This window comes from Rattus norvegicus, chromosome 4, assembly GCF_036323735.1.
Source record: "Rattus norvegicus strain BN/NHsdMcwi chromosome 4, GRCr8, whole genome shotgun sequence".
Classification (NCBI taxonomy): domain Eukaryota; kingdom Metazoa; phylum Chordata; class Mammalia; order Rodentia; family Muridae; genus Rattus; species Rattus norvegicus.
Window position 1 is genome coordinate 72,957,083 of NC_086022.1, and position 72,089 is coordinate 73,029,171.

The following is a 72,089-nucleotide window of genomic DNA, read 5'->3' on the forward strand; positions in this document are numbered from 1 at the left end:
CTCTGGGCCCTAGTAATTCTCATTCATGAACAGTTCATTCATGAACTGTGATGCCCGAATCTTAAGAATGTGTCAGAATGAGACAGAACCTACAACAAAGCTGGGAAACCATTCTGAATTACCATACTCCCACCACAGAACACACATGGACACAATGGAATCTACTTATAATCTCTTTATACTGAGACACAGTGACTGGCTTTTTTTCACAACCAATGCAGGAAAACAAAAACAAAACAAAACAAAACAAAACAAAATGCCCTTCCAGACTGTAGTTGTTTCTGCATTTAAAAGCAACCTGATGTAGGCCCAGTCATATTTACTAGAAAGTCAAGGCTGATATTTCTCTGGTTCTACTATACTGTCTAATGAGACTGAGAGTACTCTAGTTATATTGTAATACAGTATAATACTGGTACCATTGGCAATATTTATCCACACTGTATCTCTAAGCTGTGTAACAATATAGAAAGGACTAAATTCACTGTGAGTTCTAGCAGAATTTTCCAAGAAAGTAACATGCACAGGAAATGCCTGGTCTATAGAAGAACTTGGTTTAACTATCAGCTAATCTTTATGCTAAATCTTTTGTCCTGGGGTAAAAAAAGTAAAGACAAGGGAGTATGTGATTAAGTAATAAGATTGTTGCAAAACTATGAAAATGTATCATGATTTTAGAGGATGGATTAATGGTTTCCTCATATCTGTCACTGACCTACACTAATTTTTTAACTTTGGAGCATAGCACACTGATGCTACCACTGTATGTGTTCCATTAGTATGCCCCTAAATATAAATGCTTATTATATTTCTTAAAAGATGGCCTGGGTTAAGGGGTACAATTGCAATAGTGTCATCATAGAGTAAAACATAGAATTTATATGGCTGTCTTCCAATACTGCAGATGCCAATTAGTGCATGCTGACAGGAGCCTAATATAGCTGTCTCCTGAGAGGCTCTGCCAGAGCATGACAAATACAGAGGCGGATGCTCATAACCAACCATTGAACTGAGAACTGGGTCCCCAATGGAGGAGTTAGAGAAAGGACTAAAGTAGTTGAAGGGATTTGCAACCCTATAAGACAAACAACAATATCAATCAACAAGACCCCCGGAATACCCCAGGACTAAACTACCATCCCAAGAGTACACAGTGATGAACCTATGGCTCCATCTGCGTATGTAGCAGAGGATGGCCTTGTCTGGCATCAATGGGAGGAGAGGCCCTTGGTCCTGTGAGGGCTTGGTCCTTGTCTGACATCAATGGGAGGAGAGGCCCTTGGTCTGTGAGGGCTTGATACCCCATGTAGGGGAATGTCTGGGCAGGGATGTCAGAGGGAGTGGGTGGGAGGGTGAGGGAACACCTTCATAGAAGCAGGGGGAGTGGGAATAAGATAGCGGGTTTCTGGAGGGAAAACCAGGAAAGGGGATAACATTTAAAATGTAAATGAAAAAATAACCAATAAAAGAAAAAATAATAAAAAATGGTTGTTTTCTGAATTTAAATTTGAAGTCATCACTGTTAGATTGTTACTGCTTTCATACCACCAACACATTAATACCTGTACCATCAATAGCGTAGACAGCACAGTGGTGTCTAAAGCGCTAATCTGGATACCAGTGATAAACAGATGAGCCTTGTTACTGCTGAATGGTGTCTTTATCAGGTGGCAGAGGAAGAAGTCAGAGAGACCTGCAGTATGTGAAAATCTCAGCAAACCATTTTGAACATGGAGAAGCTTGAGACTTAAGGGTAACCTGAAGACTCATATTTTGAACAGTGGATCTCCAGTTTATATCACTATTATTATCTGTGGAACATTTAGGAGGTGGGTCTGTCTGACAGAGTTAGGTCACTGGGGGTGTGTGGGGCCTTTGGAAGTGACCAGCACTCTAGGGTCTAGCCTACCTCTTTCTGCTTTCTCTGTCACACACTCAGGAATGCTTTCATAGACATCATAGACTGTATCGTCTTCAATCATGGGACAATGTAAATCTTTCATCTCTTAAGTTGCCTCTATTGGTTATTTGATCACAGCAACATAAAAGTAATTAACACAAGTGGAATAATGTGTCAGCAGAAAGTAGCTACAAAGAGCTCAGAGCAATCTCTGATAGACTTCCATCCTATGATAACAAGGCTTATAGTTTTTCCAACAACCATTAAATTTGGAGCTGAACTTCAAACCTCCAGTGAATAGGTAGACATAAGATCATGAGTTGGTTATCAAGGCTTGGGACCAATAAAACTGTGAGATAATAGATGTGGTTTTGTTGATTTCTTATAGCAGCAACAGAAAATGGATCCAGAAATGTTCTGTTCTGTTCTGTTCTGTCCTGTCCTGTCCTGTCCTGTCCTGTCCTGTCCTGTCCTGTCTTGTCTTGTCTTGTCTTGTCCTGTCTTGTTGAGATGAGATTTTGTGCACTCCAGTTTGGCTTTAAGTTCTCCATGTAACTCAGAGATGACTTTGACCTCTGATCCTCTGTGATTACAAACATGTGCCATCATTTCAGGTTTTATGTGGTGCTGAGAATTCAACCCAGAACTTTATGCAGGATAAACAACCATTCCACCAACCTGGTCATAACCTCAGCCTTGGTGCTAATAATATCTGAAGATAATATGTTTATAACTCTAATCCTTGCTAAAATGGTGGTTTATCACTGCAATTATTTTCCAATGCTTCTGTCTCAGAATATCTTTATACTCTTAAAAGCTACTGAAGACCTAATGATATTTTAAGTAGGTATAGGAACTAATATTTATAATAGAAATTAAAAAGAGCTTATTGAAAATTTTGCTCTTAATTTATCATTATTTACACAAGGATTTATTGAATATCTGTTTGGATCTAATATTCTGTGATGAAGTGTTGCAGGCTGAATAAAGGATGCTTAAAGGTTCTTTTAGTTTTAAAAGAATTCCATAGTAGGTTAAATGCTGTCTTTTATGAAATTTTTATTGGATTAGGTGCAGTAAAAATTGCAATAGTTCCCAATTTTATAAATTTTAAAATTTGACTTTAATAGATGCCTCCACTTTATATTTTCTGCCTCTCATGTATTGTAATAGCACATATAGATAACAAAATTTTCAACATGTATGCATGAGAGAATATCACAGAAAAAGGACAAAAATTGTCAAAATATCACTATGGAAATAGTTTTGATCCTGTTAGTCTTCCGGAAGTTTCCCCATCATTCTCAGAGTTCTTGAACCACACTAAGAAAATAATTGTCAGTGTCGGTCATCATGAATATAAACTGAGAGAAATGAGATTAAGGAACAGAGACCACAGAAGGGTCCCAGTGCATTGTCTAAAGTATAATAGGGACTCAATACAGTTGTTATGGCTGCTGCCTGCAATCCTTCATGTCCACTGTAAAAAGAGATACACTTTGTCACTGGGAGAGTTCTATAGTCTCAGGACGAACAGATTCTAGTGGTTCATAAAGCCATAAAACTGTAACAACTGCACAAGATTGGATATTGTGTTTTGTTTTACCTCAGTTTCATTATCCTCCAGGGACTTGAAGGATTGTGAAAACTAACTGGCTGACCTAGAAGTTGTACTTCAAGCTCATTAGGTACAATCATTTTTTTGTCTTCTAAACAGAAGATACTGGCCTGCCCACCCCTCAGGGAGACGATATATTGGTATGATGTCATATGGTTTCTCTGGGAATTTGAACTCTCGCTAGAGACACAGAAGTGTTTTGTCCTTTGACTGTGAATTAAACTATGCTCCTGGGGTTCTTTGGAGAAATTTCAATGAGTCCTTTATCCTCCTATATTTGATTTCATCTCATGAAGGCTGTCAGGAGGAATAGAATTCTACACATGTTTTAGAGGTATGGTTCTCTTCTCTATGGGGCTCATTCTAACTCAAAGTATCTTCCTTGAGAAAATCCAGTACTGACATCTCTTTGTACTAAAGAGGTTCATTTGAACTAAAAAGTGGCTTCTAGTATGGGTAGTTGAAACATAACAGTACAACAGTAGAAATCAGCACAGCAGTGTCAAAAGGCTGTCATTCCTGGGTGAGGCCCTGACTCAGAGTGTATTGCAAAAAGTTAGAAAAACACAGCTCATTTTACTGTCATGCTGTGATGGTTTGCATATGCTTGGCCCAGGGAGTGGCACCATTAGAAGGTGAGGGCTTGTTGGAGGAAGTGTGTCACTGTGGGAGTGGGCTTGGAGACTCTCCTCCTAGCTGCCTGGGGATGCTTAATCTGTTCCTGGCTTCCTTCGGGTGAAGATGTAGAACTCAGCTTCTCCTGCACCATGCCTGCCTGGATGCTGCTATGCTGCCATGTTCCTGCCTTGATAATAATGGACTGAACCTATAAACCTGTAAGCCAGCCCTAATTAAATATTGTCCTATATAAAATTCACGTTGGTCATGGTGTCTGTTCACAGCAATAAGACCCTAACTAAGACACATGCCTTGCAGTACACAGGGGTTCCCAACTCACTGGCATTCCTCTCCCTCTGTCATCCACTGTGATGTGACGGTAGCAGCCAGAATAACATTTGAAATGTAAATAAAGAAATATATCTAATAAAAAAAGAAAAAAACTAGTCAACTCAAACAATAAAAAAGAAAAAAATAAGAGGCTTAGTAATGAAGCACCTCCAGAACCTGAAATAGTCAAAGTAATGCAACTTTATCTTTAATGGGTTAAATGAAGATATTAATGTCCAAGAAACCTATTTCAAAGAATTGAGTACTATTGTACTCATTTGCTTTCTGAATCAGTTTGCTAAATTAATTTGTCATGTGGTTACTTAATTTTTAAGTATTTCAATTTATCACACTATTATGATAACTACTAGACTTGAAGTAGTTTTAAAAACCATTTTCTGGCAGAGAAAGACAGAGAGAAAGGCAGAGAGACAGATAGGCAGACAGGCAGGCAGACAGACAGAGACAGAGAATGAGGCATCAGCCAACTTTAGAGAAAGAGAAATCAAACTCCAAGCTGGATAATCACTCTTGGTGGCAAGACATAGGGCAGTGGTTCTCATTACATTATTTTTGTTACTACTTTATAACTATAATCTTGCTACGGTTGTGAATCATAATGTAAATATCTGTGTTCTCTGATGGTCTTTGGATAGAGGTCTCAACTTGCCAGCTAAAAACTGCTGGCTTTGAGGAAACACTATTCAAATTAACCATAAAAACCTTTTGTTTTGTTACTGATGTTTTATTTAGTTTATTGCAAATATAAAAATTGAGGCATCCATACTCTAGTGTTTTCTTCTCTAGTCCCATAAAGACAGTTTCCTTCAATATTTTAATTTAACATTGGTTTTATACTGTCTTCATTTTTATGTTTTAAGAGTAATCTGGAAATGATAATTAAGATTTGAAGATTTATCAATCCAGGCACAAAACTGTAAAGACTTAAAAAAATCAAAATACATCTTCCTATGAGATAGCAATATTTTCAATATTTTTGAATATGTTCAATATTATTGTTTTCTTTTATTCTGAGAAGTTAAAAGTAAGTCAGTAATTATAAGTAAAAAGATCTTTAATGGAGATGTTACTCGTCCTTACTTAGCATAATAGAGGAATACTCTTAAACTCTACCCAAAATAGCTTTGCAAACATTATCTATTGTCCTCCTCTATATACCCAATACATTTATAGAAAGGAAAGAATCTGTTATTTCACCTCTGCATCACTGAGATTGTTTCTCTAAGAAATTTATACAACTGAACTTTTTCCTGAGCTCAGTGATTGGAAAAGTTTGTGCAATTATAATACATGTATCTTCAAGTCTACCTGTCATGTGACTAAGTTCTTCCTCCAAAAGGTCCAGAACTCTTCCTATGAAACTTTCTCAGAGCATAAACTCAAAGCATATCTGTGGTTTGATCTCTCTAAAGCTCATATTTTTAATGTATAAAAGAAATCACATCTGCAAAGATAGTCTACTAAAGTAGTATGTGAATTTAGCCTTTGGAATTCATCACTCAATCCATAACAGATATCAGTATACATAAATATGGCCCTCAATTGACATATGCAATATAATACATTTTGTTGACATGTGTAGAACACATCATAAGATATTTTAAAGATATTTAATTCATAACTGGAAATGCATTGTCTGCTTTACAAAAACATTGATGAAATCTGTGAAATGAAGTTATGTACATTCAGTATTTTAAATGTTTAAATATTGTTTATTTGTAGTTTCCATATTCATACAGACTCCCCTTTCTGTTTAATGTAAGTGCTGAGCCAATTTCTTCCAAATCTTATCCATCCTTGAAGCAGAATTTTCTCTAAAACCAGAAACTGGAATTGAAAAGAAAACCCTAGACTAGATATGGATATATATCTAAATTACTGTCTCATTTTATGTTATAGATTAATAACAGTATATAGTATAATCATTACAAGATAATGACCATAGATTACACTCTCTTCTGGCTGGTTTCTTATTTTAGTAATCCATAATATGCCTAGATATTTTTCTGTCCTAATGTTTAGGTAACTTGATATAGATACTTTCATATATAGAGAAATAGACTGCATTGAATGAGAGCTTAAAATTCTATGATTACCATAGGATTTCATGAAATAAGACAACTCCTCTGTGTGTGTGTGTGTGTGTGTGTGTGTGTGTGTGTCTGTGTGTGTGTGTCTGTGTGTGTGTATTTTTTAATTACTGAAACGCTAAATTGCACACACTCTGGTGATGAGATGATATATGGAATGATGATTTTTAAAAAATAACAGGTTCAGTTTGATGTAGAAAATGGTTCATCATATATCTATCAATGATAGAAGTAATATTGTGTTATTATTTTAAAGTCCATTATATAAATATACAGTAGAAATCAAGAATAATTGATCAGTGATCATTTTTGCTTGTCAAAGTTAATATCTAAATCTAAGTTATTCAAGTGTATATAATTTTGGAGTATTGATTAAAGGGCAGGTGGAAAAGAGAACCCAATGATTAACATGATTCTACAATTACAAACATGTGTTTTCATTAAAAATAACATAGTAAATTACATCACAAATATCTGTTCAATGCTATTATCAATTTATTTTTTAAAGATTTATTTATTCATTTAATGTATAAATACCGGAAGAGGGTGTTTCTGAATACACCTAAAAGCCATGACAAAGTAGGGGCCATAATATTTTCCATCTTTATTACCAATAATTGAGCTATCAAGATAACCAATAATAGCTAAAACAAAATTAAAAGATATATGTCTTATGTATTTTTTAAATTTTATATATATATATATATATAATTTATAGATATCCAAGAAATTCTTTTGAAAAATATCCAATGGAAATATCTGGAAAAGATTGTGTTTATCAAATGATCCAACTTAGCTTTTTCCCAACAAGGGAACAAATTAGCATCCTCCATCCACACTTAATACACTGAGGACACTTTTTGTATAAAATTAATAATCTGAATCAAAACATTGGAAATATAGTATATTTTCAATTCTAGGGACATTCTACTAAAAATCTTCTATTTACTGTTCAAAATGTCAATGTCTGGAAAAACACATAAAAGCCAAGGACATATTTGTATTACAAAGATACTAAGAAGAGATTATACTAAATATGTGAAATTTTAGATTAGGTCCTGTGTGGGTGGAGATATTAGAGAAAACACAGATGTAGGCACTGAATTTTCTTGATTGCTATAGCTATAATTATAGAATTATAAAATTTCTAATTATAAATTCAAATGGCTCAAAATATTAAATGTGTAGAGACAGTATAAGATAAACAAGAAAGACATCAATGTATGTTGAATCTGAGAGAAGCTACATGAGAGCTCTTTGCATAGTTCTGAATATACTTTCTACTATTTGAATTTACTTCTTATAATAAAGTTACAGAATCACAAATCGCCGTCAGGGAGTGTGAAACAAACGGAATGATTGAACTGTCTCTGCACTTGTCTTACACTGAGTAAATCCAACTTTCATTTATTGTTCAGCTCTGGGCTTCCAGACTCAGATCACCACTGTATCCAGCTCTCATATAGGAATGGGAGCCAACCAGACATGGGTCACAGAATTCATCCTCGTGGGACTCCAGCTCAGCGCAGGCATGGAAATGTTCCTCTTCTGGATTTTCTCCCTGCTGTACATCCTCAGCCTCCTGGCAAATGGCATAATCTTAGCACTCATCTGCCTGGACCCCAGGCTGCACACCCCGATGTACTTCTTTCTTTCTCATCTGGCCATTCTTGACATGTCCTATGCTTCCAACAATGTCCCCAAGATGTTGTCCAACCTTGTAAACCAGAAAAAGACCATCTCATTTGTCCCATGCGTCACACAGACATTCTTGTATTTGGCTTTTGCTGCTTCAGAGTGCTTGATTTTGGCAGCCATGTCCTATGACCGGTTTGTGGCCATCTGCCACCCCCTTCACTATACTGTCATCATGAGTTGGAAAGTATGTGTGGCCCTGGCTGTCACATCCTGGTCATGTGGATTTATCCTCTCTGTGGCTCACACAATTCTCCTGCTAAAGCTGCCCTTCTGTGGGCCCCAGGAGGTAAACCACCTCTTCTGTGAAATCCTGGCTGTTCTCAAGCTGGCCTGTGCTGACACTTTGATCAACCAAATCGTCATCCTTGCTGCATGTGTTTTTGTTTTAGTTGGGCCCCTTTGTTCAATGCTTGTATCTTACACACATATCCTCTGGACAATTCTGAAAATGCAGTCAAAGGAGGGACGCAAGAAGGCCTTTTCCACCTGCTCCTCTCATCTCTGTGTGGTGGGGCTCTTCTTTGGAATAGCCATGTTGGTGTATATGGTCCCTGATTCTGATCAGCGAGAGGAGCAGGAGAAAATTTTGTCCCTGTTCCACAGTCTCTTTAACCCAATGCTGAACCCCCTCATCTATAGTCTGAGGAACGCCCAGGTGAAGGAAGCCTTCCACAGAGCACTGCAGAAGAGATCTGTGTGAGGGGCACAGAGAATGTGAGTTGGGTAGGGCCATGCTCCTGAAACATGTGGTTAGCTGAAGCAAAAGTCAGGGAAATTTCCCAACTAGAAGTATGATTTTATTTATTTATTTATTTATTTATTTATTTATTATTTGTTTGTTTGTTTACTTTTTTGAGATAGAGCATAACTATGTGGCTCTGGGTATCCTGGAACTTACCATGTCGATTAGAGTGAACTTGTATTTACAGAAGTGCACCTGTCTCTTTCTCTCAAGTGCCAGAGTTAAAGGCCTGTGCCACTGTGCCTGGCTAGAATTCTTGTTTTAAAATATTGTAATTGCTTAAATTCTAGCTCTGGAAATGTGTCAAGATAAGAGGGAAAATTATATATTGATAATGGACACTATGAATCCAATTTCTAGATTGAATTCCACTGTTGAGAGCCACTTCATTTACAGGGTGAGAGAGAATAGAACACTATTCCTCATTCTTTTTTTTTTTTTATTAACTTGAGTATTTCTTATATACATTTCGAGTGTTATTCCCTTTCCCAGTTTCCGGGCAAACATCCCCCTCCCCCCTCCCCTTCCTTATGGGTGTTCCCCTCCCAACCCTCCCCCCATTGCCGCCCTCCCCCCATAGACTAGTTCACTGGGGGTTCAGTCTTAGCAGGACCCAGGGCTTCCCCTTCCACTGGTGCTCTTACTAGGATATTCATTGCTACCTATGGGGTCAGAGTCCAGGGTCAGTCCATGTATAGTCTTTAGGTAGTGGCTTAATCCCTGGAAGCTCTGGTTGCTTGGCATTGTTGTACTTTTGGGGTCTCGAGTCCCTTCAAGCTCTTCCAGTTCTTTCTCTGATTCCTTCAATAGGGGACCTATTCTCAGTTCAGGGGTTTGCTGCTGGCATTCGCCTCTATATTTGCTGTATTCTGGCTGTGTCTCTCAGGAGCGATCTACATCCGGCTCCTGTCGGTCTGCACTTCTTTGCTTCATCCATCTTGTCTAATTGGGTGGCTGTATATGTATGGGCCACATGTGGGGCAGGCTCTGAATGGGTGTTCCTTCAGTCTCTGTTTTAATCTTTGCCTCTCCCTTCCCTGCCAAGGGTATTCTTTTTCCTCATTTAAAGAAGGAGTGAAGCATTCACATTTTGATCATCCGTCTTGAGTTTCGTTTGTTCTAGGGATCTAGGGTAATTCAAGCATTTGGACTAATAGCCACTTATCAATGAGTGCATACCATGTATGTCTTTCTGTGATTGGGTTAGCTCACTCAGGATGATATTTTCCAGTTCCAACCATTTGCCTACGAATTTCATAAACTCGTTGTTTTTGATAGCTGAGTAATATTCCATTGTGTAGATGTACTACATTTTCTGTATCCATTCCTCTGTTGAAGGGCATCTGGGTTCTTTCCATTTTCTGGCTATTATAAATAAGGCTGCGATGAACATAGTGGAGCACGTGTCTCTTTTATATGTTGAGGCATCTTTTGGGTATATGCCCAAGAGAGGTATAGCTGGATCCTCAGGCAGTTCAATGTCCAATTTTCTGAGGAACCTCCAGACTGATTTCCAGAATGGTTTTACCAGTCTGCAATCCCACCAACAATGGAGGAGTGTTCCTCTTTCTCCACATCCTCGCCAGCATCTGTTGTCCCCTGAGTTTTTGATCTTAGCCATTCTCACTGGTGTGAGGTGAAATCTCAGGGTTGTTTTGATTTGCATTTCCCTTATGACTAAAGATGTTGAACATTTCTTTAGGTGTTTCTCAGCCATTCGGCATTCCTCAGCTGTGAATTCTTTGTTTAGCTCTGAACCCCATTTTTTAATAGGGTTATTTGTTTCCCTGCGGTCTAAATTCTTGAGTTCTTTGTATATTTTGGATATAAGGCCACTATCTGTTGTAGGATTGGTAAAGATCTTTTCCCAATCTGTTGGTTGCCGTTTTGTCCTAACCACAGTGTCCTTTGCCTTACAGAAGCTTTGCAGTTTTATGAGATCCCATTTGTCGATTCTTGATCTTAGAGCATAAGCCATTGGTGTTTTGTTCAGAAAATTTTTTCCAGTGCCCATGTGTTCCAGATGCTTCCCTAGTTTTTCTTCTATTAGTTTGAGTGTGTCTGGTTTGATGTGGAGGTCCTTGATCCACTTGGACTTAAGCTTTGTACAGGGTGATAAGCATGGATCGATCTGCATTCTTCTACATGTTGCCCTCCAGTTGAACCAGCACCATTTGCTGAAAATGCTATCTTTTTTCCATTGGATGGTTTTGGCTCCTTTGTCAAAAATCAAGGGACCATAGGTGTGTGGGTTCATTTCTGGGTCTTCAATTCTATTCCATTGGTCTATCTGTCTGTCTCTGTACCAATACCATGCAGTTTTTATCACTATTGCTCTGTAATACTGCTTGAGTTCAGGGATAGTGATTCCCCCTGAAGTCCTTTTATTGTTGAGGATAGCTTTAGCTATCCTGGGTTTTTTGTTATTCCAGATGAATTTGCAAATTGTTCTGTCTAACTCTTTGAAGAATTGGATTGGTATTTTGATGGGGATTGCATTGAATCTGTAGATTGCTTTTGGTAAAATGGCCATTTTTACTATATTAATCCTGCCAATCCATGAGCATGGGAGATCTTTCCATCTTCTGAGGTCTTCAATTTCTTTCCTCAGTGTCTTGAAGTTCTTATTGTACAGATCTTTTACTTGCTTGGTTAAAGTCACACCGAGGTACTTTATATTATTTGGGTCTATTATGAAGGGTGTCGTTTCCCTAATTTCTTTCTCGGCTTGTTTCTCTTTTGTATAGAGGAAGGCAACTGATTTATTTGAGTTAATTTTATACCCAGCCACTTTGCTGAAGTTGTTTATCAGCTTTAGTAGTTCTCTGGTGGAACTTTTGGGATCACTTAAATATACTATCATGTCATCTGCAAATAGTGATATTTTGACCTCTTCTTTTCCGCTCTGTATCCTTTGATCTCCTTTTGTTGTCTGACTGCTCTGGCTAGAACTTCAAGAACTATATTGAATAAGTAGGGAGAGAGTGGGCAGCCTTGTCTAGTCCCTGATTTTAGTGGGATTGCTTCAAGTTTCTCTCCATTTAGTTTAATGTTAGCAACTGGTTTGCTGTATATGGCTTTTACTATGTTTAGGTATGGGCCTTGAATTCCTATTCTTTCCAGGACTTTTATCATGAACGGGTGTTGAATTTTGTCAAATGCTTTCTCAGCATCTAATGAAATGATCATGTGGTTCTGTTCTTTCAGTTTGTTTATATAATGGATCACGTTGATGGTTTTCCGTATATTAAACCATCCCTGCATGCCTGGGATGAAGCCTACTTGATCATGGTGGATGATTGTTTTGATGTGCTCTTGAATTCGGTTTGCCAGAATTTTATTGAGTATTTTTGCGTCGATATTCATAAGGGAAATTGGTCTGAAGTTCTCTTTCTTTGTTGTGTCTTTGTGTGGTTTAGGTATAAGAGTAATTGTGGCTTCGTAGAAGGAATTCGGTAGGGCTCCATCTGTTTCAATTTTGTGGAATAGTTTGGATAATATTGGTATGAGGTCTTCTATGAAGGTTTGATAGAATTCTGCACTAAACCCGTCTGGACCTGGGCTCTTTTTGGTTGGGAGACCTTTAATGACTGCTTCTATTTCCTTAGGAGTTATGGGGTTGTTTAACTGGTTTATCTGTTCCTGATTTAACTTCGATACCTGGTATCTGTCTAGGAAATTGTCCATTTCCTGAAGATTTTCAAATTTTGTTGAATATAGGTTTTTATAGTAAGATCTGATGATTTTTTTAATTTCCTCCGAATCTGTAGTTATGTCTCCCTTTTCATTTCTGATTTTGTTAATTTGGACACACTCTCTGGGTCCTCTCGTTAGTCTGGCTAAGGGTTTATCTATCTTGTTGATTTTCTCAAAGAACCAACTTTTGGTTCTGTTGATTCTTTCTATGGTCCTTTTTGTTTCTACTTGGTTGATTTCAGCTCTGAGTTTGATTATTTCCTGCCTTCTACTCCTCCTGGGTGTATTTGCTTCTTTTTGTTCTAGAGCTTTTAGGTGTGCTGTCAAGCTGCTGACATATGCTCTTTCCTTTTTCTTTCTGCAGGCACTCAGTGCTATGAGTTTTCCTCTTAGCACAGCTTTCATTGTGTCCCATAAGTTTGAGTATGTTGTATCTTCATTTTCATTAAATTCTAAAAAGTTTTTAATTTCTTTCTTTATTTCTTCCTTGACCAGGTTATCATTGAGTAGAGCATTGTTCAATTTCCACGTATATGTGGGCATTCTTCCCTTATTGTTATTGAAGACCAGTTTTAGGCCGTGGTGGTCCGATAGCACGCATGGGATTATTTCTATCTTTCTGTACCTGTTGAGGCCCGTTTTTTGACCAATTATATGGTCAATTTTGGAGAAAGTACCATGAGGAGCTGAGAAGAAGGTATATCCTTTTGCTTTAGGATAGAATGTTCTATAAATATCCATTAAGTCCATTTGGCTCGTGACTTCTCTTAGTCTGTCTACATCACTGTTTAATTTCTGTTTCCATGATCTGTCCATTGATGAGAGTGGGGTGTTGAAATCTCCCACTATTATTGTGTGAGGTGCAATGTGTGTTTTGAGCTTTAGTAAGGTTTCTTTTACGTATGTAGGTGCCCTTGTATTTGGGGCATAGATATTTAGGATTGAGAGTTCATCTTGGTTGATTTTTCCTTTGATGAATATGAAGTGTCCTTCCTTATCTTTTTTGATGACTTTTAATTGAAAATTGATTTTATTTGATATTAGAATGGCTACTCCAGCTTGCTTCTTCTGACCATTTGCTTGGAAAGTTGTTTTCCAGCCTTTCACTCTGAGGTAGTGTCTGTCTTTGTCTCTGAGGTGTGTTTCCTGTAGGCAGCAGAATGCAGGGTCCTCGTTGCGTATCCAGTTTGTTAATCTATGTCTTTTTATTGGGGAGTTGAGGCCATTGATATTGAGAGATATTAAGGAATAGTGATTATTGCTTCCCGTTATATTCATATTTGGATGTGAGGTTATGTTTGTGTGCTTTCATTCTCTTTGTTTTGTTGCCAAGACGATTAGTTTCTTGCTTCTTCTAGGGTATAGCTTGCCTCCTTATGTTGGGCTTTACCATTTATTATCCTTTGTAGTGCTGGATTTGTAGAAAGATATTGTGTAAATTTGGTTTTGTCATGGAATATCTTGGTTTCTCCATCAATGTTAATTGAGAGTTTTGCTGGATACAGTAACCTGGGCTGGCATTTGTGTTCTCTTAGGGTCTGTATGACATCAGTCCAGGATCTTCTGGCCTTCATAGTTTCTGGCGAGAAGTCTGGTGTGATTCTGATAGGTCTCCCTTTATATGTTACTTGACCTTTTTCCCGTACTGCTTTTAATATTCTTTCTTTATTTTGTGCGTTTGGTGTTTTGACAATTATGTGACGGGAGGTGTTTCTTTTCTGGTCCAATCTATTTGGAGTTCTGTAGGCTTCTTGTATGTCTATGGGTATCTCTTTTTTTAGGTTAGGGAAGTTTTCTTCTATGATTTTGTTGAAGATATTTACTGGTCCTTTGAGCTGGGAGTCTTCACTCTCTTCTATACCTATTATCCTTAGGTTTGATCTTCTCATTGAGTCCTGGATTTCTTGTATGTATGGACCAGTAGCTTTTTCCGCTTTACATTATCTTTGACAGTTGAATCAATGATTTCTATGGAATCTTCTGCTCCTGAGATTCTCTCTTCCATCTCTTGTATTCTGTTGGTGAAGCTTGTATCTACAGCTCCTTGTCTCTTCTTTTGGTTTTCTATATCCAGGGTTGTTTCCATGTGTTCTTTCTTGATTGCTTCTATTTTCATTTTTAATTCCTTCAACTGTTTGATTGTGTTTTCCTGGAATTCTTTCAGGGATTTTTGCGATTCCTCTCTGTAGGCTTTTACTTGTTTATTAATGTTTTCCTGTGCTTCCCTAAGTGTGTTCATGTCTTTCTTGAAGTCCTCCAGCATCATGATCAAATATGATTTTGAAACTAGATCTTGCTTTTCTGGTGTGTTTGGATATTCCATGTTTGTTTTGGTGGGAGAATTGGGCTCCGATGATGGCATGTAGTCTTGGTTTCTGTTGCTTGGGTTCCTGCGCTTGCCTCTCGCCATCAGATTATCTCTAGTGTTACTTTGTTCTGCTGTTTCTGACAGTGGCTAGACTGTCCTATAAGCCTGTGTGTCAGGAGTGCTGTAGACCTGTTTTCCTCTCTTTCAGTCAGTTATGGGGACAGAGTGTTCTGCTTTCGGGCGTGTAGTTTTTCCTCTCTACAGGTCTTCAGCTGTTCCTGTGGGCCTGTGTCTTGAGTTCACCAGGCAGCTTTCTTGCAGCAGAAAATTTGGTCTTACCTGTAGTCCCGAGGCTCAGGTTTGCTCGTGGGGTGCTGCCCAGGGGCTCTCTGCAGCGGCAGCAACCAGGAAGACCTGTGCCGCTCCTTCCGGGAGCTTCAGTGCACCAGGGTTCCAGATGGTCTTTGGCTTTTTCCTCTGGCGTCCGAGATGTGTGTGCAGGGAGCAGTCTCTTCTGGTTTCCCAGGCTTGTCCGCCTCTCTGAAGGTTTAGCTCTCCCTCCCACGGGATTTGGGTGCAGAGAACTGTTTATCTGGTCTGTTTCCTTCAGGGTCCGGCAGGGTCCTGCCGCTCCTGGGCCCTCCCCCACGGGAGCCCAGAGGCCTTATACAGTTTCCTCTTGGGCCAGGGATGTGGGCAGGGGTGAGCAGTGTTGGTGGTCTCTTCCGCTCTGCAGCCTCAGGAGTGCCCACCTGACCAGGCGGTTGGGTCTCTCTCTCCACTATTCCTCATTCTTATTTACATCAATCATTCACATTTTCTCTCCAATGATTTATTTTTAAGCAAAGCTAATTAAACACCAGAAAAAATGGAAGAAGTAAAATAATATAGACTATGACATATATAAATGAAATCAAAAATTGAAAAATGATAGAATTAATGGTAGCTAGTGTTGTTTTTCTTTTTAAAGAAAATCAATAAGATTACCAAACATTAGCTTAGTTGACCAGCAGCAGGTCTACAAAAGAGATAGAGATGAAGTGCTGGGGAGATAGCTCAGTCATGAAGAACATTTGCCTCACAAGCATGAGGACCAAGGTTTGAATCTCACCACAGATATAAGAAGCTGGGTGTGGCTGCACACACTCTTGTACCCCAGAGATCCAGGGGTCAGAAACAGAAGGTTTGCTGAAGTATGATGACCGATGGTGAAGCTTCTGTTTCAATAAAGGATCCTGTCTCAAGGAAATAGAGCAGAGTGATAAAATAGGACACCTGATACTCACCTCTCCAGCCACTATACACACTCACACACAAGTGTATACACACATAAACACAAGGGAAAATATTCAAATAACACTAAAATTACCTCTGTAAAGGGATATCATCTCCAATTTAGCAAATACATAAAGAACTGTGAGAGAATTCTGTGAACAACTGTAGAGAAATTTTTCTGTAAATACTGAATCTACCAACTTATTAAAATGATCTAACTAAATTTATAGCATATAAAAATAAATTAGTAATTTTAAATCTTACCAGATAAAGCTATAAGCCACATTGCTATTTTTGGCAAACTACACCAGAGTTTTAAAAGAAGAATTAATATTATTTCTTTATAGAGATTTTAAATAGAAGCAAAGAGAACATTTACCAAGTCCTTCTATGAAGTCAGTGTCATTAATAAAAAGATATCACAGGAAATGCAAATTATAGGCCATTTTATTCTTCTGTATATAAGCACACAGCCTTAACCAGAACCAGAACCAGAACATGAAAACAGGCAGCATCAAATACTATAACCAAGTGAGATTTATTGCAGGGGTGCAGTAGTTTGAACATACAAAACTCAATCAATGTACTGTGGAATGTTAAATAAATAAAGGAAAAATATAATCTCTCCTTACCTATATTAAAAGGAAGTGACAAGTGAATCACTTTTTCATAAGAAACACACATTCAAAAAGTTGAAACACAAGGTAAATTCTTTAATCTGGAAAGGACTACATGGAAACACCATAGTTAAAATAATAACTCTTAAAGGCCAGATGTTTTCTTTTCAATTTAAAGGGAATGAATTCCAGAGTATGAGTCTTTGCTTCTTTTATTCATCACATAAAAAGAAAAAAATTACATGATAACCACATTAAGATTCCATCTACTCCTCTTTCAGTGTCAACCATTGAAAGTATCATTGGCAACAAATGAGGGCAAAGATATGGATCCAGGAAGCCCCTATGCTATGCTGTTAGAAATATATGTTGAAGTCAAAGAGGAAACTTCTCAAAAATCTAACAACATAGACACCTCATCTACAGCTCAGCACTCATCTCTTCCAACGTTTCTTAGCCTCAAGGCTCAGGGAAAACTCCAGAAGAGGGGTACAAACAGTGTAAAAGATGAAGAATGTAGAGATGTGTTGTGAAATGCTGAAATATGGTCACTATACACAGGAGCACACAAAAGCTATGGCTACCTGTACAGGATTAAAAATCCCACTTAAAAATCCCAGCATTATTTTATAAAGCTAGGATGGAGTCAGAAAATCATAAAAGAGCTGTGAGCAGAAGAGCATCAATATCTCCTATAATTTAATGGGATTGCCACATATCCTAAGCTGAGTTAGACTACAGAGACTCTTGCAAACATACAGATGATGGAAGCAGGTGCAAAGACAAGAGTAGCAATAATGCAGAATAGGTGTAGTCAGATTCTGGATCATTTGAAATGCAGAGCCAACACAATATGCTGATGAATTAGGTAGACGTAAACTAATACAGCTATTATGAATATGAAGAAGAGAAGGAGGAGGCGGCGGAGGAGGCGGAGGCGGAGGCAGAGGGGGAGGGGGAGGAGCAGGAGCAGGAGGAGGAGAGGAGGAAGAGGAGAGGAAGAGAGGAGGAGGAGGAGAGGAGGAGGAGGAGAGGAGGAGAGGAGGAGGAGGGGGGTATTTGTGTGAAAGATTCCACCATATCACAGAGACAGTTACGCATCAATGTTTATTACAGCATTGTTCATGATAAGGAATAGAACCAATGGAAGTCTCCAATACAATAGACATGAGTAAGAAGAGTGTATATGTAAGAAAGAGAAATCTTTTTCAAACAGGAAGAAGAATAAAGTTGCCATTTGTAACTGGAGATAGTCATCATAAGTGAGTTTGGCCAGTCTCAGGAAGACAAATGTCATGTGTTTTCTCTCATTTGTGGTTCTTGAATTTTCTTTGGTCATATAAAATTATTACTGTGTCTATAAAATTAATTAGAAGGGAATAAAGAGGATAAATGAGTGGGAACAAAGGAGGCAAGAAGATGAGGGGAAGAAGAGTAAAAAGTGGACAGGAAGAGAAGGAACAGGGCTGCTTTGGGGATATGTTTACTACACAAAGTATACCTGTAAAATTATATTAAGTGGATAAATACATAAAATAAAGAAAAATGTCAGCATGAACAGGTAAAAGCATCCCAAGCCCCATCCTTTACCTAAAGAGACTTTAACATTTGATAGCTGCTAAGGAGCTGAGACTCATTTTCTGCCCATGTGCCAGGGCATGAGCTCACGCCATGCACATATCAACAACAGTGACTGAACTAAGTGTGCAAATAATCAATTGATAAAGTAAATAACAGAGACATGAAAGTGGGAAAGAGACGATGAAGGGACCTGAAGGGAGCAGAATAGGAGAGTAGAAGGTATGCTTATGAGATGTATTTTATACATGTTTAAAATTGTAAAAGATAAGAAATATTTTTAAAAGAAGAATATAAGAAATAGAATATTGACTTGAAGACTTTCTGGATGTATTTTATTGTTTTCTAAGTAAGAGTGGAGAAGGCATATACACTAATAAAATCATGTTTTACTAATTTTTAATCCATAAATACAGATACAATATGACCCTGCTATACTACTCTTGAATATTTATGCAATGACTCCAAGTCAACATATCACAGACATAATCACACATTAATGTTTATTGCAGTACTGGTCACAGTAATAGCTAAATTAGAGACCAATGTGGTGTCAAACAACAGATAGATTAACAAGTCCCAGGGCCTCTACATACCTAAGATAACTCTTACACATCTTCAGGCCTGTGTTTAGGGATGAAAGGTTGGGTTTCTAGATAATATCCAATAATTTAGACCATGTCATTCAAATTCATTTTTCTCTTGCCTTTCAAGTAGCTGGGAAATAAGAATAAAGGACTTATGGCTGAATGGATTAAGTCAAGATTTTATCCACAGTCAATAACCAGGAGTAATCTCTTCATTTGCCAGTATGTATCTTGGAAGCAAGAAGACTGAAACAAAATGAAAATTCACCAAGCTGCAACAATCTGTATATTGATGTTGCTATGGTCTCAGGCATTACTTTGCATAAGCATTTCCTATTACCTATAAAAGTACTAATATTGTTCCATAACATCTGAAGATCTTATGTGTACGGCTTCCTCAGGCACAGAAATAGAAAGAGTAAACCTCTGTGGGTTAGAATCACAGTGGGTTGATTTTTCCTGTCTCCAAAGGAACCGTAATTTTTTCACACACTAAATAAGGCTCTCATGACAATTGAAAAGGTGACCTGTGGAGGAAATAAATTCATAGAGCCTTCTCTTCTCAAAGGCAACTTGAAGAGCTATAGACCTTCTTTATCAGTTTGAGAAGAACAGCAAGGCTTCCACCATCATTGCAGAACCACAAAAAATGTTTACATTTTCTGAATGAAGGTTTACTAGGGTCCTTCTACAACAGCCTTCTCTAGACACCCAGGCTTCCCCAATTGTTTGGTAAGTTCTGATTAACTATGATGTAATTTCCATTGTCTGTTTGCTTTTATTGTCTCTTTTATTGTCAAAGTTACACTTCTACTCAATGTTCAAACTCTGCCCATTGGCAGTTACAATAATAAGATAAATGTAGTAAGACATACAGATGTCTATTGATATATTACACAATAATGTATTAGTATAGAACTTCAATCAACATATTAGTGTTTAGTTTTGGCTCATACCTTGTTTTATTTTTAATGAAAAATAGGCACGTGTATCTAAATGAATTCCTGGAAACAAATTAAGTTTACACATTTTTATATGGGCTTAAAATGACATTCACAGTGGATTGTCACATAAGTATACAAATGTGTGTTTATTATGTATAAACTTACTATGATGCCATTCAGAGTCTAAGTAATGAGGAGGTAATAGTTTAATTAATTATACCTCTACACTAAGAACAAAGTTGTACAAATAGTGGAAAATCAATGAGCACCTGCTTATGATTTTATTTTCACCCGCTTGAGCTACTTATTGCTCTGATAGTATTAAGGAGATCACACATGAATTGGATATTTTGATGAATGAGATCTTTCAGTCTTAGAATATCATGGCTATTCAATTGGAGGATTATGACTCTCCTATACATTCAGATAAGTGAAATTCACATAAGGTAGTAGAATAAAATGCATGCACAAAGTAGGGGGCATTTTTGTATTCACATTTTTACTGCGGAGTTAAAAAGTTAAAGAGGTGATGTGGTCCCACTGGGCAATGGCAACTTTTTCTTCAGTATATCTTACAGAAAGTGAGACACTGCAAGCCCCACAGAGATGGCACCTAAAACTGTGCTTAGAGTATCTGTCAACATTGAGAGCCAAAAGACAGGGTTACTAATCCTGTTGTCTTGCCTGAAAAACAGCACAGTGCATGCTGTCAGTCACAAAAATACTCGTCAGAATGTTAATTGTGAGAACTAAATGACAAAAAGGGTTTTCGCTGAATGTAAGCCTTTACACTTAAATAGAAAAGTACTTGGTAAGATTTTTATTGTAGAGTGGGAAACTGTAGGAATGAATGATAGAGAATGATCCTATTCTGCATATTTAACCTTGGAATGCACCACTCGACTGAACCCTTTCCACTCAATACTGAATGCAATACAGTTTTGAAATTCAGGCTCATCATTTTTTCTAAATAGAAATAATTAGGTAATAAATAATAAAATAACGTAAGCCAAGACATGTAGATTTATTTAAAAACTATGCTGTAAGTTGTAGAATCAAACGAAACTTTGACTAACGTTAAAATGAGTATGTTTAGTACCAAATTTTAGACCCATACAAATGTTACAGTTGTCAAGTAGCAAGATGGCTCAGGGTCCTGAGTTAGTGTCACAGAAGGCTATGAGGAGAGCACCAACTCCAAACAGTTCTTCATCTGTGTGTAATGCACCCACACAAAAACACCATGTACACATACACAATAATAATTTTAAAAATATATGTGCATGTATCAAAATAAAGCTTTAAACCAAAATTTCTAATCATTATCTTCACTTTGCTAACCTACAAAGGATATAAAGTAAGTTAATATGAATTCATACTTATGTCTACTCTTTTCTCAAATTTTTTATTAGATATATTTCTTTACTTACATTTCAAATGTTATTCCCCTTTTCGGTTTCCTGTCCACAAGCCTCCATCTCCTCTCCTTCCCCTTCCCCTTCCCCTTCCCCTTCCCCTTCCCCTTCCCCTCCCCCATATGGGTATTCCCCCTATACATCCCCCATATTGCCCCCCCATATTCCCCTGCACTGGGGGTCCAACCTTGGCAGGATCAAGGGCTTCCCCTTCCACTGGTGCCCCAACAAGGCTATTCTCTGCTACATATGCAGTTGGAGCCCAGGGTCAGTCCATGTAAAGTCTTTGGGTAGTGGTGTAGTCCTTGGGAGCTCTGGTTGGTTGGTCTTGTTGTTTTTATCAGGTTGCAAGCCCCTTCAACTCTTTCAATCTGTCCTCTAATTCCCGTAAACGGGAATTCTGTTCTCAGTTCAATGATTTGCTGCTAGTATTGACCTCTGTATTGGACATGCTCTGGATGTGCTTATGTCTACTCTTAAGCCAGTCATTAATTCAGTTTCCTCTGTCGTAGGGATATGGGAAACAATATGACATCAATCACAGAGTTCATCCTCCTGGGGTTTCCACTCAGCCCAAGGATGCGGATGCTCCTTTTTGTCCTCTTCTCACTGTTTTACACCTTCACCCTGCTGGGGAATGGGACCATCGTGGGGCTTATCTGCGTGGACTCCAGACTCCACACCCCCATGTACTTCTTTCTGTCCCACCTGGCCATTGTTGACATTGCCTATGCCTGCAACACAGTGCCCCAGATGCTGGTAAACCTCTTAGATCCAGTGAAGCCAATTTCCTATGCTGGTTGTATGACACAGACTTTTCTCTTTTTGACATTTGCTATCACAGAATGCCTTCTCCTGGTGGTAATGTCCTATGACCGGTATGTTGCAATCTGCCACCCACTCCGATACTCTGTCATCATGAGCTGGAGAGTGTGCAGCACCATGGCAGTGACTTCCTGGATTATTGGTTTTCTCCTGGCCTTGATTCATCTGGTGTTACTTTTACCTTTACCTTTCTGTGTGTCTCAGAAAGTGAACCATTTTTTCTGTGAAATTACAGCTATCCTCAAACTTGCCTGTGCAGACACACACCTCAATGAAACTATGGTCCTGGCTGGGGCAGTGTCTGTCCTTCTGGGACCATTCTCCTCAATTGTGGTCTCTTATGCATGTATCCTTGGTGCTATACTGAGGATCCAGTCAGGGGAGGGGCAAAGGAAAGCCTTTTCCACCTGCTCCTCCCACCTCTGTGTGGTCGGATTGTTTTATGGTACCGCCATTGTCATGTACGTTGGACCCAGACATGGGAGCCCTAAGGAACAGAAGAAATATCTCTTGCTGTTTCACAGCCTTTTTAACCCCATGCTCAACCCTTTAATCTATAGTCTCAGGAATTCTGATGTGAAGAATACTTTGAAAAGAGTGCTGGGGACACAGAGAGCTTTGTGACAAGTTTATGCCATCATGTTTTAACTGTGACAGAGAAAGCTATCAAGAGGGTTCTAACCATCTAACACATATATGCATTACCCTTACTTAGCATTGACTATATCTATTAGATAACTGACTCAGTAGTTGTGGAAGGAATTCTAGAAATCTATAATTTCAAACACTAACAATAATAAATGGTGGTGTATTAGTTCAAAAAATTTTCAAGGCCACAATTTCAGAAGAGTTCCTTTCAAAGACTCTATAAGTCATGATGCCATGTTCTATCACCCCAAAATACTGTTCCAACAATAGGCCTTCCAGAAGACTTTAAAATGCCTTTTGCCATGGAAGATGGTGAATGACTTCATATTATGTTTCTTTTTAAGGCTTGCATCTCTATTAGTTTAGTGAAAGCTAAAAATTCTTTGTGGTTGAAAGGAAGAATTCTATTGTACTTTTTCAGGCCCTGGCTTTAGCCAAAATTGATTGTTGTGCCATGTTTTTCAGACTCTTAAGATTTCAGAAACAGGGGAGTTTGAATGACTGCTTGTGGCTCTTTCTGAAAATCCATTCTAGGACAAATAAATCTCTTCTCTCTGTGACTCTCTGTGTCTCTCTGTGTCTCTTTGTGTGTCTCTCTCTTGGGTCTCTGTCTCTGTCTCTCTCTCTCTCTCTCTCTCTCTCTTTCCCTCCCTCCCTTCTTCCCTCCCTTCTTCTCTTCATCCTTCCCACTCTACAAGGAAGCCTCTACAGAGGATGTAAGTCTGAGCCCAGTGACTCCCTTCAGTACATACGGAAAGTGGGGTCACTGACTGTTTCTATTGTTTAATATGAACCTTTGGTGAAAATGATTCCAAGCATCTCTTGTTTCTTGGTCCAGCATGCCTTAATAAACCTGGTAGAATGAGCCAATTCAGTTTTATAATCTCCCAAATATTTGTGTGTGTGTGTGTGTGTGTGACAAAACAAATTGTGTGTGTGTTCAATGAAATGGTGACTTCTTAGCATGTAGGAAACTCTAGTTTGAAGCTTTTCAAAAGGAAAGTGTGTGTGTGTGTGTGTGTGTGTGTGTGTGTGTGTGTGTGTGTTGTGTAAAAAAGAAAGAGACAGAAAAATGTATCAGAGGTTTAAAATAAAATTGATTTACCTGAAAAATCTCAAACCCGACAGTTTTGGTGTTAGTGAAGTGACAGTTGACTGAAGGCTAAATGCTACAACTTACCTGGGAGGAATTAAAGCTAAAGGAAGTTTAGGTAGGACCTGCCCGTTATGGCTATAACACGCAGCACCACTTGTTATGTTGTAAGAGGCTTACTTCGTTTTTTTGTTTTTATCTTTATTAACTTGAGTATTTCTTATTTACATTTTGATTGTTATTCCCCTTCCCAGTTTCTGGGCCAACATCCCCCTAGCCTCTCCCCCTCCCCTTCTCTATGGGTGTTCCCCTCCCTATCCTCCCCCCAACAATCATGTTCACTGGGGGTTCAGTCTTGGCAGGACCAAGGGTTTCCCCTTCCACTGGTGCCCTTACTAGGCTATTCATTGCTACCTATGAGGTTGGAGCCCAGGGTCAGTCCATGTATAGTCTTTGGGTAGTGGCTTAGTCCCTGGAAGCTCTGGTTGGTTGGCATTGTTGTTCCTATGAGGTCCCGAGCCCCTTCAAGCTCTTCCAGTCCTTTCTCTGATTCCTTCAATGGGGGTTCCGTTCTCAGTTCAGTGGTATGCTGCTGGCATTCAAGGCTTACTTTTTAAATGATCCTTTTCCTGGCTTAAATTTCACAATATATACATCCGTATATAGTTTCTTAGCATTGTCAAATGCTTTACCCTTAAATCTTAAGGTAACTTTACAGTGACCAAACAGTGTTGCAATGGAACTACGTCCTAAAAGAAATGCTTCCACAAATGTGCTATTTGGTTAAATGCTTCCTCTTAAACATGAATTGTTTGATGTCTACAGCTTGAAGATGACATGAAATATAACAAAAGGAGTTGCATTATTTATGAATGGCCTTTAAAGCACCAAGATACCAAGGTTTTCCTTTAACCAGAACTATTATTTCTCATTGCATATGCTTGCAGTCACAGGAGTAAGCAGAATTGGACCACAGACTGTAATACACTAAAAACTGGACAATTAGGACAAATTTCTCCATGATGTCATGCTATAAGAAGCTAACTTGTACAGTCTATGATTAGATGACATAATAACACTGGGACATCTCTATATCCAGTAAACATAGTAGAGTATGAATGGTTAGAGAATATCTTATGTGGTATCTTAAGTACGAGCTTCCATAGATAAACCGTACTTTCTCAGAGCAAAAAGGAGAGGGTCTTTTCCTTCCTCCTTTGAGAGCCTGAACTCAAAGTCTCTTCACTTCACAGAAAATTATCTCTATGGGATGTTTCTGCCCTAGAAGAAAGTCCCCAAAGTCATGTCCTTAAAGGCCCCATGGGATACATTTACACCTTCTCGGACTCCCCAGTCCTACCTGTACTTCCTTACAAGCTCCCACAGTACCTTCCCATCTTGATATTTAACTTGGGTCTTATTTTCCCACTTCAGCTATACCCCAAGGAACCCAGGTTCCACCAAGGAGAAGCTAAACTTCACAGTGAATTCTAGGAACTCAGAGACTGGTCCTGTCTTCTGACAGGATTACCAGAACCATCTGGAGATTGGGAACAGTGCAATTCTGGGAAACTTGTGGGCAAATAATGCCAAGTATCTGAGAACTGTAATGAGAGCTGGCATCTCAGGAGTATGCTGGATGGCTGTGTATGTTTCCTAATATGCATTCTACTGGGAGTGAGAATAGAGATAAACACAACAGTTTGTCTCTGCTTCCCAGCAAAGGTGGGCATGCATGAGTCTCATGACCCTGTGATCCCTCAAGCATTGCCAACTAGCTGAGTCCACAGAGAATAAAACCTCCTTTCCTGAGGATTCTGCCGTATTTCAGAAATGCACAGCAGTGAGGGTTCTGTGGCCATATAGAAGCCCTGAGGAGACAGGACTTGTGCCAGCTTCCCTCTGATTCTCCTTCTGAGATCCTTGGGTCATACCCTGAACTTACTGTACCTTTAATTTCTCCCAGACAAATTGTGGCATCTAGCTTTTACTCAATGGTCACTCCACTGCTACTTTATGGGTGTAAATGAACTATGTAGAATAATTTTCTTACTTAACAAAAATTATAGTAGAATAATACTTTATGGAATGATGCTCTGCATCATGGGATTGCTACATGTCAGTTATTTTTAAATGTCTATCTAATCCTTGTCAACATTGTCAAAACATATACTGTGTTTATACATTTGCTGCAATGGAATATAAAGCCAAATGATTACTAAGTGTATTAACCTTTTATACTAATCTTCCATTGAGCATAGCTTTATAGACATACTCAGACACCTAGAATGTACTCAGTGAATAATCTTCTGTAGTACTGAGGAAGAGTCCTTGGGGGTAGATATGGAAGAAAAATGGAAAAGACATTGTGTGTCTAAAGTATCACAACAAAGAGAAGGGTGAGATGCCCAACTATACATAAGTTTTCTTTTCAGAATAATTTTATATCTAATGTTTGTATCTAAAGTTACTTTTCTCTTTTCTCTCTCTTCTCTTATATTCTTACAGAACTTGGAACATAGAATGCACTCAACAGATAATAATTTCCAGCCTCCGAGGAATTATGAATGGACTGTAATTTGAGAGTGGTTTTCTACTGCTTGCTCATCCAGGATAATCTCTGCCCCTAAAAAAACCATTTGCTACATCAATTCTCACTCCTTAGGATAACTTGTCAAAGACTATGTTTACAACTATGCAAGCAAGAAATCTAATTAATTTTGATTCTTCCTTGTTACTTACAAATGAGAAGGCTTCTTTTGAACTGGACAACTGACAAACAATGTGAAGCTGTTTTAAGAATTCTGCTTTGCCCATGACTAATACTGTAGGGAAGGGGATGATGGTTCATTAAACTTAGAAATTTAAATGTGTTTTTGTTAAGATTGCTTTTGACAATGTGTAACCAACGCATTCTGATTGTTATCTCCTCCCACTCTCTCCTATCCTGTGGGCCCAGGGAGCCATGGGACCAAGAGGAGCATGCCTGGATCCCACTCTTGCACCATAACCCAAAATCTCATCCTGAGGCCTGCAGGAGTAGGATGACTTCTCCCCACTCTGCCCTGAGCTTGCATGCCCCTACACACATAGTCCTGTGCCTCCCGTCTTTACATCACCAGAGAAGCTGGCAGCCTGGTTAAACATCCTTTCCCTTTATAAGTGCATGTCTAGCACTCATGGAAATTAGGCATCTACAGCACCCTGGCCTCTGCCAATGACATACACTCATCCCCAAAGGTTGCCTTTGTTAGACCCTATAAATTGAACCAGTTCTCTGAACCCTCAACTGTGTGTTCTTTCTGTACACTCCACTAACCAAGATCCTACCTGCTAAGCTTCCTTCCCTCCACTCCAGCCTGGTACTAGAATTGGCCTGACTACCCTAAGGGAGAAGCAACCATGGGTGCAGTCCCTGACAATAGCAATCTTCTCATTTGTACTCAGAGACCTGCCTCAATATGGGACAAACATCAGTGTCACTATCACAGGAAACACCATGGCAGCACATTCTCCTCCCATTCTGTACTTACATGTTTTCTCTTTCTATGTGTGTTGTATGTATGCTCATGTGTGTGCTCATGTCTGCAGGTCTACATATGTGGGAAAGTACATGAGGATAACACTGGATGATGTTACATAATGCCCTATATAAATATATACACTGTTAAATGAGACAGGGTAATTTATGTTCAGGCTTTATTTAAGAGGGAAAGCATAATCGTTTCTCACCTAGGCCCATAGGAAGAACCTGGAGAGAAGTGTGGTCAGGCCTCTGTTACCTCATATAATAGCTCATTGCCATGGTAAAGGCAGTGTTGGTGTGAGGGAACTCAGTGGTGGGCTGGGATTCAGAAGGAACTGCAGGTGTGTTGGGCTGTGTTGGGAAAAATTTATACAGATTCCTGTGATGAGGTCATGATTAAACTGTAGTGTGCTATACTGGGAGATAAGAGGCACAATGTGATCCTTGAAGTGAACTTTAACAGGACCTGTTCTAAAGCAGAAATGGTGTGTGTGTGTGTGTGTGTGTGTGTGTGTGTGTGTGTGTGTGTGTGTGTGTGTGTGTGTACATGCACCCTAAGGAACTTGCCAAACAAGTACTCATGTAGATGACAGCCACAACTCACTAGAGAATAAGCCCAGGGAATGATCACACCCAGCCTGTACCACATGAACAGCCTCCAGCCTCCAGACTGGTGCAGGATGAAGCTCGGCTGTTGTGGCCTAAGTCAGGGACAACTATCAGCTATGGCAGCCTATACTGTCCAGGGCAGGTAGGAGATGCTCCAGAGTCCTATTGTCTGGTGCTCTGAAGTGACTTAGCTTCTTTACAGCAATAATCTTTTATGCCCAGGGGTTTTCCTTAGCTTGACTGAAAGCAGGGACACAACAGAAAATATTCCAGCACTCTAACTAACCCTGTACACCATACATAATCATATTTAAATTGTATGCTAGTGTGCATGCTCTGGGAGTGTGTATACGGGAATGCATGTGACTTCAGGTATATAGGCATGCAGAAAAGATCAGGAACAAGGACCTGAATGCCAGTTATAAGGGCTCAGTGAAGTTCCTGAGGTGTTTCATATCTAACACCACAGGAGATCTGTTAAGTAGCCAAAACAGCAGTGATACAAGGGTGCCTGCCGACTGGTATGCTATATATATACTGAGGTAGAAGGCACTATACCCATGCCAGGAAGAGAGGACTCTGGAAGAAACTGTCAAGTTAGCACCTGCTCTTAAGACTCAAAGCTCAAGCCTATAAATGATCAACTACTTACATCACACCACCTCACCCCCATGTCATCCTCTCAGGGAGCATATGCTACACAGGTACATAGGAAGAGCTTTACCAGAACCTTTTCATTGGCTTCTCTAGACATGACCGTTCCTCGAAATAATCTTTATATTCAACTCATGGGTCCTTCCCTTCATGGGTATAGACCTTGATATTACATTCTCCATCTAATTTTCATATTCATATTAATAAGGGGTGTTGTTGTGTTTGTGAATGAATGTGTATGTGTGTGTGTGTGTGTGTGTGTTGAGAATCATGTCAGCTCTTTCTTTAGTGACCTTCTCAGAAGTCATTGACTATCATGAGGTCAGGGAGGGAAACTTCATGAAATGCTTTCTGGGAGATCCTACTAAAAGCTGTGTTTAATGGTGGTGAATGGACTGGTTGTAGGACAAAGTTTCAATCAATATGATACCAGTTCAAAAGACATTTCTGTGCCTGGACAGCCTATGAGCTTTTCTAAACAAAGTGAGGCTTGGCCTTTGTGACCTCACATAAGGGTCACTGTCCAGGTTATGGGTGTGTCCTAGTTCTGAGGGCAGCAGAGTCTATTATAGAAGAAGGTGCCAGGGGTCCCTTTCAGGTAAGTCAGTGCAGAAAATCTTTGGGGAAAGACCCAATCTCACATCAGTACATGTACTTTACAGGGAGAATTTTGTGAAAGGGGTGACCAAGGCACAGTTCAGTGTCTGAGACAGATACGATCTTGAGAAGAGTGGTAATAGCAAGGACTAGGGGGGCTATCCTCACAGAGCATGGTCTTGGATGGCACACACACAGAAGACCCATCCCATACAGGAAAAAGAGGCTGTGTGAAGATCTGCATAGTCTCCAATGCCTTGTCAAGATATTTGGAGGACTAACCTCTATACTCCCTCCTAACTTCTTGTGAGGTTTCATCATGGGCTCTCACTCCAGAAGGAAGGAAATGCATAATGGGGCCTTGATTCTCCTAACTTAGAAGCAACAATCTTTCCACATGAGTTCATGGATCCTGTCTAACACAGGCACAGACAGCTTCGCAACAGGGAAGGGCTTTGCCAGCCAGCTTCTTTACCTTTGTATTTATATGATGTATACTTTGTTTCATGTAGATTGTGAGCTCAGTGTGTCAATGTCTGAGCATATTATCCAGAGGAGGGTCAATGATGTTCTGAGTACATTCAAGATGCCAGGGAAGGACACTAAATATTTTCTTCTATTGATACCTGTTTTTTTTCCCAGGAATATTGGCCATAGATGATGGCTAACAACAAAGTAGTTTTGGAAAAATATGGACTCAAATGTATGCTGTACTTCGATCCCAAAAAGAATCAGATACCTTGACCCTGAAAATCTGTGGACCTACATAGGTGGGCCCGAAAAGTAATAGGCCCAGAAAAAAAACAAAAAACAAAAACAAAAAAAGTATGTGTCCTGGCCAAACACAGACCTTGAAGGAGTCCATGTCCAAAACAAGTAGAGATGCAGGTTTGGGCAGGTCCCTGACTATGAAGAGGCCCGAGCCCAAAGGAAATAGTGATGTGGGCCTGGGACTTTCCCTAACCCTTGAAGAGGCCCAGACCCAGAGAAGAAGAAATATGGGCCTGGGCCAATCCCTGACCCTAAAGAGGCCTGGGTCCAAAAAAACATGATGTGGGCCTGGGCCCATCCTTACCCCTTGAAGAGGCCTGGGCCCAAAAGGAAGAAATATGGGTCTGGGCTAATCCCTGACCCTGAAGAGGCCTGGGCCCAAAGGAAGAAGTGATTTGGGCCTGGGCCTGTCCATAGTTGTTGAAGAGGCCTGGGCCTAAAGGAAGAAGTGATGTGGGCCTGGGCCTATCCTTACTGATTGAAGAGGCCTGGGCTCAAAAATAAGAAATATGGGCCTGGGCCAATCCCTGACCCTCACGAGGCCTGGGTCCAAAAAAAAAGTGTCATGGACCTGGGCCTATCCTTACCGGTTGAAGAGGCCTGGACCCAAAAAGAAGACATATGGGCCTGGGCCAATCCCTGACCTAGAAGAGGCCTGGGCCCAAAGGAATAAATGATGTGGGCCTGGGCCTATCCCTAACCCTTGAAGAGGCCTGGGCCCAAAGAAAAAGAAATATGGGCCTGGACCAATCTCTGACCCTAAAGAGGCCTAGGCCCAAATGAAGAAGTGATTTGGGCCTGGGCCTATCCCTAGTCCTAGAGGAGACCTGGGCCGAAAGGAAGAAGTGATGTGGGCCTGGGCCTATCCCTAACCCTTTAAGAGGCCTGGGCCCAAAGAAGAAATATGGGCCTGGGCAAATCCCTGACCCAGAAGAGGCCAGTACCCAAAAAGGTGATATGGGACTGGACCTATCCCTAACCCTTGAAGAGACCTAGGCCCAAAGAAGAAGAAATATGGGCTTGGCCCAATTCCTGACCTGAAGAGGCCTGGTCCCAAAGGAAGAATTGATGTGGGCCTGGGCTTATCCCTAACCCTTGAAGAGGCCTGGGACCAAATTTGATCAGGGTCTTGGCCTTTCCCCAACCCTTGAAGAAGCGTGGGCCCAAAGGAAGACGTCTTGTGGGCGTGGGCCAATCCCTGACCCTGAACACGCCTGGGCCAAAATTAAGAGATGGAGTCTTGGACTATCCTTAGTCCTTAAGAGACTCAGGCCCAGAGTATAAGAGATGTGGACCTAGGCCTATTTCTGAACTTCAAGAAGCCTGAGTCCTAATCAAGAATTGGCTATAGATGTAGGCTAGTTCTTCAAATACCAAGGCTTGAGGCAAAAGATTATTGCCAATCTCAACCATTTCAATACAGTTTGAGCCCAAATGTAATATCTAAATTGTCTTGTATTTACTGTTACTCAAAGAAACCTTGTCCCAAACAAATAAATGTGGCCAGGTCAAGCCTAAAATGAAACAACACTGTGGTCAGTATACCATGAAGTGGTCTGATTCAAGGTCTTAATTTCAACTGATACCATGACTATTTATGCCTAGGCCATACCCACTACTCTAGGATTATTGGGCACAACCACCAGAGGTTCTGGTACAATAATGGCAAAGACCATAGAGTGACATCAGAGGGATCCTGGCAGCTCCCTGACTACAGAATACCCAAGGTCCAACTTAAATTCAATTGTGTGTGAGCTACTCTCTCCCTTTTTAAGATCGTTGACAACTTTCACTACAAGGAAGCCAGGACCACACCAAGGTCTTGTAGTCTTACATCATTCTTTAACAGACATTTCATACTCCAGCACTGTGTATATAGTTTTCAATAAATACAATGTTCATCTGCTACCATGTCTGTTCCTGAATTGTATATTTTGGCTCTTGTATTTCTGAATGATGGTTTTCAAACCTCAATTGAACTTCTTAAAACAGGTCGTGATGGTTACAACAGCAAGTGTGGGTGTCTAGCACTAGCTCATCTCTTTCTCACCTGCTGTCTCCGTGTGCAGGGCACACATCTTAGGCTCACGCCTCATCCTGAAGCTGAGTGCACCTCTGTCCATGGTTTGTGTCTTTGCCTTTAGTTGGAGTCTCCTAAGGAGACTAAAGAAAGGAGCCAAGTAAGCAGGAGCCCTCGCCTAGTGAACAGCAAATGTGCTATGTTCCTTGAAATGGATGAGTTAGAGATCAATACTTTGCAGCTCTGGCCTAGTCCCTGATCTTAGGAAGTTTAGAAGGCAGATTTTCTGGCATGTTCACTATCCAGCTGCATGCATCTCTGCATCCCATTCCCATGTTATTTGTCAATGTATGTTGTTCACAGTGCCCCTGCGTATTTGTGTGGGGTTTCTGTGGACATCATCCTGTGGCTTTTTCATGTGCTGGTAAATATCTCTAACTTGGGTATCCATGATCACCAGGCTTTTCTTTCCCATCCAGGTCTGATTAACTCCATTTCCCATATGTCCTTTCCCTTTAGAGATATGCGTCCATCAGATGACACGAAAAGAAAGGTCAATGATCACATATTTCACTGGCTTTTCCATAGACTTTCAGGTAACATTCTAGGGAGGTCCAAGCTGCAGTTCCCTGGCTGCTCCCATTCCTCGACAGAGACCTGCGGATTCTGAATGCAGTGTATTTGGGCCAGCATCAGAGGAAAGAGCATTAGCAGTTAATATCACAGAGTTAGAAACAGAACAGACTTTTCAGGGATGGAAAGGGCGAATGATTCCTAAAAATACTTGGGTCTTCTCACCCAAAGCTCTTATCACATTCATTGTTGGAATAGTTTTTATATTATTTTCTGACTATTGATGGATTACTTTGGGGATGGAAAAATGGTGATAGACTCCACCAGTGAGCCTTAGGGGTGTGCACATGAGGGTCCTGCCACTACATATGTGAGTTTTTTTAGCATGGACTGTAACCTAACAAATAAGTAGCCTGGATAAATCCTGAAATCAAAGGAGCCTGGATAAAACCTAACTGTGAGAACTGCAGGACAAAGCCTGATAGGAAAGCAACCCAGCCAGAACATGAACCCAGAGCAGCCTATGACACATTCTCATTCAGGAGTCAGGGACCAAACCTCATTCCTGAATAACCGGAACGAACCAAGTCCGCAAAGGAGACAGGATGTATCCTGAAACCAAAAGTCTCCAAGCTAGATCCTCAAACACAAGGACCCTGGTATGAGAAACCTCCTTTTGAGTTGCTGTTCATGGGATTCCAAGAAATATTCCAAAAATATAGATTAATGATGCCTCCCTAAGTCACTTAGGAACTGAAGGCAAGACTGAAAATACCAAGCATGTGGGCCATAGGATTCAGAGAATTTGGGCTAGATGTGACACTAAAATTCCTCCATGAGGACTAGCTTTCATAATTCTGACAGGTTCCATAGAAGTTGCCAAGGGAGGGAAACAATCAATTGTGATGCCTATTAGCCACCAAGTGATCAACATGATAGAGTGCCCGAAAGGGACCAACAGTGGCACTCATATCTGGTGAAAAATGTTTGTCATTGTATTTAAATTATGGTTTGCTCAACATGAGGGAAATCCTGTCTGTTACTGGAACCCAAGCTAATTACCCTTGGCTACTGAGGTCATGGATATTATGACAGAAACTACTACTAACACTTTACTAAACCACTAATTCCAGACTACTACCTTCTCCATGCCCTAAAAACCACAGAGTGCGTGTCTCCTAGAAATGACATAGAAACTGCACCCATGAAACCACGATAATATGATTGCTTAAAGGAGACCTAAATAAGGACAATACCATCAGACATGGTAGTGTGTTGGGGGAACTTAAAGGGGACTCATCCTGAGACAAAAACTATAAGCTACTAAGCTCTTCTAAGAGAGAATTAGTTGTCCCCACAGTTGAGCCCCGTAACTGGCTTTCCAATACCTAGTGTTCAGACCTGGAAACATACATATGTAAGCATCACTGAACAGACTCAGCAAATGTAGGCATACATTTATGCATTTTGAATAGATAAGGATCAAGAGGGTGTGAGAGAAGGAAATGGTAAGAGATTTAGAAGGAGAACAAAAATGATGTGAGTTTATTTTAATTTTGAAGATTATAAAATAAACTAGGAACTATTTAATGGAGTCTTTGGTTGCATTAGATACTCAATATTATAATATTTATGCACCTGACCAGCTTCCCTGTGTTAGTATTGAATTTCAACACTCCTGCTTCCCCGCCTAGATCTTTGTTACCAGAAGGAGTCAAAAATCAGATATTACAATACCATATTGGCTATGTGGCTTCTATGGTGGCAGGGGGACAGCTACCTTGAGCCTTCAATCAGCTGACATCTCAGGGTATAATGCTCTATCCACACCTACAAACCTCATGCCACGCATACTTTTCCCCCAAGTCCCATCTCTCATATTAAAACCCATCCCTTCATCTGGAAGGAAAGCAACACAGAAGAGAAGACTACAGCACGCTCAGCTTCTTTATGGATCAGCAGAACCCTTGTCTGCCTTCTGTTTCAGGTTTATACAAGTATCTGAGTCTGTTAGACTCCAGAAAGTCAGGAATTACAAATATGTTCTTAAGTTTCCCATTTCAATGACCTAAGGAAAATACATTTAGATAGGGCATCTAAATATTTTCTCACATCTCAAATGCACTTACAATGCTTTTGGGCTATGTACATACATGTCCCTTGGCCTCATCAGAACCCAGTTCTCCCACCACAGGAAATACCGAATACCCCAACACACTGGAAAAGCAAGATTCTGGTTTAAAATCACATTTCATGATGATGTTAGAGGATTTTAAGGAGGACATAAGTAACTCCCTTAAATAAATACAAGCTGACAAAGGTAAACAGGTAGATGTGTTTAAAGAGGAAACACAAAAATTCCTTAAAGAATTACAAGAAAACACAACCTGGTTTCACAAACAGGTAAAAGAATTGAACAAAATAATCCAGGATCTAAATATAGAAATAAAAACATAAAGAAATCACAAGAAGAAACAAAACTAGAGATAGAAAACCTAGGAAAGAGATCAGGAGTTATAGATGCAAGCATAACCAAGAGAATGCAAGAGATAGAAGAGAGACTCTCAGGAATAGAAGATACTGTAGAATCTTTGACACAACAGTCAACGAAAATGAAAAACGGAAAAAGCTCCAAATTCAAAACAATTAGGAAATCCAGGACACAATGAGAAGATCTAACCTGTGGATAATAGATATAGAAGAGAGTAAAGACTTCCAACTCAAAGGGCCAGAAAATATCTTCAACAAGATTATAAAAGAAAAATTCCCTAACCTAAAGAAAGATATGCCCATAAACATACAAGAAGCCTACAGAACTCCAAATAGATTGGAAGAGAAAAGAAATTCCTACCATCAAATTATAGTCAAAATACCAAATGCATTAAACAAAGAAAGAATATTAAAAGCAGTGAGGGAAAAAGATCAAGAAACATATAAAGGCAGACCTATCAGAATTACACCAAACCTCTCAACAGAGACTATGAAAGCTAGAAGAACCTGGGCAGATGTCATACAGACCCTAAGAGAACACAAATGCCAACCCAGGCTACTATATCCAGCAAAACACTCAATTAACATAGATGGAGAAACCAAGATATTCCATGACAAAACCAAATTTACACAATATCTTTCTACAAATCCAGCCCTACACAGGATAATAGATGAAAAACTCCAACACAAGGAGGGAAACTACACCCTAGAAAAAGCAACAAAGTAATGTTCTTTCAGTGATACCTAAAGAAGATAACCACGTAAACGTAATTCTATGTCTAACAATAAAAATCATAGAAAACAGCAATCATTGGTCCCTAATATCTCTCAACATCAATGGGCTCAATTCCCCAATAAAAACACATAGACAAAAGACTGGATACATAAACAGACCCAGGATTTTGCTGCATATAGAAAACACACCTCAATGACAAGACAGACACTTCTTCAGAATAAAAGGCTGAAAAAAATTTTCCCAAGCAAATGGTCCAAAGAAACAAGCTGGAGTAGCCATTCTAATATCAAATAAAATTGACTTTTGACCAAAAGTTATCAGAAAAGATAAAGAACACTTCATACTCATCAAGGAAATATTCAGCAAGATGAACTCGGAATTCTTTATATCTATGCTCCAAAGGCAAGGGCACACACATTCATAAAAGAAACCTTACTAAAGCTCAAAGCACACATTGCACCTCAAACAAAAATAGTGGGAGACTTCAACACCAAACTCTCATCAATGGACAGTTCATGAAAACAGACACTAAACAGAGACACAGTGAAAGAAACAGAAGTTATGAAACAAATGTATTTAACAGATAGCTATAGGATATTTCATTCTAAAAACAAAGAACATACCTTCTTCTCAGCACCTCATGGTACCTTTTCCAAAACTGACCATATAATCAGTCACAAAACAGGCCTCAACAGATACAAGAAGATTGAAATAATCCCATGCATCCTACCAGATCACCATGGACTATTGCTGCTCTTCCATAACAACAAAAACAACAGAAAGCCCACGTACACATGGAAGTTGAACAATGCTCTACTCAGTTATAACTTGGTCATGGAAGAAATAAAGAAATTAAAGACATTTTAGGACTTAATGAAAATGAAGGCACAACCTACCTAAACTTATGGGACACAATGAAAGCAGTGCTAAGAGGAAAACTCACAGCTCTGAGTGCCTCCTAAAAGAAACCGGAGAGAGCATACACTAACAGCTTGACAACACATGGAAAAGTTCTAGAACAAAAAGAAGCAAATACACCCAAGAGGAGTAGATGGCAGGAAACAATCAAACTCAGAGCTAAAATCAATCAAGTAGAAATAAAAAGAACTATACAAACAATCGACAAAACCAGGAGCTGGTTCTTTGAGAAGATCAACAAGATAGACCACACTAAGTAGAGGGTACAGAGACAATCCATAACCTCCAGCTGAACAGAGCAATAGTGATAAAAGCTATAAGGTATTGGTACAGAAACAGATCAATGGGACAGAATTGAAGACCCAGAAACGAACCCACACACCTATGTTCTCTTGATCTTTAACAAAGGAACTAAAACCATCTAGTGGAAAAAAGACAGCATTTTTAACAAATGGTGCTGGTTCAACTAGAGGTCAGCATGTAGAAGAATGCAGATCGATCCATGCTTATCTCCTTGTACAAAGGTCAAGTGCAAGTGGATCAAGAACTTCCACATAAAACCAGATACACTGAAACTAATGGACAAGAAATTTGGAAAGAGTTTCGAACACATGGGCACTGGGGGAAAATTTCCTGAAGAGAACACCAATGCCTTAGGCTCTAAGATCAAGAATTGACAAATGGATCCTCATAAAATTACAAAGCTTCTGTAAAGCAAAGGACACTGACAAAGGACAAAGCAGCAACCAACAGATTGGGAAAAGATCTTTACCAATCAGTCTGATGTGAGATATAATGTACTCTAATGTTTCATTCTTTCTCAATGTTGCCATTAAAGCAAATATTAGATGTATTTTTTAAATGTGTGTTTTTCATGTGAATATTTAGTTTCTATCAAAGATTAGATTATTTTCCCATTCTTGTGCTCACACTTTCAACATTGATACTGAACATGCGAGGACTTCCCCTACAACCAAATAATCTGCTCTCCAGTTACCTTCAGCTCCATGTCCTCCAACTGAACTCTAACAGCTATCTGATACCAGATAACATATCTCATTAGGTAATGGCTCTTTCTCACAAGGCTACCCCACTTCAGTTGGCAATAACATGCTCCAGTTCTGACCTATGCTTCTGATTGATTTGATATAACTCTAATTTCATATCTACCACAGCCTCAGGTTATTCTTATTATATCCCTGTTAGGAAAACATAATCCACACAAAATGTAAAAGGCAGGATGATATAGCCTCATGTTGGTAGTTATGACCACATGATGTAAAGAGGAACACTTATCTTTGCCCTGTGTCCCAGTTAAATTAACACTGGCAGTCAAAAAAAAAAAAAACCCTATCACAAACACTGTCCCCTTTATTCACAGGATCTATGCATTCCAAATAAACACTTATCATTTGAAAGCGAAATCACTCAGGACACACAGTTCAGAACTGCAGCAGTACTCTCTACCCAGTACACTACCCTGGTGTTACCGTGAAGATACACCCGTCCACATCTTAGCTGCTCCTCCCACAATAAGGAAAGATTCCTTTACAAATCTCTTTGATGATGTTTGATGTGGAGTCCTGATCATATCCTCCTGTTTTAGTTAGGTTTTATGTCTATTGCTCTGAAATTCTAGAAATTCTTTAAGCATAAGAGCTTTGAATGCCCACTAAAAAGCAAAGAATGCTAGCCCATAATATAATATAATATAAATGTTTTTATTTTAATTAATACTGACTGCACTGTTGGTCTTGCCCATTCCAATACTCATCTAACATTTTTCTTCTTTAAAACAGGAAGTACTAACCTGAAGTTGAGTAACTGCTTCCTTCAAATTGAAGTACTTCCTCCTGGAAACGAGTGACCTTACAACATAGAAAGTAAATTAAATTTATGAAGTTCAGGAAGAAAACAAAACTCACAAGTCTCAAGATGGTCCTGAAACTTAGAAAATACATGAAGTCCCTCTTCAGAATCATACAAGCATTAACTGTTATAGAAAGAGACTTACCATCCACCCACACCGCCTGCAGGTCGTGTGGCAGCTTCAGAAATGCAGCGTTCATTGAGCAGGTCCTCACACATGGTGGGTAGGTTCTTCAAACAGAAAGCTGCCTTTTAATCATCCACATTCCTGTAAGGACCCCCCCCCCAAAACTCACTGATTCAGTAAGCTAGACTTGGGTGGGTCTGTTTTGTTGCTCTATCATCTGTGCCTTATACGGGGCAAATGGATATCTGTTTACATCTTCCTCGGAAAACCAACTCAAGATAAAATCTAACACAATTTACTTTGAACAGAACATTTGAGTGATGGTGATAGTTCTTGCTGTTATGTTTCTTCACGAATTGTAAAGTTTGGGGGGGTTGTTGTATTTTTCAAATGTAAAACTTAATTACTATCCTCTAATTTTTTCATGTTTCTATCCTCAAATGTTTGTTGGTCATAAAGAAATGTTTTCTATTAGACTCTGTTCATACAGATTTTCAGGTTACTACTCCCTAGAGACAATTTTCTTATTTCTGTGGTTAAAAATAATGCAAACATTTATAAACATATTTGTTTCAGTTAAAGTGTGTTTCCTGTGTTTACATTTCCCATGTGTTTATGTTTCACAGTGACAGCTTGTTGAAACAGAGGCTGCCCCATCTTGCTTATGCAGTAAAAGTGATTTGGGTGATGTGTTTTCTGAATTTCAATTTGTTTGCCATCATGAAATTTTATGTTTAACTTGACCTGACTTAAACTTTCAGTCTCGTTGAGTAGAAAGACTGGTGTTTATATGGTGAAGATTTCTTATGGTTATCATGGGAGTTGTATTTACATTAGTTGGATGCAAATAGAAGCTAAAATGTTTATGGAGCAGCGTCTGTGCATAAGGCTTTTCATGTAAGAAAGGTTGGGTTTCCCTAAAACCAGTATTTTTTCCTCATTATGGAAATATACTCACAATAGAGGTGGCCATGACCTGCAATGATGGGGAAATGTGAGAATCTCCCTTCAGTTTATACTTTATCTCCAGAAGATTGCAATCACAATATAATAGACTCACTACTTTATAAAGGTCAGTGTGGCTTCAACTACAATTGTTATTTCTCCAGAGTCCAATATCAGAAAGAAACAAAAAATAAAAATAAAAATGCTCCTAGTATGATGTGTTCCATCATCCTGAAGAGACTGTAACTCATAAGAGAAACCACCTGTAGATGCTAGTGGCTTCCCAAGAGGGATCGGTCACTGAAGCAAGTCACTGCTGCCCCACCCTTCAAAAGGAGTTGGATGAGCACTGACAAGTGATGATTTACTTTTGAGCTTCCTGCCTTAGAAGGTGCTACCTTAAAACAGGTCCTCCAAAGCCTCTTAGAATACTTTAGTCTCTCCTTGGCCTCCTCGTTCTTTCTTATTCCTTGGTTTGTTTGTTTCCTTAGGTCCCAAAAGCTACCCTTCCCCACATCTGCCCCTCACAGAATCCCTTCTCCACATACAGCCTTCACTTCTCCTCTGAGGGGCTGAGGAATCTCTGGGAACCCTTCACCTTGACACATCAAGTTTCTGCAGATTAAGCACATCAACTCCCAGTTAGGGCAGACAAAGCACCCCATTGGAGAGCTGATTCCACAGTCAAGCTACAGCTTTAAGGACAGCGCCTACCTTCTCCAGTTGTTGAGTACCCACATGGAGACTGAACTGCAGATATACTATATATGTGCCAGAGATCTTGGTCCAACCGGTGTATGTTCTTTGGTTGGTGACTCAGTCTCTGAAAGCTCCCAGGGGTCCATGTTTGTTGACTCTGTTAGTCTTCCTGTGGAGTTCCTATCCCTTTCGATCCTTCCCCCAACTCTTCCATAAGAGTCCCCAAGCTACAACCAATGTTTAGCTGTGGGTATCTGCATCTGTTTCAGTCATCTGCTAGGTAGAGCCTCCAGTGGACAGTTATGCTAGGATCCTGTCTACAAGTATAACAGAGTACCATTACTAATGTCAGGGATTGGTGCTTGCCCATGGGATGGATCTCAATTTAGGCCAGTCATTGTTTGACCATTCCCTCTGTCTCTGCTTATCTTTGCCCCTGCATATCTTGCAGGCAGAACACATTTTGGGTCAAAGTTTTCATGACTGAGTTGGTGTCCTTATCCCTCCACTACTGCCTTGCTACATATTCCATATCCCCACTGTTAGACATCTCAACTAAGATCATCCACATTGATCGTTGGAAGCACCCCCACCCCCGAAAAAAAACAAAACAAAAACAAACAAACCTGGTCTCTGAGACTTGCTAGAGATTCCTCCAATCCCTTACCCCTGGCAGCTGCAGATTTCTGTTCATTCTCCTGGCCCTCTAATCCTCAGGCCCTCTCTCCTATCTGTCCTCACCCCCTATCCTAACCTCCCTCCTTTCCCTTCCCATCCCCTCTCCCACCCAGTTACCTCCCTCAATTTCCCTCCTATGACTATTTTATTCCCCCTTCTAAGCAAGATTCAGACACCCTCACTTGGGCTTTCCTTCTTGTTTAACTTCTTTGGGTCTATGGGGTGTATTGTGGATATCCTGTACTTTATGGCTAATGTCAACTTATCAGTGAGTACCTATCATGCCTGTCTTATTAAAAAATGGATTACAGAGCTGAACAGAGAATTCTCACCACAGGAATCGTGAATGGCTGAGAAGAAATGTTCAACATCCTTTGTCATCAAAGAAATGCAAATCAAAATGACCCTGAGATTTCACCTTACCCCAATCAGAATGGCTAAGATCAAAAACTCAAGTGACAGCACATGTTGGTGAGGATGTGGAAAAAGAGGAACAGTCATCCATTGCTGGTGCGATTGCAAACTTGTACAGCCACTCTGGAAATCAATCTGCCAATTTCTCAGAAAATTGGATATAGTACTGCTGAAGACTCAGCTATACCTCCTGGGCAGATACCCAAAGATACTCCACCGTGCCACAAGAACTTGTTCTCCACTATGTTCATAGCAGTTTGATTTATAATAACCAGAAACTGGAAACAATGCAAATGTCCCCAACCAAAGAATGGATACAGAAAATGTGATTAATTTACTCAATGGGATACTATTCTACTATTCAGCTATTAAAAACAAGGACATCATGAATTTGGCATGAAATGGATAGAACTAGAAAACATCATCTAAATATCCAAAGGACAGGATAGGGAGGCAAAGTCTAGAGCAGAGACTGAAGGAACGGTCATTCAGAACCTGCCCCACATGTGGAATATATATATATAGATTATATATATATATATAGATATATATCTCCTGAGAGACACATCCAGAACATGTCAAATACAGAGGCAAATGCTAGCAGCAAACCACTGAACTGAGAACAGGACCCCTGTTGAAAGAATTAAAGGATTGGAAGGGCTGAAGGGGCTTGGACCCCATAAAAACAACAATGCCAACCAACCAGAGCTTACAGGGACTAAACCACTACCCAAAAACTATACATGGACTGACCCAGGGCTCCAACTGCATATGTAACAGAGAATAGCTTTGTTGGGGCGCCAGTGGAAGGGGAAACACTTGGTCCTGCCGAGGTTGGACCCCCAGTATAGGGGATTGGGGGGAGTGGATGGGGAGGGGAACACCCCTATAGAAGGGTAGTGGGGTTAGGGGGCTTATAGACAGGAAACCAGGAAAGGGAATAACAGAAATGTAAATTAGAAATACCCAATTTAAAAAAAATTCACACTAATAAACAAAGATTCTCTTCTGCAAAAAAAAAAGGGGGGGGAGTTCATTGTGAATATTAAACAAATATCAAGTGCCTGGTCAGCAGAGACTTGGGAACCTACTGGAAATAAAGTCTGAATTAACAATAAAAATAAAGTCTGACCAACCCAAGGAAAGTGCCTTTACTATTAAATTCTATGCAAACACAGTGGCGCCTGGATTGCCCCCCACCACAGATTGCTTCTGTCTCAGTGGGTAGCAACCGGGAAGAAGTACCAAGTGTGCCATGCGATTCTCAGAATCCTTCGTATTTTCTTTCAGATTCTGTAAAGCAAAAGAACTAGTGAGATGTAAGAACGTGGTTTACTAGGCAAATGGTTGGAACTGGAAAATATCATCCTGAGTGAGCTAACCCAATCACAGAAAGACATACATGGTATGCACTCACTGATAAGTGGCTATTAGCCCAAATGCTTGAATTACCCTAGATGCCTAGAACAATTGAAACTCAAGACTGATGATCAAAATGTGAATGCTTCACTCCTTCTCTAAAAGGGGAACAAGAATACCCTTGGCAGGGAATAGAGAGGCAAAGATTAAAACAGAGACTGAAGGAACACCCATTCACAGCCTGCCCCACATGTGGCCCATTCATATACAGCCACCCAATTAGACAAGATGGATGAAGCAAAGAAGTGCAGACCGACAGGAGCCGGATGTAGATCGCTCCTGAGAGACACAGCCAGAATACAGCAAATACAGAGGCGAATGTCAGCAGCAAACCACTGAACTGAGAATAGGTCCCCCGTTGAAGGAATCAGAGAAAGAACTATAAGAGCTTGAAGGGGTTTGGGACCCCATAGGTACAACAATGCCAAGCAACCAGAGCTTCCAGGGACTAAGCCACTACCTAAAGACTATACATGGACTGACCCTGGACTCTGACCTCATAGGTAGCAATGAATATCCTAGTAAGAGCACCAGTGGAAAGGGAAGCCCTGGGTCCTGCTAAGACTGAACCCCCAGTGAACTAGACTGTTGGGGGGAGGGCGGCAATGGGGGGAGGGTTGGAAGGGGAACACCCATAAGGAAGGGGAGGGGGGAGGGGGATGTTTGCCCGGAAACCAAAGAATTATTATTAAGTATTAAATAAATTTAAAAAAAAGAACATAGTTTACACCCTTCACTTCCCTAACCTCTGCAGTTCCTCACACAGAGGCAACTTATAATTTCCTGACCAAATGTACAAGGGCGGGGAACTCAATGGGGCGATGCCTGATAAGACAATCCTCTGCTACATACCCAGCTGGAGCCATGGACCCCCTCTGTGTATAAGTTTAGTCCCTAGGAGCTTTGGGGGGGTCTGGTTGGTTGATATTGTTGTTCTTCCTATAGGGTTGCAAACCCCTTCAGCTCCCTCAGTCCTTGCCCTAACTCCTCCATTGGGGACCCACTCTCAGTCTGATGGTTGGCTGTGTACATCTGCATCTGTATTGGTCAGGTTCTGGCAAAGCCTCTCAGGGGACAGCTATACCAGGCTCCTGTAAGCAAGCACTTCTTGGCATCAGCAATAATATCGGCATTTGGTGTCAGCAGATGGGATGGATCCCTAGGTGGGGCAGTCTTTTGATGGCCTTTCTTTCAGTCTCTGCTTCACTCTTTGTCCCTGCATTTCCTTTTAACAGGGGGAATTATGGATTAATATTTTTGAGATGAGTAGGTGGCCCCATCCCTCAACCAGGGGCCATTCCTATCTAGTAGATATGGTCTCTATGGGTTCTATTTCCCCTTTGTTTGGTATTTCAACTATGTCCTCCCTCTTGGGTCCCAGGAACCTCTTGAGTCCCTGGCATCTGGGACTCTCTAGTGGCTACTTCAAGTCACACACACACACACACACACACACACACACACACACACACACACACACCCTTACTTCTCCTCCATCTCCTCCCATATCTGAACTGCCCCCCCATTTTCCCTCCTAATCCTCTCTCCCTCACAGATCCCTCTCTCCCTTTAGTCCCTGAGATTATTTTCTTCCCCCTTCTGAGTAGGACTGTAGCATCCACACTTCGGTGTGGTCTTCCTTCTTCTTGGGTTTCATATGATCTGTGAGTCCTATCTAGGTATTCTGAGCTTTTTTGGGGGGGGGGGCTAATATCCACTTATCAGCAAGTACATGCCATGTGTGTTCTTTTGTGACTGAGTTACCATACTCAGGATGATATTTTCTTTTCTTTTTATTTAGGTATAATTGTACTTTATTGTAATGGTTTTCAAAGATGAAGGACAGGGCTCTCAAAAGTTAGCAGGGTCATTAAAACCACAAAGTTAACGAACATTTTCAAAAAGCCTGGATACCAAAACAGCTTCTGGGGTTGGGGATTTAGCTCAGTGGTAGAGCGCTTGCCTAGCAAGTGCAAGGCCCTGGGTTCGGTCCCCAGCTCCGGAAAGAAAGAAAAAAAAAAAAAGAAAGAAAGTGCAACCAAAACAGCTTCTAACTGTTGAAAATTGCAAAGGCTTAAGAGTACAGGATGGCAGTTGAGCTTTTCCCAAAGCACAATAACAAGAACATTAAAATAAAGGAATAATGAGGGGAAACATCTGAGGCTAAATCCTGTAAGTGAACATCTTCATAGGAATCAACAAAACCCCATCACCAAAAGAGCCTCCTTCCAACACTGGAATTGGCAGCTGAAGAATATGCCCTGCATGATGCAGCCTCAGGCAGGGTGTGCACAATGCAGCCTGAAGAGACTTGGAGCACCTGCAGACATGCAGCTACATGGTCTCAATGGAAAGAGTCATCTGAAGTTAAGGGGCACTTTGCTGTGGTTCACACACATGGCTATGAGTTTCTACTCCATGCCAAACATCTAGAGGTGAAGGATAGACAGCTCTGTCTGACCATCTCCCTTGGGACTAATGGAGTCTCAGCTCTCTAAAAGTCACAAGCTTTATTCTGGAAAGGATAAAACCCAGGGTACGAAGAATGTCATAAACCCCAGGATACCAAATTGAGGTTTTGTTCTCTCCTGTTTAACAATTTTACAGCTGGCTGGAAATGACACCCATGACATTCTTTAGTGTTTTCTGATCTTTCTGAGAAAATCCAGAATACCCGGTGACTTTTCTGTAATACTTTTTTAAAAATAACTTATTACTTATAAGGCTAGGAAGAGCAGTGAGAGCAGGCAAGCGCATGAGCTACATAGAGAAGCAAGAGCTACATAGAGAAGACCCCGGGGAGTCTGCGTCCTCCCCGGGCTTTCACCCACTCAGTACTATGTCTCGGTCTGACTGCAGGGCATCGCTGAGCAAAGTCAGATTTCTTTGCTATCATGGTCTCAGGATTTGAGTGGGATTGTTTGAAGTTTCTCTCAATTTAGTTTTACGTTGACTACTCACTTACCGTATATTGCTCAGTTTTGGAGAAGATACCATGAGGTGCTGAGAAGAAGGTATATTCTTTTGTTTTAGGATGAAATGTTCTATAAATATCTGTTAAATCCACTTGGTTCATAACTTCTATTAGTTTCTCTGTGTCACTGTTTTGTTTCTGTTTCCATGATCCGTGCCTTCCTGAGAGTGGGGTGTTGAAGTCTCCCACTATTAAGGGGCTTGAGATCCCATAAGAACAACTATACCAACCAGCCAGAGCTTCCAGGGACTAAGCCACTATCCAAAGACTATACATGGACTGACCATGGACTCCAAATTCATAGGTAGGAATGAATAGCCTAGTAGGGGCACCAGTGGAAGGGGAAGCCCTTGGTTATGCCAAGGCTGGAATCCCAATGTACGGGATTGTTGGTGGTCGATAATGGGGGTGGATGGGGAAGGTAACACCCATACAGAAGGAAAGGAGGAGGGGTTAGGGGAATGATGGCCTGGTAACTGAGAAAGGGAATAATATTTGAAACGTAAATAAGAAATACCCAATTTAATAAAAATGGAAGAAAAAAATTCCTGCTCCCCTGCAAAAATAAATATCTTATGTAAGTAAATAAACTTAAAAGACCAAAAAAAAGAAGTCTCCCACTATTATTGTGTGAGTTATAATGTATGCTTTGAGCTTTAGTAAGGTTTCTTTCATGAATGTAGGTGCCCTTACATTTGGAGCATAGATACTCAGGACTGAGAGTTCATCCATCTTGGTGGATTTTTCCTTTGATGAATCCTTTTCTGATGACTTTTGGATGAAAGTTGATTTTATTTGGTATTAGAATGACTACTCCAACTTGTTTCTTCAGACAATTTGATTGGAAAATTATTTCCCAATCTTTAATTCTGAGGTAGTGTCTGCTTTTTGTCACGGAGGTGTGTTTCCTGTATGCAGCAAGATGCTAGGTCCATTTTTGGGGGTTCATAACTTTATATATCCAGTCTGTTGGTCTATGTCTTTATTAGGGAATTGAGTCCATTGATATTAAGAGATATTAAGGAATAGTGATTGTTGCTACCTGTTATTTTCATTGTTAGAAGTCGAGTTATGTTTGTGTGGCTCTGTTCTTTTGGTTTCGTTGTAGGGACATTACTTATTGCTTTTTCTAGGGTATAATTTTCCTCCTTGCATTGGAGATTTCCATCTAGTATCCTTTGTAATGCTGGATTTGTGGAAAGATATTGTGTAAATTTGGTTTTGTCATGGAATATCTTGGTTTCTCCATCTATGTTAATTGAGAGTTTTGATGGATATAGTAGCCTGGGCTGGCTTTTGTGTTCTCTTAGGGTCTGTATGCTATCAGCCCAGGATCTTCTGACTTTCATAATCTCTGGTGAGAAATATGGTGTGATTCTGATAAGTCTGCCTTTATATGTTACTTGAGCTGTTTCCCTTACTGCTTTTAATATTCATTCTTTGTTTTGTGCATTTGGTGTTTTGACTATTATATGATGGAACTTCTTTTCTGGTCCAATCTATTTGGAGTCCTGTAGGTTTCTTGTATATTTATGGGCATCTCTTAATTTAATTTAGGAAAGTTTTCTTCTATAATTTTGTTGAAGATATTTATTGGTCCTTTAAGTTAGGAGTCTTTGCTCTCTTCTATACCTATTATCCTTAGATTTGATCTTCTCATTGTGTCCTAGATTTCCTGGATGTTTTGTGTTAGGAGGCTTTTGCATTTTACATTATCTTTGACCATTGGGTCAATGTTTTCTATAGTATCTTCTGCCCCTGAAATTCTTTCTTCCATCTCTTGTATTCTGTTGGTGATGCTCATGTTTATGTCTCCTGATCTCTTTCCTAGGTTTTCTATCTCCAGGGTTGTCTCCCTTTGTGAATTCTTTACTATTTTTATTTCCATTTTTAGACCCTGGATGGTTTTGTTCAATTCCTTCACCTGTTTGGGTGTGTTTTCCTCTAATTCTTTAAGGGATCTTAGTGTTTCCTCTCTAAGGGCTTCTGCTTGTTTGTTTACCTGTGCTGTCCTTCACTTCTTTAAGAGAGTTATTTATGTCCTTCTTAAAGTCCTCTATCATCATCAAGAAATGTGATTTTTAAATCCAAATCTTGCTTTTCCGGTGTGTTTGGATATCCAGTATTTTGGTGTGAGAACTGGGCTTTGATGATGCCAAGTAGTCTTGGTTTCTGTTGCTTAAGTTGCTGGACTTGCCTCTCACCATCTGGTTAACTCTGGTGTCAGCTGATCTTGCTGTCTCTAACAGTGGTTTGACCCTCCTATAAGCCTGTTTGTCAGCACTACTGTAGACCTGTTTTCTCTCTGTGGGATTTGGGTACGGAGAGCTGTGGGACCGGGTCAGGTCTGGGTGCAGGCAGAAACTTGAAGGGTCCTTTCCCTGACTACTCCTAGGTTCCTCTGTTCAGAGGGCACTTGGGTGGGAGGGATTCCTCTTGGGCTAGGAATTTGAGCAGAAGTAGTGGTCTCCCCTGAGATCTCAGGATCGTATGCACTTCTGAGAGTCCAGCTGTCTCCCACAGGTGATTGGGGTACCATGTCTCCATTTTCATTTCTGATTTTGTTGATTTGAATACCATCTCTGTGTCCTCTGGTTAGTCTAGCTAAGTGTTTATCCATCTTGGTGGCTTTCTCTAAGAACCAGCTCCTGGTTCTGTTGGTTCTTTGTATAGTTCTCTTTGTTTCTACTTGATTGATTTCAGCCGTGAGTTTGATTATTTCCTGCCATCTACTCCTCTTGGGTGTATTTGCCTATTTTCATTCTAGAGGTTAAGCTGCTAGTGTATGCCCTTTCCAATTTCCTTATGGAAGCACTCAGAGCTAGGAGTTCTCCTCTTAATACTCCTTTCATTGTGTCCCATAAGTTTGGATATGTTGTGCCTTCATTTTCATTAAATTCTAAAAAGTTTTTTAATTTCTTTATTTCTTCCCTGACCAAGTTATCATTGAGTAAATAGTTGTTCAGCTTCCATGTGTATGTGGGCTTTCTGTTGTTTTTGTTGTTGTGAAAGACCAGCCTTAGTCTGTGGTGATCTGATAGGATGCATGGGATTATTTCAATCTTCTTGTATTGGTTGATGTTTGTTTTGTGTCTGATTATATGGTCTATTTTGGAGAAGGTACCACGAGGTGCTGAAAAGAATGTATATTCTTTTGTTTTAGGGTGAAATGTTCTGTAAATATCTGTCAAGTCCATTTGGTTCATAACTTCTGTTAGTTTCACTCTACCTCAGTTTAGTTTCCTTTCCATAATCTGTCAACTGGTAAGAGTGTAGTGTTAAAGTCTCCTATTATTATTGTGAGAGTTTCAATGTATGCTTTGAGTATCATTAACGTTTCTTTTACAGATGTGGGTGCCCTTGCATTTGGAGCATAAATGTTCAGAATTGAGAGTTTCTCTTGGTGCATTTTTCCTTTGATGAGTATGTACTCTCCCTCCGCCCTCCTTTTTGGTAAGTTTTGGTTGAAAGTCTATCTTATTGGATAGTAGAATGGCTACTCAAGCTTGTTTCTTGGGACCATTTGCCTGGGAAAAAAATTTTCCAGCGTTCTATTTTGACGTAGTGTCTATCTTTGTCACTGAGATGTGTTTCCTGTATGCATCAACATGCTGAGTTCTGTTTACATATCCAGTCTATTTAGTCTATGTCTGAGGAATTGAGTCCATTGATAGCCAGAGGTATTATGGACTAATGATTGTTGCTTCTTGTTACTTTTGCTATTAGAGGTAGAATTATGCTTGTGTGGATCTCTTCTTTTAGGTTTGTTTTGAGAAGATTAGTTTTTTGCTTTTTCCTGTGTGCAGTTTCCCTCCTTGTGGTGGAGGTTTTCTTCTATTATCATCTGTAGGGCTGGATTAATGGAAAGATATTGTTTAAATTTTGTTTTGTCATGGAATAGCTTGGTTTCTTCCTCCATGGTAATTGAGCATTTTGCTGGGTATAGTAGCCTGGGGTTGCATTATTGTTCTCTGGTCTGTATGACATCTGTCCAATATCTTCTGGTATTAGAGTCTCTGTTGGGAAGTCTGGTGTAATTCTGATGGGTCTCCTTTAAATATTATTTGACCTGTTTCCCTTAGCACTTTCAGTATTCCTTCTTTGCTCTGGCATTTGGTGTTTTAATTATTATGTAACAGGAGGAAATTCTTATCTGGTCCCATCTGTTCAGTGTTCTGTAGGCTTCTTGTATGTTTATGGGCATCTTTTTCTTTAGGTTAGGGAAGTTTTCTTCTATAATTTTTTGAAGATGTTTCCTGCCCCTTTGAGTTGAGAATCTTCACTCCCTTCTATACCTATTATTCTTAGGTTTGTTCTTTTCATTGTGTCCTGGATTTCTTGAATGTTTTGAGTTAGGAGCTTTTTGCTTTTTTGTATTTTCTCTGACTGTTTTGTCAATATCTTCTATGGTATCTTCTATGCCTGAGATTTTCTCTTCTGTCTCTTGTATTTTGTTGTAATGCTTGCATCTATGACCCCGATCTCTTTCCTAGGTTTTCTCTCTCCACAATTGTCTCCCTTTGTGATTTCTTTATTGTTTCTATTTCCATTTTTAGATCCTGGATTGTTTTGTTCAATTCCTTGATCTATCTGGTTGTGTTTTCCTGTAATTCTTTAAGGGATTTTAGTGTTTCCTCTTTAAGGGCTTCTACCTGTTTACCCGTGTCTTCCTGTATTTCTTTAAAAAGGGTTATTTATGTCCTTCTTAATGTCCTCTATCATCATTATGAGATGTGATTTTAAATCAGAATCTTGTTTTTTTTTTTTTTGGTGTGTTGGGCTATCCCAGTGTTTGTTGTGGTGGGAGAATTGGGTTCTGATGATGCCTTGTAGCCTTGGTTTCTGTTGCTTAGGTTCTTGTGGTTGCCTCTCGTCATCTGTTTATCTCTGGTGTTAGTTGGTCTCTGACTAGACCTTGTGCCTCCTATTAGCCAGTAAACCTTTGATCTTACATGTGTCCATGTGTCAGCACTCCTGGAAGACCAACTCTCTTCAATTATGATTTGGGTGTAGAGAACTGTGGTTCAGGTTCAGCTCTGGGATGCAGATGGAAACCAGAAGGTCCCAAAAATGTATGACTTTCTCACAGCACCTTCGAATGCTACTCACAGTCAGATTAGTTTTAGAGACTTTTTTCTCCATCTATGCTTCAGCCCAGGGCAACTAAATTCTATCGAAAACAAGCTGACTTGCAGACTGAATGCCATAAGCTCATCTAGTGGCCTTGCTTATTGGCAGGCTTAACAGAATCCTCTGGAGACTGGAAGCAGTGCTATTCTGAAAATTCTGAGCTCATATAATGAGAAGTACTCAGGTACTCTAATGAGAGTTGTAGTCTCAGAGGTATGTTCACTGGTTATGTTTCCTAATTGTGTGCTGGGGATAAGAACAGAAATAGAAAAACACAATTGCTTCCTCACTGCTTTTAGCAGAGGTGGCCATGCAGGATATTTCATGGCATAGCCCTTTCTATGATTCCCTCATGACTGCCATCTAGCCTGGGCCCTGAGAGAATGCTACCTCCTTTCCTGAGTCTGCATCTGCATTTCAGGCAGGGAGGTTCCTGCAGTTGCATAACAATCTGAGGATACAGGATCTGTACCAATCTTGAACTGCTTCCTCTTTTGAAACCCTTGGGTTTAATGTTTGGATAAGAGGGGTGCCTGGCTTTACTTTACTACTTAAATCCTCCCAGATTTGCTAAAGCTTCTATGTTTTGGTCTGTTCTCCCTCAGTTATTACCACTCTTTATTAATCAGGAAGAGAAATTGATTGTCTCTATGGATGCTGCATTTACATGGTCATTAATCTACATGAATAGTAAGTAATTTCAATATTATGAGTTTGGATGAAATATGTAAATAATTGTCCTACTCAACAGCAATTATAGTAGAAGAGTGGGATATGTTTCAGAATAATGCTCAATTTCAGAACAATTAATATATGTTGGTGATTTCAGAAAGGTTACACTTAATTCTTGTCACCACTGTCAAAATACATGCTAAGCTTATGAAAATAATTTTATTCCAATGGAATATGAAGCCTAATGAATTTCAAGTCTATGTCCTTAACATACTTTTCTTTGAACACATCTTTAAGAATGTATTCAGTCAACTAGAATGTGCTAAAAAAATAAATACATGTTATATCATGTGAAGCCTGGAGGATGCATTTGTAGAGTGTGTATGGAAATGGACAGAGGTCTCCGATCATGGGGCAAAGTGAGAAAAGGACAAGATGTCAAGAAACTCTAAGTGTTCTGTTTACAGGGTTTTGCTGTTTAAAGTTTTCCTTATATGAATCTCTTTGTCCTGAAGATATTTTTACAATAAGGTCTTCACAAAATGGGTTCCATCAACCTGCTAGGGCATAGTATTCCCATAGTGCTTAGTGCATAGGATATGACTCAATAGAGTCTCCATAAGATGGTCTGGCAAAGTCTCTCTTTATAATAGTGCAAGCAAGAAAACTAACTCGTTTCCTGTTCTTTCTCATTACATACAAGTAACCAGGTTTCTATTTGAGCTGCACAATTGGTAAACAACAGAAAGTCATTACAAATTCTGTCTGGCCCATGTGTAGAACTACGGAGAAGAGAAAGATGTCCATCAAACTTTGAGATTTGCTTTTCTAAATATGAAGTGTTCAAGTGTTGAAGCTTTGCTATACAGAAAAAAAAGCATGTGTCTTACTTAAGTATTTACTCTGGAATATTTAAGCTGCCAGATGATATTTTAGCTGGATAAAAGTTTGTCAACTTACAAATTTTTAAAATCATTCATTACATGCATACATATATGCATTCATGTAATATACATTAATGTATACATCATACCTGAAATTTACATTTGCAGCTGAAATATGCATCAGTGAGAAGGAAGTCCTTGTAGACATCTTAGTAATTAGCTTCCATTGATTGTTTTAATTAGTATTAGATATGTCAAAAATTTATTTTACAAAAAATGAGAAATAAATATCAAACTCAAGTCCTTAACATATTGTAAACTCTTTTAGTTGATCTTATCAAATGTTAAGGATCTTACTTTAACACAGATCACAAGAAAGACATTTTGGGACTTTTAGGGTTTTTTCCCTACAGAAAGAAAGAACTGATATAGAAAAATTACTAGAGACTATATCTTGAAGTAAATTAGATCTCATAAAACAAAAGTTAGTTATTTGCTCATTTATTTATATGCTTGTCACATAACAAACATTTGGAATACAAAAATAAGCAATTATTTTCCACTGGTGTGTAACATGTGTGTTTTGAGACTGAAACAATAATGCTAAGAAGATGGTAATACATCTGACTTCTCCATCTTTCTGTGTCTGAGGCTATTAAAACACACGCACACACATGTACACACACACACACACACACACACACACAGAGAGAGAGAGAAGAGAAAGAGAGAGAGAGAAGGCTACAATCCAGTAGTTTTCTATGCCTTATGTACATACTAAGTACTTGAATTTAGAAGCCTTTCATTCTAAAATTTGTAATATTAACATTATGCTGAATTAGCCGGTCATGCATGAAATTTTAAAATATAGAGAGAGAGAATTATAGAGAGAATTTTAAATATATTTAGCTTATTTTCAGTAAATATAAATTGGTCATGTATCAATAATGCATCTATGAAGTAGGTACAACATCTGTTGTCATTTAGGGAATTATTTCCTTGCATAGTATAGTACTAAAGGAGTTGTATTGGTCTTGAGTCTGTTCCCTGATTTCTAGTCCTAGCTTTGGAAATTTTCCTCAAGAAAAACAAAACATCCTGCATCAAAGCACAAGTGCATAGGGCATAAGCTATAATATCTAAATACGTTTTCTTTCAAATTCAAGATGTAACTGGAACACAAGCGGAGACTCCTGTTCATCATGTTCCTTCTTGGTCAATTATGTAGGGTCACCTGTTCAAGAAAAGAGATCGTTACCAAGCGCTGAAAATAATGTGAAATGACAACTAGAAGAACTAGTCACCAATCCATCCATGTGCTCTGCAGACATCTTGTACTTTTGCTTCACCTGGGTCCCTTGTCCCCTCTTCCAAAGGTCATTTTCTGCAAACTGTCAAATGCTACTTCATAGGCATGGGGTCTCCACTCCACAGCCATCTCTTTCCATCTCTTTACCCTTTCCCCAGATAGGTATTTCATGAAAGTAGCTATATTTGAGCTTACTGCTTGGTCAAATCCTCAAGCCCTGCCTCTGGGAGATGACATTCAACAACTGGAATGAACTTTCCATTTATAGGCCATTGATTACGTGATTTTACAATTATTTCTTTAAGAACTCAATTCTGTCTCTGATAACAATTCTTCAGCAAGCACTTAACATCCCTTGCTTCAGAAGACAGTGAAACCAGGGACTATCCTAACTCAGTTCATTCCTAGTACTGATTATTGGAGAAAGAAGCTAAGCTTCACATTATTTTTGCCCAGGAAATGGTGCTGGCAAAGTTCTTTTGTTGTTGTTGTGCCTCTAAGTAGTAAATTCTTTTATTTAAGATTTCACAATAGAAAGGACTGAATTAAAGTAAAATAAGTAGGAGAGCAAGATGATGTTGCAGGTAAGGTGCTTGGTACCAAGACTGTCAACCCAGGTTCATTCCCTGGAACCCACAAGGTGAAAGGGTAGAGCCAGCTTCTGAAAGCTGTCTTTTGGCCTCTGCACACAAACATGTTTCAGAATAAATTAACAAAATGCAACCTTTTTGTAAGGTTTGAAAAAAATAAGGTGAATATCATTCTGCTTTATTTTCACTTTAGACTAATTTTATCCTGATAAAATCAAGAAAGGGAAGTCAAAACAAACAGTGCAAGAAAAATTCCAAGTCGTGGACACCCATCAAATCCATGAGAGTCTATAGGAACACAAAAAGTTGCCCACTTTACATAGTGCTAGGCTTGAAACATGGTTCAACCCAACACAAACTGCCCTACTTTTTCTGTGTAGAAATATGAGCATAGTGAATCAATAACTCTTTCGGTGATCTAGTTGCCAAATTATCAAACATTGATGTGTGCTCATTTATCAAAACAAGAATACACATTTTGATTCATGTATGCATAGGTATAATCTATGTCTTAAAATGAAAATATTATTCCATATAGAACTATAACTAAATATTATTTCTAGCTACTTCCTTCTCATAGCATCGCAAGTCATATGCATGTGTTAAACTTCTTCTGCCATAAGGTACCAATTATTTTTGTCCATCAAGAACTGCCTTTATACTCTAGTTATGATTTAAATTTTTATAAATAACTATATGAAAATCTATAACAACCATTTGATTTCTGCCAAAGCAATATACATTCTCTGTTTTCTCTTTGACATTAGTCTACTAAAGCTCCAATATAATTTTGAAGACTTAGTAATTCTCTAAAAGATTAACAAACATGAACCTAAACACTATTTCATGATACTTTTGTTCATATAGGTTTGGTAGTCCTTAATTACATCAGTGCCAGTGGTTCCAGGTCAGTAACTACTGACATATTTCATCCTCTGAAAATTGGACGCCAACCTTGAAATGTGAGTAGATGGACAGGCAATTTTACTATTTGATAACTAATATTTAATTCATTGATTTACTTGAATAAGTTTATAAGAGTATATTTTAAAAGTATTTTGCACTTGAAAAAACTTGAAAAAAGATGTTTTAATATAATTTCATCTCCTAGAACGTTCTATCTCTCCTTCATAGAAAAAATGGAAGAAAATCAGACCATGGTCACAGAGTTCATCCTGCTGGGATTCTGTCTTGGCCCGAGGATTCACATAGCTCTTTTTGCATTGTTCTCTCTCTGCTACATCTTTACTTTGTTGGGGAATGGGTTTACCCTTGGATTAATCTGCGTAGAGCCCAGGCTACATTCTCCTATGTACTTCTTCCTCTCCAACCTGGCCACCGTTGATATTGCCTATGCTTGCAATACAGTGCCACAAACACTGGTAAACCTCTTGGATGAAACCAAGTCCATCTCCTTTGCTGGCTGCATGATGCAAACTTATCTCTTTTTGACATTTGCAAACACAGAATGTGTCCTCCTTGTGGTGATGTCCTATGATAGATTTGTGGCCATCCGTCACCCCCTACACTACACTGTCATCATGAACTGGAAAGTATGTACCATCTTGGCTGCTGTTTCCTGGATAGTAAGCTTTCTCTTGGCTCTGGTTCATTTAGTCCTCATTCTGAAGCTGCCCTTCTGTGGACCTCATGTAATCAATCACTTCTTCTGTGAAATCCTGTCTGTCCTCAAGCTGGCCTGTGCTGACACAACACTCAATCAAGTCATCATCTTTGCAGCCTGTGTATTTGCCTTAGTGGGGCCCCTATGCTTTGTACTAGTCTCCTATACATGCATCCTGGTGGCCATCCTTAGGATCCAGTCAGGGGAGGGCCGCAGAAAGGCCTTCTCTACCTGTTCTTCCCACCTCTGTGTGGTAGGGCTCTTCTTTGGCAGTGCCATTGTCATGTACATGGCACCCAAGTCCCAGCACCCAGAAGAGCAGCAGAAGATCCTTTTCTTGTTTTACAGTTTTTTCAACCCCATGCTGAATCCCCTGATATACAGCCTGAGGAATGCTGAGGTCAAGAGTGCCCTTAGGAGGTCGCTGTGCAACAAAAATCATTCCCAATTGGTGTGATATTTGGACAAGTCTTGGCAGCTTTCTGTAATTTCAATCCCCAATTATTTCCTAAATACAGAAAAATCACTATTTTCTTCTTATCTTTGTTTATTGCATAATACCACATGCTGTCTCTTAATTTGGAGGAAAAAATACTACATATATATGGTGCATCCATTGGTTTTCTGCTAAATGACATTTTATCAAAATAATTGTTTTTCTTTTGTTGAACTTACTAGCTATGAAATTAAATGATATTTTAATTCATTTTCTGGGGCCCAAAATTTGAATACATTTTATCAAAATTCTAATTATACAACCTCACATATTACATGTATCATACGATTAAGAAGAAAACAAGCAGCTCTCTGCTCCTCCATGTTCCAGAGATATCTTTTCATGCAGTGCCAGCTTTATCCTGTAGACAAGATGGTGAAGGTCGGTCTAAACAGATTTGGCTGTATTGGCTACCTGGTTACCAAGGCTGCCTTCTCTACATCGGGCAAAGTGGAGATTGTTGCCACCAATGGCCCTTTCATTGACCTCACCTTCATGTCTACATGTTCCAGTATGACTCTATCCATGGTAAATTCAATGGCACAGTCAAGGCTAGAATGGGAAGCTTGTCATCAGTGGGAAGCCCATCACCATCTTCCAGGAGCGGGATTCCGCTAATATCAAATGGGGTAATGCTGGTGCTGAGTATGTCGTGGAGTCTACTGGCACCTTCACCACCATGGAGAAGGCCAGGGCCCACTTGAAGGGTAAGACCAAAAGGGTCATCATCTCTGCCCCTTCAGCTGATGCCCCCATGTTTGTGATGGATGTGAACCATGAGAAATATGACAATTCACTCAAGATTGTCAACAATGAATCCTGCACCAACTGCTTATCACCCCTGGCTAAGGTCATCCATGATAACTTTGGTATCGTAGAAGGACTCATGACCACAGTCCATGCCACCACTGCCACTCAGAAGACTGTGGATGGTCCCTCTGGCAAGCTGTGGTGTGATGGCCATGGGGCAGCCCAGAACATCATCCCTGTATCCACTGGTGCTGCCAAGGCTATGGGCAAGGTTATCCCAGAGTTTAACAGGAAGCTCATTGGCATGGCCTTCTGTGTTCCTACCCCCAATGTATCTGTTGTGGATCTGACATACCACCTGGAGAAAACTGCCAAATATGATGACATCAAGAAAGTGGTGATACAGGCATCTGATGGCTCACTAAAGGGCATCCAGGGATACACTGAGGACCAGGTTGTCTCTTGTGACTTCAAGAGAAACTTCCATTCTTCCACCTTTGATGCTGTGGCTGGCATTGCTCTCAATGACAACTTTATAAAGCTCATTTCCTGGTGTGACAATGAATATGGCTACAATAACAGGGTGGTGGATCTTATGGCCTACATGGTCTCCAAGGAGTAAGAAGCCCTGGCCACCCACCCCATCAAGGACACTGAGAGCAAGAGAGAGACCCTCAGTTCCTAAGCAGTCCCTGTCCCAACTCGGCCCCCAATACTGAATATCTTCCTCACAATTTCCAGTCCAGACCCCCATTAAAAAAAAGAGGAGCCTAAGGAGTCCTCCCTACTCTCTTGAATACCATCAATAAAGTTTGATGCACCCCCCCCAGAAGAAAACAAGCTACATCCAAAGACTGTGATTCTTTTTTTTTAAAAACTCTTTTTTTTAAGATTTTATTTATTCATTTTATATATGATGAGTACACTGTCACTGTCTTCAGACACACCAGAAGAGGGCATCAGATCTTGTTACAGATGGTTGTGAGCCACCATGTGGTTGCTGGGATTTGAACTCATGACCTCTAGAAGAGCAGTCAGTGCTCTTAACCGCTGAGCCATCTCTCCAGCCCAAGACTGTGATTCTTAAAGCCCTAATGTAGAACTCTCCCAGTCTCCTACAGTTGTACTTGTCCATTCTACAAATTACACAGAGGGTTTTTTTTTTCAAAACCCACCGATATTGAAAGAGCTTTAATATCATTTATAGATCAGGTAGTCCATGGTTCATTAGTAACTAATAAAGGGGTAAGCATGAATATTATCTCTTTAAATAAGCTGAAAGTGAAAATCAGATTACCACAATTTTGGGTAGTTTAGGGATTCTGCAGATGATGAACTATGATTTACACACGTGTACAGACTTTCTCTATGCATGGTTTCCTAGCATATCTCCATCAGCACCTCTACGTCTGTTAGTCCAGAAGCTTGGGACCTACCTACGAGGGTCACTGTCCTCCTAGTGCATCTCTCACCTAGATAGTAAGCTTTACAGATAGATGCCAGTATCTAATTGAATCTCCAGTCTGGTAGTAGATTGAGTTTTGTTTATTTGACCTAGTTAACCAATACTTGAGTAGAAATACATCCCCAGAAATTTCAGGTGAATTCTCAAGGAGCTTTATGATTTTTTTTCTTGAAATGGAATGGACTTTTCTTGTTCAGTCTTGCCCAATGTCATCATGATGATAAATGTCTAATGTGTTGAAAAGACTATGTGTTCTTTATTTATTGGTAATTAATACTTCGTCCACTTTTAATAAAGGTGTTTAAGTGAAGTCACACAGAGTTTATCACTTACTGAGTGGCAAATATTACATATTGATAGAATTTTAAATGGTTCATTTCATTGACTCATATAAAAAACATGAGAAAGATAATATAATCATTCTTGGGTGGATGCATTCCACACAGTAGTGTGGATTGGACTCTTTTTTAAACAGTCTGACTTCCTGGACCTCTCTACTTAGATACATATGTCTACCAGTATATCAGTCTTTCAAATATACAAAGCTAGATATCCAAAAATAGAACATTGTGAATAAAGGCAGATTTTTCACAGCTGAATATGTTTCATGGTAAGCTTAACTGAGTCAGGCAGAAGGGGCTAGTTTTCCTGCATAATGATACTGATAGTCATAGAATCACTATACTTCTAGAGAATAATGTAACACAAAGAAGTTGAGAATATAGATGACTTTCATTGAGCATGGAGATTTAGGCCAGCTATGTATGACCTGGAACCACAATATCTTGATTCAGAGTCATTCTCACTCTATCTTCTCTCTCCCAGTCTCTCTCTCTCTCTCTCTCTCTCTCTCTCTCTCTCTCTCTCTCTCTCTCTCTCCTCTTCCTCTCTCTTCTTCCTTCTCTCCCTCTTTCTCCTCTCTTTTTGACATAAATTTGTTCAAAAAAGAAAGCATTTTAACTCTACACTGAAATGTGAAAAGAAGTGGGCATATTAAGAATTAACAGGGGGGTTATGGATGGGAAACTGGGAAAGGGACTAATATTAATAATGTAAATAAAATGTATCCAATTAAAAAAAGAATTACTGTAATGCCAAGGACCAGCCTTGGCTTGGTCAGGGGGTCCTGTAGAAGGGGTGTTTGGGAACAGCAAAAAGAACAACTTGAAGTCAAATCCTGGGTCCAAGCTCTCTTGTTTCTGTTCAAGAGAGCTTTCTCTGGAGATCTCAGATAGCACAGCTCTACAGACCAAGGTGCATTCTTTCATTTACTTATCAATTCAGTCACAGATCACAGATCACAGCCCCCCAGAACTGTCTGTGTTCTTTTAGATCTGCAAAGTTTCTTATCCAATTCATATTGCATCCTTATATTTTGCATAGTTGAGAAATTATATATTATTGAACTCATGCTTTCAGAGATCTTTCTCACAGCCTTAAGAGCTGTCCTGAAGTTCCCATCATTTGCCATTTTGCTGAGACATTAGTCACACCCTCACCTCCCATGCTGTTTCTGATAATTAGGGAGTCATTAACTAACAGAGAGGACATTCTTCAAAGGAAGAATATGAAAATATTTACATTATTATTCAAACAAGCCTTGTACCCACAACAACCATAAACACTTTTGCAGGCCCATACACTACTAGCTCTGTTCCAGGGCTAAGAACCATGTCACCCCCATCCTGTACATGGCCAAGCAGGACCTGGCACACTAAGATCAAGGAAGCACTACGAAAAGACAGGAGCAGCAAGTTATACAGTGGAAGAGAGGAGAGATGTCATTTCCTACCAAACCTCACAGCTGAGTAGAATGAGACGGATGCTTCTTAGAGTTTTCCTTACACTAGCCCTCCATCAAGACAAAGGAATTAGTTTTTGTATTCAAAAATTTAATCAGACTTAATTGTTGTATTCAAAACCATAATCATCAAGGTGGTTGTTGCAGATCTAAGATCACTTGAAAGATGGGTGGCCTCCATCTGGCCTAAGCATGGCAGTACTTAGACATCTTCCTATTCCTTAGTCACATCCCACTCTAGATTTACACACTTCTTGAAATTTTCTTTTTTTTTTCATCCACAAGACATATTTTGTATTTATTTTTCATATTGAAATTTTAAAACAGGCAAATGAGGACTGCCACAATGTTTTGTCCACTTGACTCCTTGGGCGACAGGTCCCTTATATTCTATAGTTCTGGGATGTCTGGCCTCTACAGTCTGAGACATCGATCCAGTTCCTGCCATCTGATCACAGTTTAGGGATGAGGAAAGAGGGATGGATGAAGGGCATCTTCCTCCACCAGAGGACACACTTCGGCAGTCAGGAAATCCTCTTCCACTTACTCATTTTACTGATTAAACTTAATGGTGTGCAGAGATCTGGAAGCAAGAGAAGTGGCTTCAGTATAGTCTTCATTATGGGATATATTACATATGTATAATTCTACATGGATAAATGCTCACATAGGTCCAGGGGTTTAGTTTTAAAGGAAGAAGGCAGATGTTTCTGCTACACTCGAATTGTAGGCCAGAAGATTGAAATGTCTGCTGCCTCTTTGGTTGTTCTGGCACAGCTCTAAAGGGTTGTTTTTCAAAGGAAACAACCAAGTAGCTGAAGATATTAGGTCCCAGACATAGAGTTACAGTCTTTTTTTTTCTTTTTTTTTTAAATTTAGAGAATACTTTATTAGTTTTTGTAATCAAACCCACGTAGATAAGACCTTACATATTTAATACAGTGTGTTACCCCTGTACAAATGGAAAAAACTTAAGTTCAACATTTCTAGACCAATATGGCTGTTAATTTCTGTACAGTGCCAACTCAACACAGTAAATGGGGATACTTTTTTCCAAAGTTGACAGCACAGCTAAAGTTTCAAAAAATTCAAATTATATATCTGTATATATATATTTATATTTATATAAAAAGACCAATAATAGCAGTGTGTTATGCATCAACAGCAGCAACAGCTTTTCCAGGTTCTGCAGTCATCTGAACAAAACTGTAGAGACATCCAGCACACTCCATTAAAAAAAAAAAGTAAAAAAACAAAACCCGAGAAAACAGCACAGTTCTGTTACTCTTGTGGTACCTGGCACCATTTTTTTTTTAAATTAGCTTCTCAATCATCATCTGGAAAGAAAACATTCTGAGCAACATCATTAAAAACAGCTCTGTCACTACTACTAGCACAGTCACTACTACGTATCATAAAGCAGGTACAAGCTATTTTACATCCACAGAGGTATGATACAGTACTGTCCTACATCTATAATACTAGAAGATACAATTTAAAAGGCATTATTTGAGACTTGATTCTACTTTTCCAGCAGAGGGCCCAAAGGATGGTGTGACACAGCTTTGTAAAGAAACATACTCTAGACAGGATTTCCTTTCACTAGTGGCACAGTTCTAAGGATTCATTCTCTCCATGAATGTCAGCTAAAACCGTTATTAAAAAAATGAAATATCCCTAGAACAAAACCGTATAACCACCGGATTCACATGAAGATGACCTAGTGGAGACAAGCTGGACCTCACCTTACCAACAAGCTATCAAATCTGTTATGTTTAAACAGTGAGACCTCCAAGGAAGGAGATGCCAAGTAGTGCTTCAAAGCTTCGGACCACAATCAAACACAGCATCCTTTTCAACAGAAGCAGAAGCTCATCTGAATATGCTCAAGGATGCTGACATCAACATTTAATCATCTCCTCACTCATCCAGGAAGAAGGGGAGATCAGTTACTACTGTACTTTATTGTGTTCAACCAAATCACCATGTTACAAAAATAGCAAGCTGCCATAATAAAAAATAAGGCTCCTCTATCCAGCACCAGATAGCATCATTTTACTTTCAAGCCTAGAAATTGCACACTTGTATATAAACCAACCGAAGATGAGGATTGAGAGTTCATCTTGGTGGATTCCTTTGATGAATATGAAGTGTCCTTCCTTATCTTTTTTGATGACTTTTAATTGAAAATTGATTTTATTTGATATTAGAATGGCTACTCCAGCTTGCTTCTTCTGACCATTTGCTTGGAAAGTTGTTTTCCAGCCTTTCACTCTGAGGTAGTGTCTGTCTTTGTCTCTGAGGTGTGTTTCCTGTAGGCAGCAGAATGCAGAGTCCTCATTGCGTATTTAGTTTGTTAATCTATGTCTTTTTATTGGGGAGTTGAGGCCATTGATGTTGAGAGATATTAAGGAATAGTGATTATTGCTTCCCGTTATATTCATATTTGGATGTGAGGTTATGTTTGTGTGCTTTTCTTCTCTTTGTTTTGTTGCCAAGATGATTAGTTTCTTGCTTCTTCTAGGGTATAGCTTGCCTCCTTATGTTGGGCTTTACCCTTTATTATCCTTTGTAGTGCTGTATTTGTAGAAAGATATTGTGTAAATTTGGTTTTGTCATGGAATATCTTGGTTTCTCCATCTATGTTAATTGAGAGTTTTGCAGGATACAGTAACCTGGGCTGGCATTTGTGTTCTCTTAGGGTCTGTATGACATCTGTCCAGGATCTTCTGGCCTTCATAGTTTCTGGCGAAAAGTCTGGTGTGATTCTGATAGGTCTGCCTTTATATGTTACTTGAGCTTTTTCCCTTACTGCTTTTAATATTCTTTCTTTATTTTGTGCGTTTGCTGTTTTGACTATTATGTGACGGGAGGTGTTTCTTTTCTGGTCCAATCTATTTGGAGTTCTGTAGGCTTCTTGTATGCCTATGGGTATCTCTTTTTTTAGGTTAGGGAAGTTTTCTTCTATGATTTTGTTGAAGATATTTACTGGTCCTTTGAGCTGGGAGTCTTCACTCTCTTCTATACCTATTATCCTTAGGTTTGATCTTCTCATTGAGTCCTGGATTTCCTGTATGTTTTGGACCAGTAGCTTTTTCTGCTTTACATTATCTTTGACAGTTGAGTCAATGATTTCTATGGAATCTTCTGCTCCCGAGATTCTCTCTTCCATCTCTTGTATTCTGTTGGTGAAGCTTGTATCTACAGCTCCTTGTCTTTTCTTCTGATTTTCTATGTCCAGGGTTGTTTCCATGTGTTCTTTCTTGATTGCTTCTATTTCCATTTTTAATTCCTTCAACTGTTTGATTGTGTTTTCCTGGAATTCTTTCAGGGATTTTTGCGATTCCTCTCTGTAGGCTTCTACTTGTTCTCTAAGGGAGCTCTTTATGTCTTTCTTGAAGTCCTCCAGCATCATGATCAAATATGATTTTGAAACTAGATCTTGCTTTTCTGGTGTGTTTGGATATTCCGTGTTTGTTTTGGTGGGAAAATTGGGCTCCGATGATGCCATGTAGTCTTGGTTTCTGTTGCTTGGGTTCCTGTGCTTGCCTCTCCCCATCAGATTATCTCTAGTGTTACTTTGTTCTGCTATTTCTGACGGTGGCTAGACTGTCCTATAAGCCTGTGTGTCAGGAGTGCTGTAGACCTGTTTTCCTGTTTTCTTTCAGCCAGTTATGGGGACAGAGTGTTCTGCTTTCGGGCGTGTAGTTTTTCCTATCTACAGGTCTTCAGCTGTTCCTGTGGGCCTGTGTCTTGAGTTCACCAGGCAGGTTTCCTGCAGGGAAAAAGTTGGTCCCACCTGTGGTTCCAAGGCTCAAGTTTGCTCGTGGAGTACTGCCTAAGTCCTCTCCGCTGTGGCAGCAACCGGGAAGATCTGCGCCGCTCTTTCCGGGAGCCTCCACACACCAGGGCTCCAGATGATGCCTGGTGTTCTCCTCTGGCGTCTGGACGTGCACAGAGTGCAGCCTCCCCTGGTCTCCCAGGCGTGTCTGCCTCTCTGAAGGTTTAGCTCTCCCTCCCACGGGATCTGGGTGCAGAAACTGTTTATCCGGTCTGTTTCCTTCAGGTTCCGGCGGTGTCTCAGGCGCAGGGGTCCTGCTGCTCCTGGGCCCTCCCCCACGGGAACCCAGAGGCCCCCCACAGTTGCCTCTTGGGCCAGGGATGTGGGCAGGGGTGGGCAGCGCCGGCGGTCTCCTCCGCTCTGCAGCCTCAGGAGTGCCCACCTGATCAGGCGGTGAGGTCTCTCTCCCACGGGGTTTGGGAGCAGAGAGCTGCTGTGGGCCGGGATCCGCGGGTGTGGGACTTCCGGTAAACCTTCTTGAAATTTTCTTACACGGTAAATATCACTAATGAATCACATCTACCAGAGTGGTTACAGAGAAATTGCGAAACTATTGGGAAAGTAGTTACTTTAAGGTTATTAATTATTAAAATTAATTATTGCAAGTTATTATATATATATTACCCTTACTCATATAAAATGCAGAAATTATGAGTCCTTCAAATTGAATGTCCCTAATTACAAGTCCATGTACTATAGAATAGCATGAATAATGTTGAGATATCAGGTCTCATATCCCAAAATGAGAGAACGGAGTCTATCCATTTATCTCCAAGGTATCATGGGGACCTGCAACTATGTTGCTGACCTGTAAGATTGTTGCTTGTTCTTTGCTGAGGACTATAGTCCAATATTTTTCATTACATGATGTTTTGTACCTTCAGATCACTTGGAGAAATGACAAAAATATAGATTTGGATTTGATGGGTCTAAATAGGATTGGGGTAGATGCTCAAGTTCAACAGACGCTCCTGTTCTGTTGATGGGTGACTCATGGACTACACTTCAACTATTTCTACTGTAGATTATTTACATATAACTTGCTATTACTCTTAGAAAAACTAGGAGGGACATAAATTTGTCTGTGTTCTCACAGGGCCTGACAGCTGAGCTATATCACCAGACCACAGGGAGGCTTTGTTTTCTTGCTTCTCTATGATAACAACAGCCCTTTTTAATTTACCATTTTCTTTGTTTTATGTGGTTGTTTCATTTCATAGGAGAATTATTTGTTTTGTCTGTTGTGTCTGTGTACTGACATCACTCACAACATAAGAACACTGATGACCACAATCTATTAGGGTCTCAGAACCGTCTGAGAGCCAGATACTGACATCCTGTAGAACAATGGAGAAAAATCAAGGTGATTTTTTTCTACTTTTATGTTAATATGCTCAGTACTTCATGCTGAGACAGGGGAGTTGTTGAGGGGATCCTCAGAAATTAAGCAATCTGTTCTCTGGTGAATACCAAAAGGATGTTGTATGACTTAATTCTGACACTATATACTAGGAGTATCTGGTTGCATGAGCTGAATGCTCAGTCCCAGAAGATGTCTCCACTTCATGGGACAATCCTAATTCCTCATTGTGAGACCCACACCACATACTGAATAACTATAATCCTATATTTTAATCTCATACCCACAGCCTTAATACATTGCCCATATTTCTTCTGCTTGTACCCCTAGGTAAAAACATGACCCTTAGGTTAGGCTAAGCAAGGCATCTCATAACAACTGTTCATATTCAGCACTAATACAAGAGGCTATCTTTGCCCTGTGCCTTGATTAAGACAACACTAATAGCTAAAAAAAAAAAAAAAATCAAAAACACTCCCTTCTTTGTTTTTTGATTCTATACATTTCTAATAAACATCTTCCTTTTGAAATCAAAACCACTCAGATACATAGTGAAGAACTGTGCCACCATTCTCCACCCAGAATACTTCTCTCATGCTATCCTGAAGAAACACCCCCAACATCTTTGGTGTTCTTCCCACAGTGGGGGGGAGATTCCTTTACAAATTTCCCTGGTTGAGAGAAAGAATCTAAAGATTGGTAGATAGATATAAGGAAAGGTCTCTTATCCTGAAGGGAGCAATTGAGAAAGAAAATAATATTATTAAAATATATTAAACGATATTCTCAAAAATATTTCAAAAAATCTCAACAATAATTTATTTTAATCAGTTGTCACACTCTCTGAATTTATGTTTTGTATTATAGGTTAATATTTTATATTATAGTTTTATGAGTATTGCTACTTTCAATTAAATAGTAGTTAACTTCTAGATGTACTTTATGCACAAAAGTTTTAAATGTCCGTGGAAATAAAATTATCAGTGTTGTTAAATATTATAAATATTTTTACTTAAATTAAAACTGAGTGCACTGTTGGCTTTGTATATTCAAATATTTATGTGCCTCCTTTTCTCTCTCCAGATAGTCAACACCATAAAGATATGTGTAGCTACATTCTCAGAATTGAAATGTATCATTCTAGAGTGAGGCTTAGAAAGTAAATGAAACTTACAAGACTTAGAAAGTACATAAAACAAGTCTCAGAAAGTTCATGGAATTTAGGAGATTTATGGGGTCTTTTCTGAGATTTTCTAGGTAGTAACAATTGCTGTGGATACACTCCAAAGACCTAACTTCCAAGAAATTGTACAAAGAACTTAGGGAAACAATATGTAGGCTTTTGGGAATGCAGTTGCATTTGAATAACAACTCATATGCCTCATTTACCTTGATTCATGTAAGCAACCCCAATAATTCACTGGTTCTCTAAGATAGACTTAGATGCCCTGTGTGGGGTAGAGCAACGTTGTTCATTTCTCCTCAGGAAAAGTCACAGAGCACAATGGCACCTGGCTAGGACACATGGTTGCTACAGTGAGTATGGTCTTGTAATTAGTTGCTTGTGTACTAGAAAAGAAGTAGTTGAAGTTTTTCATTTCTTGAAACTCTGTTAGAATTATGAAATTTTTAGTTTGCCTTGCTTAGCTTCAAGCCTTTTTGTTCTTCTGACAGAGAGACACACAGACAGATGTATATGTGTATAAAATGAGGATTTTTATTTTATAAAAATAGATTTTTATATACTGTTTAATGATTAAAATTTTCTCCCCCTCTACTTACAGTTTTGACCCATCTCCACTTTCATCTGGATCCACCCCCTTTCTGTCTTTCATTAGAAATCATACAGGCTTCTAAGAGATAATAATAAAATATAATAGCATAAAACAAAAACTGACACATCAGAATAGACTAAAACAAACAAACAGAAGTAAAAGAGGCTAAGGCTAAGAAATGACACAAGGAAGAGAAATAGTCAGAAAGGACCACTCATTCACACAGTCAGAAATCCCATTAAAATACAAAACTAGAAACCATCAGAACCTGAATGGTTTAAAGGAGGAAGAAAAAAGAAACAAAATTATAAATAAATAAATAATCAAAAGACAAAATTTCAAGACGAAGAAAGCCCTAACATGTTATGAGACAAGGAACCTCCAAATATTCCAGGGGATTCATTTTATGCTGGCATCTACAGCTGGGCATGTGCTTTACCCATAGGAATAGTTTGTTTCCCCAGTGAGACTCCTTAGGAGAAACTAAATTTTAATTTGCGAGTCTTTGTCAGTTTTCTTTCTAAGTTAGAAGCTTCTCCTCTCAACTCTAGGACCCCATCTGTTGCAGACCCCTGCAGAATTTGTGCAGGCTCCACAGCCTCTGAGTTCACACATGCTTCTCTCCTATGTGTTTAAAAGGCCTTGGTTTCTTACTGTCCTCCATCTGTTTTGGCTCATCTAGACTTTCACAGGGTTCCCTGAGCCCTGTGAGGAGAGATTTGATGGATGTCTTTTAGGGCTGAGTGTTTCAAGGTCTCTTGCTTTCTGCATGTCCGCCTATGGGTGTCTGTTTTGGTTTACATCTATTGCAGGAGAAAGCTTCTCTGATGATTGCTGAGCAAGGCACTAATCTATGAGTATAGCAGGATGTCACGAGGAGTCATTTTATTGCCACATTTACATGTACAACAGGTACTATCCACATGTAAGTATATTCTGGTAACATTGGTCTTTCTGGGTCTTCTAAGAGGTTACCTCACTTAGGAAGATCTTTTTCTAGTTTCATTTCTTTACCTGTGAATTTACTGATTTCAGTTTTTTAAACAGCCGAGTAATATTCCATTGTGTAATAAATGTACACATTTTTTTTTCTTTTATTAACTTGAGTATTTCTTATATACATTTCGAGTGTTATTCCCTTTCCCAGTTTCCGGGCAAACATCCCCCTCCCCACTCCCCTTTCTTATCGGTGTTCCCCTCCCCACCCTCCCCCCATTGTCCCCCTCCCCCCAACAGTCTAGTTCACTGGGGGTTCAGTCTTAGCAGGACCCAGGGCTTCCCCTTCCACTGGTGCTCTTACTAGGATATTCATTGCTACCTATGGGGTCAGAGTCCAGGGTCAGTCCATGTATAGTCTTTAGGTAGTGGCTTAGTCCCTGGAAGCTCTGGTTGCTTGGCATTGTTGTACATATGGGGTCTCGAGCCCCTTCAAGCTCTTCCAGTTCTTTCTCTGATTCCTTCAACGGGGGTCCTATTCTCAATTCAGTGGTTTGCTGCTAGTATTCGCCTCTGTATTTGCTGTATTCTGGCTGAAAATCTTTTTTTTCCCCCCGGAGCTGGGGACCGAACCCAGGGCCTTGTGCTTCCTAGGTAAGCGCTCTACCACTGAGCTAAATCCCCAGCCCCATGTACACATTTTCTTAATCCACTATCCTGTTGAGCGTTATCTAGGTTCCTTTAAATTCCTGGATTATACGGATAGAGCAGCAATCCATATGGTTGAGCAGTATAATGGAGCACCCTTTGGCTATATCCCCAGGAATACAATACCTGCATATTGAAGTAGATCTATTTCTGGTTTCCTAAGGAACTGCCATACTGATTTCCAAATTTTAGTATCCTAAAATTTTATAATATTCAGAATTTAATTACATTAATGATAGTTCATATGGGCACAAAAGGAGATAAAAATTGTGGAGACTGTATCCTACATACAGTTTGTTTCATAGAGGGGACAGTATTTTGGGGCTTCCTTTTTTAAATGTGTTCATTTTCATCCAGCCAGTGGTAGTACATGCCTTTAATTCCAGCACTCAGGTGGCAGAGACAGGCAGATCTCTAAGTTTAAGGCCAGCTTGGTCTACGGAATGAGTTCCAAGAGAGCCAAGGCTACACAGAGAATCATATTTTGAAAAATAAAGAAGGGGTTGGGGATTTAGCTCAGTGGTAGAGAGCTTGCCTAGGAAGCGCAAGGCCCTGGGTTCAGTCCCCAGCTCCGAAAAAAAAAAAAGAACCAAAAAAAAAAAAAAGAAAAAGAAAGAAAAATGATTATTTTTATCACACATACATTCGTAGCAGATGTGAACATGCCCTGCAAATGTAGAAACCACATTCTCCCTTTTGTTTATGCTCTAACTCCAGACATCCAGAATTACAATGCAATGAATACATTGATTTATAAATTTTAGAGTGGCTTCAATGAAATTTCTCTCCCTCTCCCTCTCTCTTCAATGTCTAATATCAAAAGAAAAAGAAATGAAAGTGAGAATGGTTTTAGATAACAACTCATGAGGGAAGCCACATGGTGGAGACTGCAGTCTTCCCAGAAGTTCTGAACCACTGTGTGCCCTGGCTGTCCTGGAACTCACTCTGTAGAACAAACTGCCCCTTAAACTCAGAAATCCTCCTGCCTCTGCCTCCCACATCCTGAGGTTAAAGGCATGCACCTCCAACACTTGGCTGTGAGAGTACTTCTTCTAATCAATGACCTAAATTGGTGGTTCATACACTGCTTAAGATAGGTCTCAAAAGGCCATTCTGGGATACCATGGCCTCTCTTTGAATTCCCCAATCCTCCTCTGCCTTCCTATGCAGCTCCCACAGTATCTGTAATTTGGAGTGTGACTTTCAATCATAAAAGTTTTTAAGATCGAAACTTCCCATTTCTACTACAGACCAGCAGATCTAGATTCCATCCAGGAGAGGCTGAGCTTCAGAGAAGGTTCTAAAAGTTCACTCATTGGTTCTGCTTCTTGAGAAGTTCCTTAGAAGCATCTTAGAATGAAAATAATGAAATGGGGATTATGACTTAAAAATGACAATCAGTATTGACAAATTCTGATGGGTGCTGTTCCAGAGTTGTCTTCTTATCTGTGATTCTTAGCTGCTTGTCCTGTTGGGGATAGAAAGAGATAATTTCTTTGTCTTTGCTTCCCACAGAGGGGCATGATGTCTCATGGCCCTGCCCCTCCAAGGAGACTCAAGAGCAGCCAACTAGGCTGAGCCCTCAGAGAATAAAATCTCCTTTCCTGAGGATTCTGCTGCATTTCAAGTGGGAGCAGACCTGAGGGTTCTATGTTCCCCAGTAACTCTGCAGGATTAGGATGCTGTGCCAGCCTCCAGCTGTTTCCTCTTCTGATATTCTTGGGTGTTAATGTGTGAGTCAACAAGGTTGTATAAATTTAGTTCACCATAAATTCCTCCCAGACAGCTTGAAGCATCTTGTCTTTGCTTAACTTCCTCTGTTATTGCCACTCTTTCTTTCTATATCATGATGAGAAATTCTATGAATGCTAAATATACATGCTTATTCATATTCTGTACAAATAGTAATTTCTATATCATGACTTTAGATGAAATATGTAGAATAACTTTCCTACTTAACAAAAATTATAGTAGAATATGTTACAGGGTGATGTTTCCTCTTATTGATATTAACACATATTGTCTTATGAAGGTTCCATTTCATTCCTGTCAGTACTGTAAAAATGCATTTGTTTATTGCATTGGACTGTAAAGGTCAAATGCATATTAAGTTTATGTCTTATATTTATCTGTCATATAACTTTCAAGACATATCTGGGTCCTAGAATATAGTCAATAAGTAAGCATGTCTGTTATATTTTCTGGAATCTAGAGAATGAATTTTGGTGAGGGGAGGGAAGTGAGGTATCAGGAAAGTGGAAAAAGAATGATGTTCTCAACAATTATTTAAGTCTTTTATTTAGTAAACTTTTATATTTAATATTTACATTCTCATGTCTTCTCTCTGCTCTGAAGCACATGTTTACAACAATATCCTTATAGCATTACAATCTCAGTCTGTTATACCAAGTACTACTTCAGTGCTGGGTACACACAGTACATGAACTAGATGATTAACTCACATTCAAAGATTATTGAAGAGATAATTCAGTAAGATGTCACCTTCAGTTCTTCCTGGCCTATGAAAAAAATCACTTAATTTGTCAATCCTTACTCCATATGATAACTTGGCAAAGTCTCTACCTCATCAATATGTAAGAAAGAGAAGTAACAACTTCTTTGTTAGGTGCAAGTAAGCAGCCTTCAGTTGAGATGAGCAACTGAGGAATGGTGTGAGGATGGCTGTAGGAATTTGCTTTGCCCATGCCTCCTACCATAGAAATGGA

General features: G+C 39.6%; 3 protein-coding genes, 1 long non-coding RNA gene and 1 pseudogene across 4 annotated transcripts; all 5 read left to right on the forward strand.

Moving 5' to 3' along the window:
• Positions 1-8,045: 8,045 nt before the first annotated feature.
• Positions 8,046-8,975, forward strand: Or2a52 (olfactory receptor family 2 subfamily A member 52). Its single transcript, NM_001109347.1, has one exon. It carries the CDS (start codon positions 8,046-8,048, stop codon positions 8,973-8,975), a length of 930 nt encoding a protein of 309 aa, NP_001102817.1.
• Positions 8,976-21,953: 12,978 nt separating this feature from the next.
• On the forward strand, positions 21,954-22,886 carry Or2a7 (olfactory receptor family 2 subfamily A member 7). Its single transcript, NM_001000844.1, has one exon. It carries the CDS (start codon positions 21,954-21,956, stop codon positions 22,884-22,886), a length of 933 nt encoding a protein of 310 aa, NP_001000844.1.
• A 6,007-nt stretch (positions 22,887-28,893) lies between these two features.
• On the forward strand, positions 28,894-32,068 carry LOC120102160 (uncharacterized). The gene is made up of 2 exons (XR_005503331.2): positions 28,894-29,390; positions 30,032-32,068. It is a non-coding gene; the product is annotated as an uncharacterized LOC120102160 (long non-coding RNA).
• Positions 32,069-55,746: 23,678 nt separating this feature from the next.
• Positions 55,747-56,688, forward strand: Or2a51 (olfactory receptor family 2 subfamily A member 51). The gene has a single exon (NM_001000843.1). It carries the CDS (start codon positions 55,747-55,749, stop codon positions 56,686-56,688), a length of 942 nt encoding a protein of 313 aa, NP_001000843.1.
• Positions 56,689-57,099: 411 nt separating this feature from the next.
• LOC108350809 (glyceraldehyde-3-phosphate dehydrogenase pseudogene) lies at positions 57,100-58,099 on the forward strand (annotated as a pseudogene).
• The last annotated feature ends 13,990 nt before the right edge of the window (positions 58,100-72,089 follow it).

Coding starts and splice junctions, on each gene's coding strand:
- Or2a52 (NM_001109347.1), top strand. CDS start 8,046: ATGGGAGCCAACCAGACATGGGTCACAGAATTCATCCTCGTGGGACTC.
- Or2a7 (NM_001000844.1), top strand. CDS start 21,954: ATGGGAAACAATATGACATCAATCACAGAGTTCATCCTCCTGGGGTTT.
- Or2a51 (NM_001000843.1), top strand. CDS start 55,747: ATGGAAGAAAATCAGACCATGGTCACAGAGTTCATCCTGCTGGGATTC.